The 72089-nt window shown below is 37.8% G+C and overlaps 1 protein-coding gene and 1 long non-coding RNA gene across 4 annotated transcripts; both read left to right on the top strand.

Annotated features, from left to right (window-relative positions):
• The first annotated feature begins 14312 nt into the window (after window positions 1-14312).
• LOC141587115 (extra-large guanine nucleotide-binding protein 3-like) lies at window positions 14313-23828 on the top strand. Of its 3 annotated transcripts, XM_074408542.1 has the most exons (10): window positions 14316-14508; window positions 14756-14855; window positions 15227-16550; window positions 16642-16779; window positions 19917-20021; window positions 20106-20276; window positions 21012-21189; window positions 21402-21655; window positions 22243-22412; window positions 22932-23828. In XM_074408542.1, exons 3-10 carry the CDS (start codon window positions 15570-15572, stop codon window positions 23533-23535), a joined length of 2601 nt encoding a protein of 866 aa, XP_074264643.1. In that variant the 5' UTR covers window positions 14316-14508; window positions 14756-14855; window positions 15227-15569; the 3' UTR covers window positions 23536-23828. The 3 variants fall into 3 exon arrangements, with proteins under 3 accessions (XP_074264644.1, XP_074264643.1, XP_074264645.1); XM_074408543.1 differs by lacking the exon at window positions 14756-14855 and having other exon boundaries at window positions 14313-14508; XM_074408544.1 differs by lacking the exons at window positions 14316-14508; window positions 14756-14855 and adding an exon at window positions 15031-15121.
• Window positions 23829-37494: 13666 nt separating this feature from the next.
• Window positions 37495-59220, top strand: LOC141658906 (uncharacterized). The gene is made up of 2 exons (XR_012549515.1): window positions 37495-37582; window positions 58972-59220. It is a non-coding gene; the product is annotated as an uncharacterized LOC141658906 (long non-coding RNA).
• The last annotated feature ends 12869 nt before the right edge of the window (window positions 59221-72089 follow it).

Genomic DNA, 72089 nt, shown 5'->3' with positions numbered 1-72089 from the left:
ATGTTAAATCTTGACAATTTTTGATTTGATTTTATGCGTTTTTGATCAATTTGAAATTGGTTTTGTTTCGTCAAAACTGTTTTCACGAGGGTTTTGATTTTTCAGAAATTTTGGTTCTCGATCGAGCTTGTTTCTAATCGATCGAGAGGTTTTCTGTCTTGTTTTTGCTCGATCGAGTCCTTGCTGTACTCGATCGACCTCAGTTTAAAACCCCACTGCTCGATCGAGAGGTCCTCGTACTCGATCGAGCAGATTTGCTGATAAAAGCCCTCGATCGACCTCCAGTACTGTCGATCGAGTACTTTCTGATTAGCATACCTCACGATCGACTAGCAGTTCAGTCGATCGAGCCCTTTTGTTCCTCGATCGAGCACTTTTGTCCCTGGATCGAGGGATTTTTCTTTTGGCAGCTTTGAAAATTTATTCTTTTGTTTTAAATTTTCTTTTGGCCTTAATATGTACTTTATACGGATATTGTACCCTCGCTATGATTGTGAAACGGTTCACACACGTACCATTAAGTTATTTTAAAGCGTATTTAAAGTAACGGATTGTAATAGATTAAAATTAAACTGATAGAAGCAGTTTTATCATGTAAATTTTAATTGTTAAAAGGTGGTTTGGATAATTTAACATAATTACGGAATTATGTCACGAATAAATTTAATTTAGTTGATGCATTTTATTTATCGTTCTTGTTTAATTTGAATGCTTTTAATTACGTATTTATTTATTTTTGCAAACGGTTGTAACTTAGTGTGGCCTTAGTAGAACGTGTTACCGTAATGATGGAACACGGTCTTGGTTGTATTTTGAGATCTCGTATCTCCTTTTATTTCTTTTAATTACAGTTTTTATTTAGAATGTAAATAGGTTTATATTTTGTAAATTTTAATTGTAATTTTGAGAAGACTAAAGAAGGAGACCGGATGCTCACTCCCGCTACATGGACAAAGATGGAACATCAAGACAAGCTTTTCGGGTCCAACGGTGGATTCCAAAGTTGTATTATGTTCTTTTTACTAGGATAGGCCACACTAGGAATTTTTATTTACGTATTGCATTCATTTATTTATTTTTCGTAACGATAATATGCATCATATTCCGCCTAAAAACCAAACCACCTAATTATTGCATGAAAACTGACACATATAGAGGTCACGAGTTAGTTTTCTTTGACATTCTTATGTCACATGATTTAAGCCATCACCCAAATTAATTCATTCACGCAGACGCTAGTTATTCGTTCACTTAATATGAATTATAATTTAGTTGATGGGATCTCCCTCGTATAAACAAAAATTGAGAATAGTCTTTATAGGTCAAACTCCAATGAGTCCCTTCTTCGTCGGTAGGCATAATATGACCCCTTCTACGTCGGGTAAGTTGGAACTGATTGACCTATTTTATCTCAACACTATGGTCACTCGTACGATCCTGTGACTATGGTGGACTATAGATAGGATTTACGGAAATCTATCGACCAAGAGTTCTTCTGGAAGAATTAGCTAAACAGTTGGCTTATCAATTTACGTAAATTGAGTCTTGGGATCACTTGTATCATTCTTGAGGGAGATCAATTATGCAAGTGCGAGAGTCTACACGTTAAAATGAATTTTAAAATAGACTTAAATCACCTCGATGAGTTGCTTATTTCGTTCTTGTTTTCCTTTCTTTTTCAGTGTAGATCACGAACTTTTAAACTGCTAATAACAAATGGTCGGTTCTACCGATAACCCAATGCCAAGTGCCACATTGGACCGTGAGTCCTGGCTTCGGATCTTCATGAATCGGGATGAATCGTCTACTCGGATCGAAGAATGATGGATCAAACTTCATGGATCGGGAGGCGGCATTACGGAATCTTGCCGCTGCCGACGGAAGCTCAAATATCTATTAGAGCCCATCCCGGCAAACCCAGGTCCCACGGCTAGAGTCTTTGAAATCACCAAGTTTAATGATTTTTTATGGAAGCGGGTGCGATGAAAAACGTACTCATTTTTGCAATGGAACCCAATTTGCATAAACGCTTCATAGCCCATGGTGCGAACAAGATTTTCACCACGCTCACCAAGGAATTCTCGAAAGCACCGAGAATCGTGACCTATGAGCATACCACTCGCTTCTTTGATGCGAGACTCGTAAGGGCCAACCAGTTAGCCCACACATTCTCGGCATGATTGAGAATGTCGAGAAGTCGGAGACCTTTGATTGTAAGATCGCCGAGAACATTGTGATCGACCGCATGCTTCACTCACTCCACGATGGTTTTTCGCAATTTAGAGCGAATTACTATATGAATGATTTGAAGAAAAGTCCCCATGAATCGCACTCCTTCTCGTACAAACCGAGAAGGACATGAAGTTCAGTGGGAGCTTGAAACAGGATGTTCTTGTTGTGACAAACAAGGGGAAAGGTAAGGGCAAAGCTCGTGCAAACCTAAGAGGTAAACCGAAGTTCAAGAAGTCGGGTTCAGGTAAGAGTGGGCCTGGTGAGTCGAGCACCTCATCAGACGCGACAAAGAGCAAGAATGAAAACATGGAATGCCATCATTGCCACAAGATCGGGCATTGAGGCGTACATGTCCTGTTTATCATGAGGACTTAAAGGCAGTCGTGTTAAACCGTTGGTATGTCTTCTTCTTCTTCTACTTTTATTCATATGATTGAGATTAACCACGCAAGTTACGGAACTTGGATACTTGATACTGGTTGTGGTTCTCATCTGTGTAATCATGTGCGGGGGCTCCGAAACATCGAACCCCTCGTAAAGGGTGAGGTGGACTGCGTGTTGGGAATGGAGCAAGAGTGGTCGCCATCTCAAAGGGGACATATGTGATCCAGCTTCCTAGCGGATTTGAGTTGTCATTATATGATCGCTAATATGTACCTAGTCTTTCGAAAAACATTATTTCAGTTTCTGCACTTGACAAACTTGGTTTTTCATTTGTAATAGAGAATAATACTTGCATTTTCTCTTTACACGATATGATTTATGGCAAGGCAGTCTCCATGAACGGAATTTATGTTTTAGATCAGACCACCGAAATATTACACGTAATGAATAAAAAGTTAAAGGTTGGTGACAAAGATCAAACGTATCTATGGCATTGCCGTATGGGACACATTAATGAGAACGCGAAACAAACTCATCAAAAATGGAGCTATCTCGGCCTTTGATTTTCAATCATTTGGCACGTGTGAATCATGTCTCATCGGTAAGATGACTCGGATTTCCTTCAAAGGTGTTGGAATGCGCGGCTGGCGACCTATTAGGACTCATACACACGGATGTATGTGGTCCTATGTCAATCACCGCACGAGAAGGCTATAGGTATTTCATCACTTTCACGGACGATTTAAGTAGATATGGCTATGTCTACTTAATGAAGCACAAAAGTGAATCCTTTGAGAAATTCAAGGAATACCGAATAGGGTATGTAACCTATTGGGTAGAAAGATTAAAACACTACGTTCGATCGTGGTGGCGAGTATCTTTCTCACGAGTTTGATCAACACCTAAAGGATTGTGGGATTGCCCTACGCTTAACTCCACCTGGAACACCTCAATTGAATGGTGTGTCCGAACGGAGAAATCGAACACTACTTGATATGGTTCGATCCATGATGAGTCACACCGTGTTGCCCGACTCATTGTGGGGTTATGCTCTTCTCGTCACCGCTTCTAATACTTAATCAAGTCCGTCTAAAGTCTGTTGACAAGACTCCATATGAACTATGGAAGGGAACGGTCCCTAACTTGTCCTTTATACGGGTTTGGGGCTGCGAGGCTTATGTCAAGTGGAGACACGAGGATAAGCTCGGCCCGCGATCGGTCAAGACATACTTTATAGGTTATCCTAAAGGAACACTTGGTCATTACTTCTATTCGCCAACCGAACAACGTGTTTTTGTTGCGGCTAGTGCGACATTCTTAGAGAAGGAATTTCTCGAGAATGCAAAGAGTGATAGAACCTTCGACCTGTCGGAGATTCCAGAACCAAATACCGAGCAACCATTGGAGGAACCAATTCCTTCAATCCCGGCTGCGGTGAATATTCCTGAGGAACCTAGGAGGTCGGGAAGAGTCTCTATTCTTCCGCATGATACATTGGTATGGTCGAGGAATATGACATAGATGACGTTCTACTCTTAACGAGTAGTGAACCCGCAACCTATAAAGGTGCCATGACCAGTTCTGACTCAAAGCTATGGCTTGAGGCCATGCGATCCGAGATGGACTCTATGTATGAGAACAACGTATGGGATCTCGTTGACTTACCTGCTAAGGTTCGTCCCCTTCAATGCAAATGGCTTTACAAGATAAAGCATTCTGTGGAAGGTCAACAAGATATCTATAAAGCACGACTAGTTGCTAAAGGTTTCACCCAAGTGTCAGGCTTGCACTACGATGAAATTTTCGCACCCGTAGTCATGCTGCGTTCCATTCGGATTATCTTAGCGATTGCCGCATTTCATGACTATGAAATTTGGCAAATGGATGTGAAAACCGCCTTCTTAAACGGCTTTTTGGAGGAAGAGTTGTACATGGTACAACCCGAAGGTTTTGATCGATCCAGAACATCCTAAGAAAGTGTGCAAGCTTAAGCGTTCCATTTATGGACTTAAGCAAGCATCTCGGAGTTGGAATCATCGCTTCGACCAAGTGATTAAAGAAAATGGATTTACTCGATCGGTCGAGGAACCATGTCTTTATATCAAGTCGAGTGGGAGCAAGATTGTCTTCCTAGTATTGTATGTCGATGACATACTCCTGATTGGGAATGACATACCTCTCTTAACTTCGGTGAAAGTATGGTTGAAAAACCATTTCCAGATGAAAGATCTGGGAGAGGCACAAAGAATTCTAGGCATCCGTATCTATCGAGATAGATCACGACGGATGTTATCTCTCACCAGAGTCTTACATAGACAAAGTCCTAGAGAGATTCAAAGCATGACTAACTCCAAGAAGGGGTTTCTTCCTATGGCTCCGGGGGTGCATTTGAGCAAGTCTCAATCACAGAGACACCGGAAGAGAAAGAGCGCATGACACGGATTCCTTATGCCTCGGCTATAGGATCAATCATGTATGCCATGATATGCACACGTCCGGACGTGGCATATGCATGGAGTATGACAAGTCGATTCCAACAAAGATCCGGTGAATCACATTGGATGGTCTGTCAAGAACATTCTTAAGTACCTACGGAGGACTAAAGATTGGGCATTAACTTATGGAGGCGAACAAAAGCTATGCGCAACCGGTTACGCAGATGCTAGCTTCCAAACGGACCGTGATGACTCGAAATCTCAGTCTGGATTCGTTTTTACTCTTAATGGCGCTGCAGTCAGCTGGAAGAGTTCCAAACAAACTGTTACAGCAGATTCTACGACTGAGTTCGAGTACTATGCCGCGTCTGAAGCTACAAAGGAAGCGATATGGATGCGTCAATTCTTACATGGACTATCTGTAGTGCCTAGTTCGAATGACCCGATCACCATCTATTGCGACAATAGAGGTGCCATCTTCCAAGCTAAGGAGCCAAAGTCTAGCAACAAGTCTAGACATGTACAACGGAAAGCTCATCTAATCCGAGATTACGTGGAGCAAAAGGAAGTAGTGATAGAAAAGATTGTTACAGATGATAACATAGCAGATCCTCTCACTAAACCATTACGACAAGATGAGCATGAAGGGCATGTTAATTCCATGGGAATTAAACGTGTTCCTAAGTTATAGTACTCTTTTATGGATTAGATTCATTCTCCTTTGTACTCTATACGACATCATCGTTTTGATAATTATTTATATATTTTGTTTTTCATGTGGTTTTGTACGACAAATTTGAACACCACAAAGTGAACTGAACAAACATAATATTTTTGGTCCTTAATTACCCACGTGAGCTGATAACTCAAGGTAATTATTTTGTGACGTTGGTTGATGGTGGGTTAAACGAGCCATAAGTCAACAGGTTGACTGACCAATCACAGAGGCGATTTATACGGATATCTCGTAGGACACAATTGTGACATCAACGTGGAGTCCTAAATGTTTTACAACATTCGGTGCCCGGTCGTGGATAGGACCTCCATGGTGATCCTAAGAGTCGATTCTTTTGACTATCGACTGTCTCTTGAGACTAAGGCAGATTTTGGGTGACTTTGGTTTCTTTCTCACGGTCATCCGTAACAGGGGGCCAAGTAGATTGTTTCTGGGTCATTTCATGCTGTGCTTAGATCGGAAGGAGATCGAGTTGAAGGAAATATTCAGCCTTTATCAGGTACTCGATATTTCTCAGGGCCACTCGAGGAGCTGTAACTGAAATGCATGGCCATGCTCGAATATGAATTCGTTTTATCAGTTAAGTTACTCTCTAGTCGGGGAAACCACTCTAGATACAGATCGATTGTAAAATACGACCTTTGCGGATCCGGATCTGCAAATTGTTTTACATTGAGTGGGAGAAATTTTAAATGAATATGAGAATCGGTTATCGCACATACACTTGTACGGACAAGTGGGAGTTTGTTGAGCCGTGTCCTCCGGTTCGTGCGGATAACGTCATTGCACATACACTTGTACGGACAAGTGGGAGCTTGTTGGGGCTGGTGTCCTTTACAGTTAGTGCAAGGACTTATAAATCTCTAAAAGGATCAAAGGGTATACTTTTGTATCATAATCAGTTGGTCCACGTTTATCAATAACGGTTGGCTTGCTAGATAAGTTTGACGTTATTGTCATACAGATGGCGGTGATCAACTGGTCCCTAAAAGTCACACCTATAGGATACGTTTGAGAGATGTGACGGTATGAAAATACAGTCATGTAGATGCCAAATTTGACTAACCAGTTAGTCCGAGTCATTGACTAGTAATTAGTCAAACGCGATGTTGAGATAATTATTTAATACGGATTAAATAATAATGGCTAAGACGAATCAAACAGTTAATTCGTAAATTGAATATAAACAATTTATATTTAATTAATGTATATTGAATTAATTATACAATATTGTCTTTGTCGGACATGTATTAATATTTCAACTAATCCGTGTTATTAGTCGATGTATTAATAACCGATAACCGAAGACAGTTTATAATAAAACCCGTCATATACATTTTTAGCGGAATTGATCGGACCACGAGTTAATAATGAGGAGAAAGTATTAATATTTCAACTCCCTCCTCCATGAGACCCGCGGAATTGATCGGACCATGTATTAATATTTCAACTCCCTCCTCCATGAGACCCGCGGACCGAGGCAACAAAAGGAGAGGCTCCCTCTCCTTTTGACCTAAGCATTCATTTTACATGAAAATTAGGGTTTTGAAGAGTATTTTTCTCTGAAAAACCTCGATCTCACATCGAATAACCTCACAATAGCTCTCTCGATATTGCAAGTCAATTAGAGAGCATTTCTAGCACAAGGGCATAGTCTCAGACGGTCTTGGGTGCAACGATTAGGAGGAAATCTCTGTTGATTTCTGTTCTTTACGCCGCACATCAAAGGACCCGAGGTTGATTCTTAATCTTTATCGTTTTTCTATTGTATTTCGTTTATGACCATATTTCACATGTTAAATTTACGTTATAATCCTTAAATTTAAAGGGTCTTATACGGATATTACCCCACACTGCTGCGCCTCTTCGAAGGAGCGCAGTTCCTGCTGCGCCTCTTCGTGAGGCTGCCGCAGTTCCTGCTTCCTTTCTTCTTCGTTTGTCCTGTGAAGTTCGTATCCAAAATCCTTCTTTTGCTTATTTGTTTATTAATTCTTCATCACAATAACATATTAATTCCACATGTATATTAATTATCATTCATTCACATGTTTTAATCATCATAAATCCGACTTAAATCCCAATTAATCCAATACTTGCGGGTTTTCGTCATTAAATTTAATTCCGGGTTGTAGAGATTCAATTTGTTCATATTGGGTTTCTGGAATTCGTCTTTGATATAGTCTAATCTGTCTTTTTGTCATGTTCATCGCATATTCGTCATTAATCCATCGTATCTAACTTAGTTGATTGATTTCAATAGAGGACTCATTAATATTTTTCACTTCTATCATTATTTCATCATGTAAATAATCCGTTTGCATCCGTCTCATCCATGCTTTGCTGTTTTATGACCCATTCATATGTTAAATAACATGCTAATCACTTCCATCCGAGTAAATAATACCGGTTGATCATTAAATCACCAATTAACATTAACGGCTTGCAAATACGGCTTCACAGCCAGAACTGAGCCAAGGAACAGACGCAGCGTCTGCTGCGCCTATTCCAAAGGACGCAGCTCTGCTGCGCCTGTTCCTGGCTGAGTTCTGTCCCAGAACTCCGTTTCTGCCTTGACCTAGTTTAATTAGTTTACGTATTAATCAACTATTAACCGTATTATCGCCTTCTGTTTTGTTCGTTGATTTATTCTTTTATTTCTTTTTCCCCAAATTATCCGTTTTAAAGGTATTTTCGACATAAATCGCCTATCCCATTGTAATTAATGTAATTTTCATTATTGTAATTCATAGTTATCGTATTTCTTTCATTGTTTGTGTGTTTTCACATGTAATTGAACTTAAATCCTGCTTCGACCCAATTGTATGCTAACTAATTGTCAACCGACCTAGTTAAATTCTCACATGTTAGGATTAATCTATGGATGTTGCATTGCATGCATATAGCCGACGATATATCAAGTGCGAATAACTTCCCTAATCATTAGTAGAGGCCGCTATCGAGGCGGGCGGGATTAGGTGTTCGATCAAAAGAGCTTCCTAATACGTACCCTCACCCCTTACTCCAGATCTCCGTGAGCACCCGTGTTCATTGGCATCCACGAGAGTCATTCTAGACATAGAATGCTAAGGGTAACGATTGCTTAGTGTTCATGTCACTACTTTGTGTCTTGACATGACACGAGGTACTCGAACGGTTCCAATTTCCCATAAAAATTGGTGGCGACTCCATACAAAATGCAAACGCTTGTTTCGTTCTCACCAAGCGCCCCCGTGGGCGGCCCGCTGTCCATAACATTAAGGAGCTAGGTTCACTCGTTGCGATGAGCGGAGCTTATGTTGTATGGCTGTGGTCTCCACTGGCGGTGTGGGTTACATTTTAGTGCGTAGTCAGTTATTGGTGATTGTTGAAGTTGGAGTATTGGTTGATTGTGTTGTTTGTAATTGTTTCCGCTGCAAATGCTTAATTTGGTTATACAATTGACTCATCCCATTTTATGTTTTCAAAACAGTGGTGATCCATTCGGGGATGGTGAGCAGTTGACTTAGCAGGTGACGGATGTTGAGATAGCTCGCGGGATATGGATGGGCGGAGTCATCACTTGTTGCGTCGTTTAGTTGTAGCTGAGTTTAATTTCACGACTTTTGGTTTTGGTTGTACCATTTTGGAGTTTTAAGACTTGTAACCTTTTTCTTTAAGTTGTTTTAATAAAAGTTGTTTCATTATGGTTTCTATGATGCATACTACCTCGGGTAACCGAGATGGTAGAACCCTTATATGCTAAGGTGGTTCTTGGTAAGGCATTTTGCTATATGGGGGTGTTATAACTACCTTATTATTAGAAGTTAGTAGAGTCTAGTTAGGATATAGGGTAATTAGTATATTTAACGACACCTAGTTATTATTTATCATGTGCTTCATGACAACAAGCTAAGTCCTACTTCCAAACTGGTCCCTATACTCTATTACCATTTCCAAACAGACCTTGGGAGGACATTAGTATGGATTTCATTGTTCCTTTGCCAAGGACACAAAGGGGCCAGGATTCAATCATGGTTGTTGTTGACAGGTTTAGCAAGATGGCACACTTCATTGCTTGCAAGAAAACTGAGGATGCAGTTGAGGTGGCTAAGTTCTATTTCAATGAAGTGTTCAAGCTACATGGTGTTCCTAAGTCCATTGTTTCTGATAGGGACTCAAAGTTCATGAGCCACTTCTGGAGGATCTTATGGAAACTGTTGAAGACAAGGCTCCTCTTTAGCACAAGCCACCACCCTCAAACTAATGGGCAAAAAAAGGTGACCAACAAAACATTGAGAAGGATCCTAAGGTGCGCAATGGCTAAGTCTTTGAAGGATTGAGATCTTAACCTTGCCCCCACTGAGTTTGCCTTCAATAGGGAACCATCAACAAGCACGGGCAAATCACCATTTAAGATGGTGTATGGCACTAACCCTCTTATGCCTACTGATCTAGTCTCTGCCCAGAGAAACCATGCCAGCTTTGATGCCAAGAAAAGATTGGAACAAATGATGAGTATCCATGCGCAATTCAAGAAGCAAATTGAGAAAACAAATGAGGCATACAAGGCTAGGTCCAAGGATCCTAAACAAGTCAAAAGCTTTGAACAAGGATATCTTGTGTGGATCCATCTAAGGAAGGAGAAATTCCCTGATAAGAGGAAGAACAAACTCATGCCAAGAGCTGATTGTCTCTTTGAGATACTTGAGAAGATTGGTCCTAATGCTTACAAAATCAATCTGCCTAGAAAGTGTGGGGTTCATGGCTCATTCAATATTGGTGACCTTAGTCCCAACCATGAGGATCTAGAGGATGATAAGCTTGAGTAGTTGAGGACAAATCCTTTTGAATAAAGGGGGATTACAATAGAAGTTACTAAAACAGTTCAAATCTCACCCGGTTTTGGTCCCTAAACTAATTTGAGGTTCAGGGCCTCCTCAAGTGCTTAAGTCATGAAACCAACGGTCAATCTGAATAATATATAGTTTTGATCAACTTTGTCTAGGGTCTTTGGTTTAAAAAACGAACGTATCAAAAACTAGCTTAAGGACTCTTTTGAGCCATCCGGATTGAGCCTCTTTGGAGAGTAGGTGCAATGTCGCTTTCAGTCTTCCCCTTTTGGACACGAAAGCTCAATGGAACTCTTGTGAATTATTTTGGGACCCTTCATACTTCAGCTTGGAGTAGAAAACTTAGCAAGAACTCCACCCTTTTATTCAATAAAGCAAGAGCAAGTAAACAAGGAATATTGTCATATTAGTTTTCCTACTTTATGCTTTCTTGTTTTTCAGCTTTGTATTCGGTTTGTGGAAGGCTTTTAGCTGTTTCTTTTGTCCTATTTTGTGAGCCATTTGTGACCCTAGATATTACATTGGCTTTATGCTTTGTTTAAATCATATCTAAGTCCTTGGTCCTAAGATTCATCCAAGTTTCCTAACATCAAGCAACCCAATTTCTCTCGAAATATAACCTATTTTCTTAATCTTTATGTTTTAGTTCAATGTCGTTTACTAAACACCTCCCTAATGTTACTATTTCTCTCATTCCTGTAAGTCCTTTGGAAGGTAGTATCATCGGTCTTTTACCTGAAAAATATATAACAACAATCTCTAGTGGCAGCAACCTAATCATTTTCCTATTACACTTTAATCCCAAGAAACAAGCATGCGAATACTAAATACATGTGTAAATAAGAGTTAGATATTACACATAACATATAAATTTTCATCTTAAGATCATTTAATCACCACGTGAGTTGATTGATAAGTTATAAAAGATAATAGCAACTATTTGATTTTAACTCCTTTTCATTTAATCAAACAAGGCACACGAGTCATGACTCCTAGTAATACCTCTACGTTTTAACGGGTTGCAACTCATAATTAAATGTAACCGTATTATCATACTCATAGACCGAATCGATCTTAGAAGGTTTACATCTCACCCCTAAAACTTAATTGGGCCGAACTCTAGTCATATTATACTTTTGTTTATTTGCGGATCCATGTTCTAATGAAACCAAATGACTACATGCTCAATAACAGGAGGGTACATCTCACCCATAGAGCTTAATTGGGCCAGACTTCAGTCATATTATACTTTTATTTGTTGGTGGATCTAGGTCAAAGTGACCCTAATTATGCTATTTTGAGGGATGTTAAGCCCAAGTGTATGACAGATGTTAAGCTCTCATGTGTCGGATGTTAAGCCAACGGTTATGTGAGATGTTAAGCTCATGCGATTGTGAAAGATGTTAATCATTCAGGATTGAAAGATGTTAAGCTCTCGACTCATTACAAAATAATTATCTTTTTTCACAATTAAAATCAACTCTAAAATAAATGAATGCAATTCAATTGTTCTAGATAGGATTATAAAACTATGCACTTTTAAATTGATTAGAATTAACAGCAAAAGTACATGTTTTGAAAATTATTTTCTTGCAAAATAACGTAAAAGCTCGACACAACGCAGCGGAAAAGTATTTGAAAAATATGAATTTTAATTTGAAAGTCTTGAGAAATACAGTAATAAGGTATGTAGTAGAGTATATATAATTTAGAAGCAAATAGAATTTCTAACTAAATCTCGAAATCCAGTTTTAAACACCTAAAAGGAAACTACTACTTAATTCCCTAAAATTTCGGTCTATATGAAATATGGAAATATAAAATATTTTTCTAATTTTTTAAAGATATAAACTTACTGAAGGATACGAAAATATAATTGGATATGGAAATAAAACTCTTTGATTAAATTTTTATGTTCATAAATTTTTATGTTCATAAATTTTTATGTTAAAAAATACTTTAGACAAAATATTATTTTAAGTGTTGTATTTTACATATTTCAAGTATTAGATTTTAAAGTATTGGATTTTACATATTTCAACTGTGACCGAGTTTCAAACCCATACCGATTAGAATTGAAACAAACAAAAGTTATGAGGAATGAAGTTTGAACCCCATACCACTCAGGTACCATTCTTGATTCCAAACCCATACCCATGCGCGAAAAAACGTCCCCTTAAAGATAAATCTTCGACTCCTACTAATATTCCATACTTTAGAGAAGATATTTTGGTGTTTAAAATATTATTTTCGTTTAAAATAAAACTCAAACGATTTTAGAAACAATAAAACATTTTCATTTTTACTGCAGAGACCTGAGGTTACTGTAATTTCAAGTGAGGTTACATTAACATCATTGTCGTAAGTTATTGTGCATAGTTCTAAAACCGTTCTTTACATGATTAACTCTTAATCTTTGCTCGATGACTTCAATACAATATCATTCATCTTGTTTTTATACTTCCTTTGATTCCCGAGCTTCGATACCTAATTATTATATATATAAAAAAAACTGATCAGGATCATAAAAGTATAAATGAATACTTAGAGATAAATCATTTGATAATCGTCAAAACATAATCGATTAAACTCAGGGTCAACACCATCGACCACAACTCTTTATGATATCAGAATGTGTTAAACAACCCTACAAATAAGGAAGCGTTGCTTTTTTAGTTCCTTGCAAGACCATTGTTTAAAAAAAGTATTACTTACCTTTCACGACCTTAATCCACAAAACCTTATCTCCACTAGAAACGCCCTATCTCCACTTGAAACGCCCCATTCTAGTTTCCCGAGGAGAGTCTCATTAGCTAATTTGGTGTCGTGGAGACCAATCTCATCTACAATTTTTTGTTTGCACATCTGAGCCCAACAAATCCAATGAAATTGTTTCCCTCTCCAAATGAATCTCGAAACTAGCTGTTTAAGTTATGAGGGGTGACTTGGAATCAAACTCTGTTAACATCATATTAGCCGTTATGGTTCCTTTTTACAACAAAAAAAATAACTAAAAAAAAATGGTTTTACCAACTTAGTAGTTCATTAGTAAAAATTTATAGTCCTATATTTTATCATGATTTTGTTCTATATATATTGTCGTTTATCAGCATGGTTCAGAGAACCACGATACTAAATGCAAAACAATATATTTTCATTGTCAAAAAAAAAAAAAAAAAAAACTAGCTCGTAACTTACTTAACACAAATTCTTGTTTTAAGACGTACTATCTATTTAAGCTTAAAACGGGTTTAGTATATGCATGTGGAATGAATAAGATAAAAACGGAATGCATTGGAAAAAGGTAAAATATTGTGCTATATACCTAGGCTAGAGGTGTACAACATAGCGGACAAACCCAGTTTCGTGGGCCGACATCTAGCAGCCCGGCCAGCACTAACCCCAGCCCGTATATCTCCTCGGGTAGGGCTAGTCTTGCAACTTCGTCGGTCTGACCCGGTCCAATCACTAATAAAAAAAATGGAGGCTTAGCCCGACCACACCGGTTTGTTATTTAGTAGGGGCTAGTGCTTAGGCAAACCGGCCAAGACGAGCCCGACCAGCCGGTCTTCATCTAGTGTCGTGCCTGGGCTGCTGGCACTCAGCCCGTCCCGTCCCTTGATCTGTCCCTACCCGCACCGGCCCAATTCAGCACACGCCTTTATATATACTCCACCCATATGAGATGATATTTGAGCCATATTAAGCTTAAACAATAGTACTGTCTTAGGCAAGACTAGCTCTCGCTAAAAGGCTGTATGTGAGAATGAGACAAGCATGTAGTTGTAGCAGTGGGCGGTCTATCTGCCCATCATCATCATCATCAATCATCAATTATCAATCATGAAATGCTATCATGCTTCATCTGCCATCCCATCTCTTTTTCCTTCTGGTGGGTATCTCAGGACCCCGCTCTCTACTCTCTCCTCATTTCCTATTTTTGTCTTTCTTACTTTTTTTACTTTCTGTTATTTCTTTCCCTTTTAACACATTAATAAGTAGAAGTTGAACTCAACTACTGTTTTCACTGTCTTTTGTTTCCTTCCGCTGTATCGATCAATAGTTATCTTTGTTTGAAATTCTCGGCCACCGCCGGCACAAAGGGAGTAATAAAGATTTAATCTTTGGGTTGATTGAAGGGTTAAAATTGAGGAGGAAATTTCAACAGGCAAGATGGAAACATTCTCCAAGCTCAATGCTTTCAAATTTTCATCATGTGGAATATGTCATTTTCACTAGGTATATATTTTGACTCTTTCTAAAAAAAGACATTTTTTGGTTACTTTTCCAAAAATGAAATTTATTTGATTTTATTGAAAAAACTTGCAAGTTGGAACCCCACCTTTTTATTTGATTGCTAGAATTAGTCTATTTTTTGATGTGTTCTTGTTTGACCTTATTACAAGTTCCAACTTTATAATCCTACTGCATAAGTTGACATTCCTTTTTGTTGAATTGGGTTTCTTGGTTAATGATTGATTATCCTTTAATTTAAGGTTTTGTGGGTAAGTTTTGTTTTAGCTAATTGATTTCCTGATTTACTGTAACAAAATGTGCAAGAATTTGTTGCATTGAACTGTTTATTTCATTGCTAAAATTTGTTATATCAGGTGTGATGAACATGGAGATGGAGGTGACTTAGTTAGGGTGGCTCAGCTGAAAGGTTGTGATTGCTGAGCATGTCTGATCAGTGTCTTCATTGACTGGTTTCGTAATCTCTCATTTTGGGGGATAAACTGTTTCGTGTTTTCTCAAGGAAGATATTAGATTTTCGAAAATTATCCTCGTTTTATTTGATCGGTTGTGGAATTTTCTGGTGGCAGAAACTTATCCTAGTCTTTATTTGGTTGAATTTATACATCGGACTATCCAAGGGTTAGGAAGATTTTTCGTTCAGTTGAGATTTTAATTGAGAGTTTCAAGTTTTGATTTGAGATAGATTGGTGTAAACAAATGGAGGATAGAAATGGGGAAGATTGGAGAGAAATGTTTACAAAGATGCTGCCCCCTGGTGCATCATTGCCTCAAGGAGTTGATAATCCTGAGTATTCAATAGCGATAGAATATAACGGCCCATCAGTCCCTCAGAATGTTCCTAGAGTGGAACCTGTTGATGTGGGTCGACGTTTAGTTGCAACTGTGTCGATTGCGGAATTACTGTCTGATTCCCAGAGACAATTCTTCGTCTCAGATCCACCTGTTGTTGATCCGATCTCTTCACCTGTGGAGTCACCCGCTCAAAGTCGTAGGATATCAGGAAGCTCAGAATCTGCTGTTTCTGTACTTCAGAATGGTGATTTCTCTTCAGCTTCTCCTGGCCCCCCTCATGATGAACGGAGTGATACCACAAACCAGGAAAATAATGAAGGGAGGAGAGTTCCTGTAGTCACGTTTAATACTCTCGATAAATCTGAAAGGAAAGACAGCAATGATGATGATAATAATGATGATGCTAATGATGATGAAGATGATGATGAAAATTCATTCTATTCTGAGGATGCTGATGTTCCTAAGGAGAAAAAGAAATCAAGGGTATGTTATAGATGTGAAAAAGGAAAGTGGGAAACAAAAGAAGCCTGTTTGGTTTGTGATTCAAGGTATTGTAGAAATTGTGTTCTTCGGGCTATGGGTTCTATGCCCGAAGGGCGAAAATGTGTTACCTGCATTGGTAAGCCAATCGGTGAATGGAAACGGGCGAAACTTGGAAAGAGTTCCAGAGTATTATCTAAGCTATTGAGTCCTTTGGAGGTTAAGCAAATAATGAAAGCCGAGAGGGAATGTGGTGCTAATCAACTTCAACCAGAGCAATTAGTTGTCAATGGATACCCATTAAAGCCAGAAGAATTGGATGACTTATTTGGATGTCCGTTACCACCACAGAAGCTGAAGCCTGGGAGATATTGGTATGACAAAGAGTCTGGTCTCTGGGGAAAGGTCAGCGTGGTTCTGTTAAGACATTTGTGTCTTTTACTTGCAAGTTATTTAGTACATTTAAGTTCTCTAATCCATTTGTTTGATGTAACAGGAGGGAGAGAAACCTGATAGAATTATTAGTTCAAATTTGACCTTCACTGGAAAGCTAAGCCCCGATGCAAGCAGAGGAGACACTGGAGTTTATATAAACGGTCGTGAGATTACAAAGCTTGAGTTAAGAGTACTTAAGGTAAGTGTCTAGGAGCTAACTCAAGATTTCTTGCGTTTATTTCAGTTGTACTAATTCTTGTGCAATGAGTTTTAGCTAAGGAAAATAAGGCCTTAGATTTTTGTCAGAGACTGTATGATTCTATGTTAATCTGACTTTGCGTATTACCTCACATACCCGACCCTCTGACATGGGCATGACACTTGGAACACTTTTTTAAAACCAATAAGATGAAATGTTTATCATAAAATAGCCCTCGTTTGACACTTGGACACGCACTATTGTCGGATATTTCAAAGCGGGTCTTAGTAACGTAGTTTAGATTGCATGAAGCATTGATGCTTTTAATATCGACATGTTGGATGTTGGTCCATGATATCATAAATACTATGTTCAGTATTGGCAGCTGTCTCATTAGTTTTGCTTTTTCAGCAGATACTTCTGAATAAGAATTTATAATAGTGAACCGTGACAGAATTGTCCTTTTCTAGTTTCTAGTTTCTAGTTTCTGAGTAAGAATTTATAATACTAACCAGTAACCAGTTGCAAATCTGTTCTAAAGAAAGCAATTTGTGGGGAGACTAGCTGTTCAACTTTTTTTTTTTTTTTTTTTTTGAGGGGGTCATTCAGGGGTTAGAATCTTCACAATGATGCCCTGTGCTCCGCTAATTCGACTTTGATGTTGTGAGGTTTGACAAGTTCTTTTCTGGTAGCTTGATTTGTAAAATTTCTCACTTTGGTGCCCTATAGCTAAAAAAATACATAAATTAATGAAGTTCTTAGGCATAAGAAAGTACCAAAATGATCACTAAATAAAACACCATGGCGGAATTTCACACACACAAAAACAAAATTATCAAAAAACTACCTAAAAATATTTGTTATTCAATTATTTGGTTAATTACATTTTAGGTCAGCAAAGTGGGAAGAAACACAAACCTTGGGGTATTAAATTTGTATTACGGTATTAGCGGAAGTGTTAAACCTCAGAGGAACCTAGAACTAGCCCGAACCCCAGAGCATCAAAGTGGATATTTTTTAAATTTCTGAGGTTTGTGTGTCTTTCCAGCTTATTTTTTCAATTATTTAGCTTTCTAGCAAAGCAAATGCAAAGCTGCTCTTATCCTAGTAGGTGAGGACATCTGTTTTTGAATTTGATGTGTTAAAAAGGTATGCTGAATGGGTTAGCTTGGTGTTCTAGGAGATAAATCAGTTATTACAGCCGGTTTTGATTAATTTTGAAGTTTGTTGATTTGCTTCTCGTATTTTAGTTCAGTCTCTAAATTTAGCAGGGAAATTTGTTAGGGGTTTAGATGTGGGTTGAAAGTACCAACGCTCTAGCTGTATACACGGTGAGTGACTTTCCTTCATCGAGTGGTGGACTGGTGGTTTCATAACAGAAACCATTAGAAGTTTTCTAACTTTAGGTTGGTCAAGCGTCTGAAGCCCTCCAAGATGGTACAATTACAGAGGAGTACTCTAAGGAAGCACCTACCCTAGAAAAATATAAAAGGAGGCCTAGGGTTCACTGATATGGAGTTGATCGATCTATTATTCAATTGGCATTTGTGTTGCTTCGACACTTCCCTTTGTCATGTGCCTAACGCCTTGACAATTCATTTACGCAAAATATGAAACTTCTTCACAAAATAATTGTGTCGGACACCATGTTGTGTCCAACACTAGCAAGTGAGTCAGAGTAACATGGATTGGAATGGCTATGAGGGATATTTGTTTTACTGGATTTTTTAGCAAGCACCCCAAAACATGATTTGGTGCTTTAATTAATATCATCTAGGCGCAACATAGACACATCCATTTAGTGACCCCTGATTTTTTGCTGGTGCATCTTTGTGTTTCCATGACAGTATGACATCTTTCTTGCTCTATGCTGCTGGCCTCCTTTTAAGCGCGCTCCTGTGGTTTGCATTCTATGTTCTCACTGTCCATTCTTCTGTTGCCACGTATGCTTCATGACAAGTGATGTCGTGTTTAGTTTTTGCATTTCTATTCTATCCTACACAGTATTTCTTGTGCGAACATGTCAAGTTTTCATATTTTACAAAATTGTCAATATAACCATGTTGTTAGGACCGAGATTCTACTTTGGATCGACAAAGTGGGTAGGATCGAATCGGTAGAATCGGATCGGAAGATCGAATAAGATCCCACGAACTTATTAAAAATAATTTTTATTTGGTAAAAACATATACGGAGCATTTGAATATCAAAACACTTCTATATTAATGTTTATCCGTAAAATATCAATAACTAATAATTTTAGGGGAAATTCCCACTTGTACCCCTATATTATGAGCTAATCCCACTTGTACCTCTACTTTTCAGGAAAGCCCACTTGTACCCTCCAACTTCCTAGTTATTCTCACATATACCCCTTACGTATATAGTAAATGATGAATATTGAGGATGAAGTGTGGTAAAAGGGTAAAGGATGAACGTTGAAGATGAAGTGGAGGCATATAAAAATGAATTTGAAGGGAAAAACGATGTTTGTTGGAGAGAAAACAAATATTTCAATTAAAGTATCATATTGTTTACATAGCTCTTAACATCGTACGTAAGGGTACTTAACACTTCTTCCCCGCTTCATAGTGACAAGCGAGAATTCACTTAACGTCTTAGTTGTTGGTGCTTAGTATTATGATGTTGGAATGTGAAATTTCCTTAAAAGTAAGGGTACAAGTGAGACTAGTCTATATTTGAGGGGTATAAGTGAGAATAACTAGTAAATTGAAGGGTATAAGTGAGCTTTCCTGAAAAGTAGGGGTATAAGTGGGATTAGCCCATAGCAAAGGGGTACAAGTGGGAATTTCCGTATATGTCAACGTGCTTCTACAATTTATACACAACTTGGGAATTATAATGTCATTATATAAATTGTTTTGTTTTATGATAGAATCGAATTGTAGGATCGTATTATGATCCTACCTTTAGAAATTTTTCAAATGACTCGGATAGTAAGATTCTACAACCATGAACATGATCATAGAATCGGGATCGATCAATCCTTTTTGGATTGTAAAATCGTAGAATAGTGGGATCGAACCGCGACTCTAACAACTATGCAATATAATAATATTGTTAGTCATTCTGCAATCTTAAAGCGAATGTTCTTTACTCTCATGATTGATTACTAGGTAGCAAACGTTCAGTGTCCCCGTGAGACCCATTTTTGGGTGTATGATGATGGCCGCTATGAGGAGGAAGGTCAAAATAATATAAGAGGAAATATATGGGAGAAGGTATACATCAGCATTTTGCAAGTTCGATGCATTTAAATTCCAAATCAGGATGAAATTCTCTTTAACTAAACTCCTTCACAACAGGCATCAACTCGTTTTGTTTCTGCGTTGTTTTCTCTGCCCGTTCCTCAAGGTCAATTACCTGAAGCTAGAGATGGGCCAATCATTGTTCCAAACTATTTTGATCCGAGAAGAATCCAGAAGCTTCTTCTTCTTGGACTTGAGGGTTCTGGAACCAGCACCATCTTTAAACAGGTATATATGCTGATACTCGTACGGGTTTCGTTAAATCTGTTTTCAAGCACATTGAAAGTTCTCGTTTGCTGGAGTTTCTGTCCCCTATGCATGCACTTCCTCTGTTTCATACTCTCGTGTATTAATCTTCCCATTTGGCTTTATGCAGTCTCTAAGACACACATTTACCTAATTTTGTTTGCATTTATTAAGTACTTCCATTTGACTCAATTAGCCACAGTGTTCAAAATTCTCCTCACATAATGGGGCTAATTAAGGGAAAGAGGGAGTTTTTTTTTGTTTGGTTGAAAATGCCCATAATTTTTTACTGATTTTTTTTATGACAAAGGTAATACGGAGTATTTAGTACCTTATTCTAACTTCTAATATTTTATTGAACATTTTTACCATGGAAGTCTGGAAGGCTTGATTTCTAAAAGTAATATGGGACATTAATGTTAAGCAACTTCCTACAATTTCTCCGAATCAATCGTTGAATTATTTGGATTAGAAAGACGCACATATTCTGCTAGCCATGTTTCTGGTTCCCTTTTCTTTTCCGTTTCTTCCCTTCCTGTTATTGAAAGTGGGCATTGAGCTTCTTTTAGTTCAGTGGAATTTTTATGACTACTTGCATCAATAAATAGGGTAGGTTAATACATAACCTTGAACTTTTTTCTTTATGCCTCCCCTTCTATGGAAACCAATATGACACAATTCTATGTTTATTGCCCTCATATTAACTTTTAATGACAGGCGAAGTTTTTGTATGGGAACACGTTTAATGCAGAAGAGCTGCAGGATATCAAATTAATGATACAGAGCAGTATGTACAAGTATCTCGGTATCTTACTAGACGCCAGAGAGCACTTTGAGGAGGAAGAGGTGGCAAAAGCCATGGTAGAGGGGGCTGACAACAAAAGTTATCAATCAGGTAATGGAAATTTTATTGAAGGTACTTCCGTCAAACTACTTCGTGTTTCAATTTGGAACCCTTGTTTGATAAACGGTGATCCAATTCATATTTGACGAGGATATCTTATAACTCTTCCCATCGAAGAAAAATCGTATTTTTAAGGCTAAAAAGCGTATGATCTTCTCTCAAGGAAGAAGATGCTCAGTAATGTGCTTTACTCGTTTTTTTAGGTGCGACCTCGGAGTTGGAGTCCACTGGGACAGTCCAAAGCATTTATTCTATTAACCCAAGACTAAGGCATTTTTCTGACTGGCTATTGGACATAATTGCAACGGGTGATTTGGATGCATTTTTTCCGGCGGCCACAAGGGAGTATGCTCCTTTAGTTGAGGAAGTCTGGAGAGATTCTGCTGTACAAGAGACATATAAGCGAAAGGAGGAACTTTATTTCCTTCCTGATATAGCTGAATACTTTCTAAGCCGGGTATGTGCTAGAAATCTAAAATGTCATTTCTCCATGTCACAGTAAAGAAGGGGTTGTTTGAATTTAAATTATGTGTGAACAAAATTTAGATTTTACTCCTTTTCACTTACAAAACAGTTGAGTTTTACTTTGCGGAAATCCTAAAAGAGGCTTGACAGATTTCCATGGAAGATTTGTATTTTTACGAGGGATTTTTATATGTTAAAGTTGACCAAGTTATCCTTATATTCCCTTTTCACCCAGTACAACCAAGTATAATTTCGGTAGTGTATTTCATATTCCTTGTGGAGATATGAACCCGAGAACAGGAAGATGAATAATGTTTTATACATAAACCCATGATACTAAATCTGGGCCGCGACAATGCATCGCAACCGATTTGTTAATGTTTTAAAGGTTACAGCAACCGCATTTTGAGGCACGCAATTATGCATTGGACCAGGCTGTGATGGCTGGTTCCGGTGAAGACTTGAACTATTGCTTGTTCTAAATGTTATTTTAAGAGTATTCTAAAGATGGTTTTCAAACATCCTCTATATTTGTGCTCTTTACCATTTCATGTTGTTAAAGTTTGTCTGGGATTTCAGGCTGTTGAGATTTCAAGCAATGAATATGAACCATCAGAGCAGGACATATTGTATGCTGAAGGCATCACCCAAGGTAACGGTCTGGCTTTTCTGGAATTCTCCCTTGAAGATCGTGGTCCCATGTCTGAATCTTACACTGACAATCTGGATGCGCCTCCACCTTCGACCAAGTAATATGCTCTTTTCTCTTTCCTGGACGATTGATTTCGATTGAGAAGTTTGATTGATTTCCTGTTCGTGACCTTAAATGCCCGAAATACTGTACTTCCATTTCCACATATTTTATCCCTTTTCAATTTTTGAGCTATCTCTGGGAGTCTAGTACTCTAATGCTATCTGATTTAGACTTCTTAGTTCTTGCCTGTGCTACTTCAACACCTCTCTATGTAACCGCGTCGCTTTTCTGACATATGGACATTCTAACATGATATCACACTAGAGCTTTGGCCAATAATACGAGACTTTTCTCAGACTGACATTGGGTCACGTTCGACACTTGCATTTTAACATGGAGCCTAATATGGAGTGGCATAGCTTCTTTGAAATATATTTTGTCGAGTGTAGCAATAGTTTCATGTAATATTTTGTTTTAGTTAGTGCGTCAAGAATGTCAACATGTCAAAGGTTTCAGTCAACATTCCTCACCAAAAATTTTGTGAAGCAAAATACTAATTAAACACAATAAACAGGTACCAGTTAATCAGGTTAAACGCAAATGGAATGAGGGAGGGATGTAAATGGGTCGAGATGTTTGAAGACGTGCGTGCCGTGGTCTTCTGCGTGGCTTTGAGTGACTATGACCAAACTTGGATTGCTCAGGATTCTACGGGCAGCGAGTCCTATATCCAGAACAAAATGATGCAAAGCAAGGAGTTCTTCGAGAAGATGATCTTACACCCGTGCTTCCAGGACACCCCTTTCATTCTCATCCTAAATAAATACGACCTTTTCGAGGAGAAGATCAGCCGTTCTCCACTATCTTCATGTGAATGGTTCAGCGATTTCAGCCCAATTTGGGCTAGCCATACGAACCAGTCCTTGGCTAACCAAGCTTACTTTTACATAGCCATGAAATTCAAGGACATCTATGCATCAATTACAGGACAGAAACTGTTTGTTTGGCAATCCAAGGGTCGAGATCGTGTAAATGTCGACGAGGCGTTCAAGTATGTAAGGGAGATTCTTAGGTGGGACGATGAGAAGGAAGAAAACATGTATAATAATGTGGAGGATTCGTTTTATAGTACGGATATGAGCTCTTCACCTTATGGTGTCAGGCAAGAAGAAGAGTGAACCTTGTTAATGATACATGTGTGTCAGTTTTGTTCTATTTGTATATGGAGTCTAATTCAGTGTAAGAGGTATAGATATAGAAATGCCCTATAAAGCTTGAAGGGCTAGAAGGGGGTCAGTTTTGTTCTATTTGTGCTTGATTTTTTATTTTTTTTATTTTTATTTGACAAATGGAATACTGATCATTGAATGATATATTTTGTATTCTTTTGTATGTGAAGTCGGATTGATATTCAATTCGGATATTGCGGATGATTTTGATACAACTCAGAAATGGAATAATTTATTTTTTTATTTTTTTGTCTCAAATGAGGCACAAGGCCATTATAATATACATGGGAGGAGGGTTCGAACCCAACACCTATTTAGTAATTGAGCTTAAATATAACTTTTCTGATTTCTTAAAATTTATAAGTTAGATTTTAATTTTAATGTCAAAACACAAAAATTAACTGATTTTAGATGTATAATTTTTGACCAATATTGTATTCTTTTAGCTTAATGTTGTAAACGAGTTCAAAAAGTTTATAGTAAAACTCATAATCGTTAAAACAAAGTTCGAAAACTTTATTATAAAACTCAAAAATTACACAATTAGTTGTACTACTTTTTCTGATGTATAATCTACGAACTGGAAAATGTTTGAGACTTTGGGTTGCTTTTTTTCTTTTTTTTTTTAGTTAATAAACTAGATAATCAGTTGTAGTATGACTGATTGGGTAGAATCTAAGCTTTATAATAAAGTTTCCGAGTTTTGCTTTAAAGAATCCGAGCTATATTATAAAATTTCTGAACTAACCCACTTAAGCATAAAAAAAACAAACTTTAAGTAAGATCAAAAAAATTACACATAAATTCGGTTAGATATATGTTGGTTGTACGATGCTGATATATAACTGGTTGTAAGATAGAATTTGTGTCTTTTTTTTTTTACTTATCGTCAATCAGGTTTAATTTCCTTTTTCTTGTACTCCCTCCGTCCCGGTCATTTGTTGTCCTTTGGTTTTGACACAAAGACCAAGGAAAGAGCAGATGACCAATTATTAAATGACAAGTGAAACAAATTGAGTGTGAATCATCAAATTACTCATGAAGTTCATTCTTAAAATAGAAAGGACAACAAATGACTGAGACACCCCAAAATGGAAAAGGACAACAAATGGCCGGGATAGAGAGAGTACTATTTTACATTTAAAGACAATGGTATGAGTAATGGGGCGGCCAGGGCGAACCCAGAATTTTTCATTTGGTGTAGCAAAATTCTAATATTATTAAAAAAAATGTCAATTATAATAGAAATTAAAATACATCTACCTATGTTACTCCGATCCTTCACTTAGCTGTAGTATCGCGTATCCGACACCTATTTGTCCGACATTTCGACACTTTATTTTAGACCAAAAAAATTATAAAATTCGCAAAAAATAGCCATATCCGAAATACGTGTCAGACACAACACCCGTGTTGAAGAATCAAGGTAACATAGACATCAACACAATTCGACGAGTTCTCATTTCTAAAGAGACCTTAGCTTTGCCGCCAGAATACAAAACAAAATTGCTAAACGTCGCCCCTATTTTACTAAATGTCGCCCCTATTTTCATTTCATTTTGACAAGTTTGCCCTTCTCTCTCTAAAAACTATTACACACAATTTTTTTTATCTTGAGTCGGAAATGGGTGACGATAACCCATTTTTCCGATACATGTGTGAATCGTATACTAATGAAAATTACGACGGAAAGCAATTTGAAAATTATTGGAATGCCGAACAACATTATCGATATTACAATGATTATTAATCGTATCATCTATTTAATTTCGTTGTTTTTCTTCTCACTCATTGTCGCTTTTAATTAAAACATAGTTAACGGAAATTGTTGCTACAAGTTAATTAAAACATAGTTAACGGAAATAAGCGTAAATATTTATCTAACACTTCGTCATTTAAATAAAAAAATTTAAAAAAAAAAAAAAATTGGCTCCAACGTGTAGAAAACACGTTTGTACCCAGGCTGAAACATGTTGTCTACACGTTTTGGCCCAAGCTGAAACATGTAGAAAACAAGTTTGTGCCAAACATGTATTCTACACGTTTTGGCCCAGGCTAAAACATGCAATCTACATGTTTTGGCTCAGGCTGAAACATGTAATCTACACATTTTGGCCTAGGCCATTTCGTGTTTTCTACACGTTTAAGCCTTTTTTTTTTTTACAAAACTACTAAAAATGTGGAGAGTATCTCAGGATTTCTTTATTTCCGAGGCGCTAGTTTATTTAGGAGTCTAGTTTATTTCCTAATCTTAACAATTTGGTTAGTACTAAGTCACGCCATAAACGACAAGTCTAACATAAAATGTTCAACAAAAAAAATAAAATAACGTAACAAGTCTAACATAAAATGTTCAACAGAAAAAACAAACAACAACTCCAGTGAAACAAATCACTAATAAATACTATAACTACTCATCACCGTCTCCCGATCCTCCGTCGTCACCCTCAAGGCTTTTTTTTTTCCGATTTTTGTTGTTATTTTTCAAGCGGATTTGAATTTCTTTTTTTTTAAGCGGGTTTTGAAGCGGAAATAGTTTGAACACGGAAATGAAAATAAAGCAAGTGATGGTGTATAAAGTAGCAAAGGACAAATAGTAAAATTAGGGACGACGTTTAGTAAAACTAGGGGCGACGTTTAGCAAACCTCATACAAAAACACAAATAATATAATCAATGAAAGCAAAATTTATACACACATGCTAGTATCTGGCAAATGCCAGATTGATTTGTACATCACAACATCAAGTATGCTCAATTGCTCTACATACCTCACCACTATAATATTTTGCACCACCTCACCCTTTATTTATATATATAGAATACTCCGTAATAATAATAATAAGAAAATTGAAAATCCAAATTTATATATGGACTAGATGTAATACTCCGTATTTATAGTCTTGGGGGTACTCTATCGAGTAGCCCTTACTCTGTCGAGTAAGGGCAAGTTGCGCAGATAAATAGTTTCTGACCTGTTGGGCACCCGATCGAGTAGCTGGGGCACTCGATCGAGTAGGGGGGTACTCGATCGAGTACCTTGGGTACTCGATCGAGTGTCCGGTTTATCGGGGGAGTTTTCTCGGGTTTTGTTAATTACGCGATTAAGGTATTTAAACCAATTCGTCTTTGTTCTAAATCACTTTTTACAAAACCTAAAACCTGTTTAAGAGAGAAAGCAACTTGTCTTCTTCCTAATCGCGTTCTTGACAATTCCCGGAGTTCAGACGGTCAGTTTGCATCGTAGTTCGTGTCGTTGGATTCCTTGCGTCGAGGGTAAGCTTTTAATGTAATTTATATAATGATTTGTTAAGATTAGTGAAACCCTAATTTAGGAATTGGGGGTTTTTATGAATAGTAATTGAATAGTAGTATCTATGTGTTGTATGGTAGGAGGAGAGTTCATAGAAGAGGCGTTTTGAGACAGCTGTAGATACCGTCTGCGTGTTGTGCTTTCCAGGTAGGATTTCCTACTCAGTATTAGTCCCATAATGGGATATTGGTGATGTGTTGTAGTTAGTTGATTGATATGATGATTGTAATTGTGATTGTGATTGTGGTTGTGTTTGTTGATGGTTCTCGAGATGCGTTCTCGGATGAGTGGGGTCACTTGCGGGAGTGATCTCACGCCCTAGTTTCGCCCTTCGTGGAACCCGCCACAGAAGGGATGTGCACATTAATGAGCGGGGTTATCGCTCGTACGATGAGCGGGGCTTAGGTGGGAACGGCTGCGGTCCCCCACTGGCGGTGGTCCAAAGTGGACGGTCGGTGATTGAGATGGTTGGTTGGATGTGTGTGTGTGTGGCGGTTCAATTGTCTGTTTGTCTTATTGTTGTTATCTATATTGATTGTGTGATTAGTCTGCGACCCGGTGTTGTTTTGTAAAACTGCGGTGATCCATTCGGGGATGGTGAGCAGATATTGAGCAGGTATAGAGATGATCTTTTGGGATAGTGGGATGGCCACGACATGACGATAGAGTCTTATTTGTAGTTTAGTTTTATTTATGTTTGATTGAGAACAGTTAGTTTGGAATAATGTATTGCACTTTCGGTTTGGTTTCGAGGATTGTACTTATTCATTAAAGCGCTTATAATAAATGTTGTTTCTGTTTTGTCTATTTGATTATCATGCCTCGGGCAACCGAGATGGTGATGTCTTCATACCTGAGTGGTCCTGGTAAGGCACTCGGAGTATGGGGGTGTTACAAATGGTATCAGAGCGACGATCCTGAAACCTGTAACCAATGAACTTAATGAACATAGAGGGAGTCAATTAAAATGAACCCGGGGTAAACGTTGTAGGAGCTAGTGCAAAGGCTTGGGAGACGTCCTAAAGTCGCAAGGGGTCGCCCTACAACTTTGAACCGGTCACGGGGGAAAGTGTTTGTCGAATGTATGTGTGCTTGTCTAACTTGTGCAACAAAGTGATGAAATGTGTTGATTGTTTGGTGTTGAAGTAGGAGGTTGAGCATGTGAAGGAAAAGTAATGTATGGTTGGAATAACATGTTGAGTGTTTACAATGTGGCTTTCATAGCATGATGAATTGATTTTTTTTGCTGATAAGTAGAATAAATGCGTAGTATATAATTTATGATATCATGCGGTTTTTATAAAGTTTAGCATGTTAGTATATGACGTAACATGCGGGTAGCCTTTACGTATTAGTGATACTTGATCGAGTGAGACTAACTCGATCGGGTGGGTTTCTGGCGATTTTAAGTCCGTAATCGCGTTTTGGGGCACTCGATCGAGTAGCTAGGGGTACTCGATCGAGTAGGGGGTCACTCGATCGAGTAGCCTAGATACTCGATCGAGTGGGTTAGTGATCGAAGGTCCTTTTTGGTTTCGGAGTTTGGGTACTCGATCGAGTACATGGGGGCACTCGATCGAGTAGCCCGTTACTCGATCGAGTGGGTTTGGATACTCGATCGAGTAGGTCCTATGCAGCGCGTTATCGTGTTTTGAGGTTTAGTACGCGTGTTTATGTTTATCCCTTTCTTCTATAGCTTCAAGATGCCGCCCAAGAGAAATGCTTTGTACGCGAGAGCTGAGGTTATGACTACGGATGATATCGTTAAGATGTTGGAACACGGGACGCTCTTACGAGACCCTGAAGAGAGTGAATGAGGACAAGGATAAGAGTAAGGAGAAGGAGGTTGATCATGCTAAAGTCAGCCTCTATATTGCAAGGTTTAACCCGAAGGAGTACAAGGGAGTTGAGGAGCCTAACCATCTTGATAGTTGGCTGAGGGAGATGGAGAATATACTAGATTTAGTTCGCTGTCCTGATGAGATGAGAGTGGATCGGTGCGCATTTTATCCGAGGGAGGCGGTGGCAAGTGGTGGGATTCGGTGAAGGTGAGTGCTAAGGAGTTGTATACCAACCAAGGGTTACCTGCTATACCTTGGGAGGAGTTTCGTAGGGCTGTGAGGAAGGAGTTTGTCTTAGGAACATGTGAGGAGTAAGTTGAGGGAAGAGTTTGATAAGTTTAAGATGATTTCTTGAGATGTCCGTGGGTGAGTACTACGGGCGGTTCAATGAGAAATCTAGATATCTTGAGGACATGGGTTTGAGTGATGAGAATCGGCTTTGAGGTTTGAGAGCGGGCTAACCACGAAAATTATGGATAAGTTACCCGTGGGAGTCCTTACTAATGTAAAGGAAGCGTATGAGAGGGCGGGGAGAGCTGAGAGACTAGTGGAGATGGCGCAGAGAGGTCCTGGTGGTGAGAAGAGGAAGTCGGAGAGCGAGGGTGGTGGCCAATCTAATTACAAGAAAGGCAACCACAATCAGTCTAAGGGGTTTTCTTCCGGATCGGGGTTTAGTCTTGGGGCTTCCTTTGGGGCGAGGCCGAGGGAGTGTGAGTAACAACTGGGAGTGACTGCTTTGGATGTGGTGGCGTAGGCCACAAGAGACATGAGTGCACGAGTGCACCGGGATCTTTCGAGACCGCACAGAGCTTCGCGAGCAATGGACCGGTGGATCATGGCCAAACCGGGAGGTCGAGCTACCAGAGTGGAGGCAACCGCAACGGCGGTAATTCATATCAGAAGACACCGATGAACAACAACAACAATCAAGGGTCGGGTGCTAAGCCGACCGCATCGCCTAATCTTGTCCGGGGAGGTGGGCGAAGACCGATGGCAAGTTATTCATGATGGACAAGAAGGCGGTGAGGAAGATGCGCATGTTATCAGGTACATTCCTTGTTAATGGTATTCCCTCGTTTGTTTTGTTTGATTCGGGGGCTTCTCAGTCGTTTGTGTCTTCGAGTCATGTAAAACAATTGGGTTTGAGAGTATATGAGTCTGTTAATGAGCAAGTTTTTATACCGTCGGGTGAGTCTGTACCATGTGGGAGGTTGTTCAGAGATGTATCCTTGATAGTTGGGCAAGTTGACTTCCCTGTAGACTTGCTAGAGTTTCCTTTTAACGGCTTTGAGATGATAGTTGGGATGGATTGGTTAGGAAAGTATAAAGCTAAGATAGATTGTCATCAAAAGAAAGTGTCCTTAAGAGGTCCAAAGGGTGTTAGTGTGTCTTACCGGGGTTTCTAGTCGGACCCAAAGTTAAGTTGATTGCAAATTGTCACCTTGAAGTCTTATCCGAGGAAGGGGTGTCCTTTGATCTTATGCCATGTGAGAGATGACCGGATAGAGAGTCCGACGGTTGATGAGATACCGGTGGTGAGAGAGTTTCTGAGATGTCTTTCCAGAGGAGATTCGGGGTTGCCACCGAAGAGAGAGATAGATTTCACCGTTGAATTGAAGCCAGGGACGGGGCCAATCTCTAAGGCACCGCACCGTATGGGTCCTAAGGAGATGGAGGAGCTTAGGAAAGCGATTGGATGATCGATAGAGAAGGGATACATTAGACCAAGTGTATCGCCGTGGGGAGCACCAGTTCTATTTGTGAAGAAGAAAGATGGAACTTTGAGGTTATGCATAGATTACAGAGAGTTGAACCGAGTGACGATAAAGAATAAGTATCCTTTGCCAAGGATAGATGACCTGTTTGATCAGTTGAGTGGTGCAACGGTCTTTTCTAAGATCGATTTGAGGTCGGGTACCATCGGTGAAGATTAGAGATGTGGACATACCGAAGACAGCTTTCACGTCGAGGTATGGCCATTATGAGTATGTGGTGATGCCATTTGGGTTGTCTAATGCGCCGGCAGTGTTTATGGATTTGATGAATAGGATCTTCAGACAGTTCTTGGATCAGTTCGTGGTAGTGTTTATCGATAACATCCTAGTCTACTCTAAGACTAAGGAGGAGCATGAGGAGCATTTGAGGATCGTGTTGCAGACATTAAGGGAGCATGAGTTGTATGCTAAGCTGTCCAAGTGTGAGTTCTGGTTAGAGAAAGTGGCTTTTCTGGGGCATGTAATATCTAAAGATGGGGTAGCTGTAGATCCGGCGAAGATTGAGGCAGTGACAAAGTGGGAAGCACCAAAGAATGTTGCTGAGGTTAGGAGTTTCTTGGGTTTAGCTGGATACTACAGACGGTTCGTGAAAGATTTCTCCAAGATAGCTAGACCGATGACAGCGTTGATGAGGAAAGAGAACAGGTTTCGTTGGGATGAGAGTTGTGAGACGGCGTTCCAAACATTAAAGGAGCGTCTGACCACAGCTCCCGTCTTAGCATTGCCTGAAGGGAGCGAGAATTTTGAGGTTTATACCGATGCTTCGAAGAATGGGTTAGGTTGTGTGTTGATGCAGAATGGTAAGGTGATTGCCTATGCTTCTAGACAGTTGAAGCCTTATGAGGAGAATTACCCTACTCATGATCTGGAGTTGGGTGCGGTGGTGTTTGCTCTCAAGATTTGGAGACATTACCTTTATGGAGCAATCTTTAAGGTATTTTCTGATCACAAGAGTCTCAAGTACATCTTCACTCAAAAGGAGTTGAACATGAGACAGAGGAGGTGGATGGAGTTGATTGGCGATTATGACATGGAAATCATCTACCATGAAGGGAAGGCCAATGTTGTTGCTGATGCTTTGAGTAGGAAGAGTGTACATTCCTTGTGTACAGCTCTATCTTTGATGAGGCTGAGGGATGAGGTAGCGAGCTTTGGGATTCATATGATGCAGAAAGGAGATGCCATGGGTGATATGACAAAGACATATGGAGTTTTATGATGACATTCGAGGTAAACGAGACTTTAGATCCTAAGATAGTGGAGTGGAGAGCGGGAGTAGAGAAAGGGACAGTGTCCCGGTTTTCCATTCATAGGAGATGGTAGCTTGAGGTTTGATGGTAGGTGGTGTGTTCCTAATGACGAGGAGTTGAAAAAGACAATCATGACAGAAGCGCATTGCACACCATATTCAGTTCATCCGGGTGGAGACAAGCTTTACAAAGATTTGAAGAAAACGTTTTGGTGGCCTGGGATGAAGAAAGAGATAGCTGAGTTTGTGTCCCGTTGTTTGACATGCCAGAGAGTTAAAGGGGAACAGAGAAGACCACAAGGTAAGATTCAGTCTTTGGAGGTGCCTGAGTGGAAGTGGGAATCCATTTCCATGGATTTTATTGTGGGTTTGCCAAAGAGTCAGCAAGGTAACAACATGATTTGGGTGATAGTGGATCGCTTGACCAAGTCAGCTCACTTTGTTCCAATGAAAGATACATGGACTAAGGCACAATTGGCTATGGCCTATCGAAAGAACGTGCTTAAGTTGCATGGAGTCCCTAAGGACATAGTGTCTGACAGAGATGCGAGGTTTATATCAAGGTTTTGGAAGGAGTTGCAGGAATCGTTGGGAACAGCTTTGAAGATGAGTACTGACATTTCATCCCGCGACAGATGGGCATGATCGAGAGAACAATCAAGACTCTTGAGGCTATGTTGCGAGCTTGTGTGATGGATTTTGGTGGTAGCTGGGAGCAGAGGTTGGACTTGATAGAGTTTTCTTACAATAACAGCTATCACACTAGTATTGGTATGGCACCGTTTGAGGCTTTGTATGGGAGGAGATGTAGGAGTCCAATCTGTTGGGACGATAGTGCTGAGGCAGTGGTTTTAGGACCAGAGATGGTGCATGGGATGGTTGAACAGATTAAGATGATCAGGGAAAGGATGAGAGCAGCTCAGGATCGACAAAAGAGTTATGCAGATCTACATCGCCGGGATATAGAGTTTCAGGTTGGGGATAAGGTTCTTCTGAAAGTGTCTCCTATGCGTGGGGTTATGAGATTTGGGAAGAAAGGCAAGCTAAGTCGGAAGTTTATAGGGCCGTATGAGATCTTAGAGCGAGTTGGAGAGGTTGCTTACCGTTTGGCTTTACCTGGTCGCTTTGGAGAGAGTGCATAATGTGTTTCATGTATCGCAGCTACGGAAGTATGTGAGTGACCCGTCACATGTGTTAGAGGCAGAGAGTTTGGAGCTAGATGAGTCCCTATCATATCTTGAGGTACCCAAGCAGATCCTAGACCGAAAAGTTAGAAAGACCAGGAGGGGTGAGACGGTTTTGCTTAAGATCCTGTGGTCTAACCACGAGACCGAGGAAGCTACATGGGAGGCCGAGGACATCATGAAAGAGCGTTACCCTTTCCTTTTTGATCAGGTATGTATGGTTACGGGGACGTAACCTTGTTTCTTTTAGGGGGGTAGGAGATGATCGCGAGAGTTTTTAAGAGTTTTATACACCTTTTATATGTTGTGTCGGGATGTTTGCCTTGGGTTTGTATCATGTTTTGTTTGGCTTTTGAGTCGGGAAGGTCGAGGGAGTACCTTTGTTTTTGTAGTGGTTTGAACTTCGGGGACGAAGTTCTTTTTAAGGAGGGAAGACTGTAATACTCCGTATTTATAGTCTTGGGGGTACTCTATCGAGTAGCCCTTACTCTGTCGAGTAAGGGCAAGTTGCGCAGATAAATAGTTTCTGACCTGTTGGGCACCCGATCGAGTAGTGGGGCACTCGATCGAGTAGGGTACTCGATCGAGTACCTTGGGTACTCGATCGAGTGTCCGGTTTATCGGGGGAGTTTTCTCGGGTTTTGTTAATTACGCGATTAAGGTATTTAAACCAATTCGTCTTTGTTCTAAATCACTTTTTACAAAACCTAAAACCTGTTTAGAGAGAAAGCAACTTGTCTTCTTCCTAATCGCGTTCTTGACAATTCCGGAGTTCGACGGTCGTTTGCATCGTAGTTCGTGTCGTTGGATTCCTTGCGTCGAGGGTAAGCTTTTAATGTAATTTATATAATGATTTGTTAAGATTAGTGAAACCCTAATTTAGGAATTGGGGGTTTTTATGAATAGTAATTGAATAGTAGTATCTATGTGTTGTATGGTAGGAGGAGAGTTCATAGAAGAGGCGTTTTGAGACAATTTGTAGATACCGTCTGCGTGTTGTGCTTTCCGGGTAGGATTTCCTACTCAGTATTAGTCCCATAATGGGATATTGGTGATGTCTTTGTAGTTAGTTGATTGATATGATGATTGTAATTGTGATTGTGATTGTGGTTGTGTTTATTGATGGTTCTCGAGATGCGTTCTCGGCTGAGTGGGGTCACTTGCGGGAGTGATCTCACGCCCTAGTTCGCCTTCCGTGGAACCCGCCACGCGAAGGGATGTGCACATTAATGAGCGGGGTTATCGCTCGTACGATGAGCGGGGCTTAGGTGGGAACGGCTGCGGTCCCCCAGCTGGCAGGGTGGGTCCAGTGGACGATCGGTGATTGAGATGGTTGGTTGGATGTGTGTGTGTGTGGCGGTTCAAATTTGTCTGTTTGTCTTATTGTTGTTATCTATATTGATTGTGTGATTATCGACCCGGTGTTGTTTTGTAAAACTGCGGTGATCCATTCGGGGATGGTGAGCGGATATCGGCAGTATAGAGATGATCTTGGGATAGTGGGATGGCCACGACATGACGATAGAGTCTTCCTTTGTAGTTTAGTTTTATTTATGTTTGATTGAGAAACAGTTAGTTTGGAATAATGTATTGCACTTTCAGTTTGGTTTCGAGGATTGTACTTATTCATTAAACTGCTTATAATAAATGTTGTTTCTGTTTTGTCTATTTGATTATCATGCCTCGGGCAACCGAGATGGTGATGTCTTCATACCTGAGTGGTCCTGGTAAGGCACTCGGAGTATGGGGGTGTTACACTAGATTTTAACACAAAGATTGCAAAGTTTCCCCTATGATTCAATAAAGTTATTATTGACTTGTAAAACATCAATCAAAATTTATGAATGCAAACGGACTTGCCGAAAACACAGAAAAGAAGTAAAATTAAAATTACTCGTCGGGTTTGTAGCGGAGGGGCGATTATCGGTGGAGAACGGATGTTTGATGAAGTGACGGTCCGGTGACGGAACATTTAACATTTTTTTTTTGAACTTAACATTTAACATTTTTTTTTTTGAACTTAACATTTAACATTTTAATTTATGAAGGATTTGATATTGAGAATTTTGAGAGTAAAATTGTAATTGTTTATGTTCATTTGGTAATTAAGAGTCATAATGAAAGTTGCAAGATTAATTTGGTAGTTGTGAGAATTAAAACGTAAATAATGATTCAGGGACAAAATTTTAGGAATATGTAGAAATAAGTTAGGGAAGTTGCATAGTATACTTTCTTCAAATATTTTTTTTGCTACACCATAGCATAGTGTGGGTCCGCCCCTGGGGGCGGCATACCCAAGCCCTTTGAGGTATACGATGAAGTGATTTGAATATGCTTAATAATAACTAGTGTAACACCCGTGAAAAATCACGGGTTGTGTTATTTTTTTTGGTGAGAAGACGATAAATTATATTTGTTAGATTATCAGATACTTTATTTATTGTACACGTTATCTTCAGGAAAAAAAAAAGAATAATAATTAAGATAAGTGAAATATAATTTTGATAGGTAATCGTTATCTTAGCGAAATAAATTAAATTCAAGTTGCAGTTAATTTTGACGGTGTTTTAATTAGATGGTGATATAATGTCTTAAAGATTAAACATTATATTAATATATATAATGTTTTGATTTTGTTGTATATGGTTGATATAAACTCGAGTATAAGATATTATATCTTTGTAGAGACCGTGCCGATATTTTACAATTTTTACAAAAACGTATTTCTAAATTTTTTAAAATAGGTGTGACACGCTATAAATTTTGGTGTGAAAAATCACGGGGTTGTGTATTTTTAACTTTTAAAGAAGAGGATCAATTAAAGTTGTTAGATAAACTAAAAATGTATTTGATGTATATGCAGAGGCTTTATTAAAAATAAATCAAAAAGTATATATGTAATAACATATATATAAGAATAATTACAAAAGTGTTGAAAATAAGTTATAAGAAAAAGGTAAAGAAATTGGTAGTCACAATATTATACGTTATTAGAAAACTTAGTTTTCTAAAAGTGTTGTCGTTCGGATGTAAATAGAACTATAATATGACAAAGTAAACCGTGAATTATTTATAAAAATCATTGAACATTAAACGTTTGACATGTAACTGGAAAAAGCGTAAAATATAATTCAAAAATACATAACGAAGTTGTTACTTTTCCAATAAAATAGGTATTAGTCAACAAAATAGAAAAATTGGCTTTAAAAAACTTATGATCTAAAAATTATTTAATTAAAATTAAGTAAGACAAATACAGTATTTCGAAAGAAATAAAAAATATTAAAACCCGACTTTAATCAATTAATGGTTATAAGAATCTCTAAAAAAAAAAAAAAAAAAAAAAAAAAAAAAGGTTGTTTTTGAATGGTCCACTCAGAGTCACACACTCTCATTCTTCACCAACCACTCATTTCTTTTCTAAACAAAAAAAAAAATCCCATCTTCAACATCAACCTTTAATTTTCCGAACCAAAGCTCATCTCTACAGTTTAATCACCATTATCTTTCGATTATTGATGTAATATGTAGCATTCACTGACTCTGTGTCGATTTCAATTGAAATACATGCCATTTTGATGTTGAAAATGGGAACAAAAGATGATCCGAACAAAAATAGTGGTAGATCGAGAAGGTGGTTGAAGATATAGATGAGAAAAAATGAAATTTTGGGACATGCAATGAAAGGGTTAGTGATTACATGAGATTTTTGAACTTTTATGTTGATTCTTATTACATTTGAATTTCTTAAGCTATTTTAGACAATGTTTAAAGTACATGTTTTGATTTCAGGCAATTAGAACGACGAAACAAAGGAAGGAGAACCGAGTCAGTAATTGGGGGTCTGGTGAATGGCGAATCGGAGAACACACAGGTTCGATTGAAATAATTGATCTCATTTTTCATAAGTTTTGAATTAATTTTGTTTAACGTTTCTAGTCGCTTTAAAATGTTGATATTTGTACTATAATTGTTTTTTATTTTGTACTGTAATTGTTTTTTTATTATTGCATGTTGTTGCAAAGGAACTCCAGATCTTCTAAAATGGTGGATCTGTTGATATTAAGGTTATTATTGTAGATCAAGGTTAGTTTTTTCTGATTAACAATTTTGCCTTTTTTTTTTTTTTTAATTCCGGTAAAGTAGTAGTATTTGATTTTTAATTTGTACTATAATTGGTTTTTTTAATTGCATGTTGTTGGGAGTTGTTGAAAAGGAACTCCAGATCTTCTAAAATGATGGATCTGTTGATAAACCGGTTATTATTGTAGATCAAGGTTAGTTTTTCTGTGATATACAATTTTGTCTTTTTGTTGTATGAAATTTCGCATTTTTGTTTAAGTATTCTCACTGGGACGGAAGAAGTAAACTTCTTGTGATCTGGGCTATTATAGCAATTAAGACTTTTTGATTAAATAAACAATCATTTTATGGTAGAATCAATACATGCAGCTGGAAAATATTGATGATTTAAACAATTTCTATAATTTTGTTATTTAATAAATACAAATTGAATCGGCATTTGTAATTTGGTTGTTATTTGCGACAGCATGATTATACTATGAAGTTGGAAATAAATAGCACTTGATCGATGTATACGGAGATCATTCAATTGCGGATCGGCTCTGATTTAAGGTGGGTTTGATTTTCATTTACTTTTTATAATTATGCTTGTATAAGTTTTATTTGTTGAAGTCAGTTCATTAAGGTTAATTTGGAAATTTGTTTACTGATATGCTTTTGATAATAGTCATATGTGTAATTGTTATTTTTTTCAGACCGTCTTAAATAAACTAATTTGAAGAAAAATTACGGCATAGTTAATGTTCATTTGGATATCTTAATTAACTGGTAAAAGTTTGATCATAGAATTCTGTAATTGGTAATATGGATTGGTTATTTTTAATATAAGTAAATAAATGTTTTGATGAAGTTTGTAAAGGGGCTGGTTACCTGGTTTACTTGTTAATGTTCTGTCATTTTGTCTGAAGTGTCTATTGAATTTTTGATTACGTGTTTGAAAATGTTTAAGGCGAATATTGGATAATGACGTAATAATTGAGATTAATTATGATCACAGAAATTAAAGGAAATGTAAAAACAATAAAACATAACAAAAAGATAAAATAATACAAAAAAGGTTAAGTACAAAGTTAATTGAGTCAATGTATCAACTTTCGAAAATCAAAGACAAAAATTACAGTTTCTCGAATATCTCCTTGTAAACAACATTCGTTGTTGTATTAGTCATTCCCCCTTCTTCGTCTAGAAGCAAAACTTTTAGACCTTTCCTACTTGTAACCCTAGATATAGCAACGTACAATTGGCCATGGGTAAAAACTGGTCTAGGAAGATAAAGTCCAACCCGGGATAGAGATTGCCCTTGACTTTTGTTAATAGTCATTGCAAAGCAAACTGCTAAAGGAAATTGTCTTCTTTCAAACTTAATGGGAACCTGGTCACATCGGTAGGGGTCAAGGTGATGCGGGGAATATAGACCTTGCTACCGATATGACTGCCAGAAATAACGGTAGCACTTATAACGCGATTTCCTAGATGATTTACCTCCATTCTTGTGCCATTGCACAATCCATTTGCTTGGTCAATGTTTCTAAGGAGCATGACTATAGCTCCAACTTTCAGCTTTAATCTGTGATTGGGTAAACCAGAACATCTGATTGAGTTAAGAAACTCGGTAGAATAAAGTTCTCGAACCCCATAATTCGTCTCTTCCTTGCTTATTTCATCAGAGCTTAAGTAAACTTTTTCTTCCTTTTGAATTTGATCCAATACATAGTCGTTTACCTCCTCGACGACATCGTGAGTAGGTGCGAGTACAACTCTTTCAGTGAAGTACGGATGGTCACCTAAGTGATCTTTTAAAGATGGGTACGTGCTCTCTACAATGGTGGCTATTGCATCTAAACCCGGTTGTATAAGTATATCTTCGGGTAACTCAATGCTAGCTACACCATCATTTGGCCCTCCTGCTAAACCGTCACCAACTTCGAGAATCCACTTTGAAAATTGTCTGATTTCATCATCTGATTCCGCACTTCCGACTTGAAGTCTCATATTTTTTGTGAGCTTCAAAACCTGAAATTTAACAACAATTTAAAACGGTCAGAATTGAATTACTAAGTAAAAGTAGATATTGTATCAGTAAGTTTAGTAGTTAATTTTACAAAAGTTAAGATATAACCTTGCAATATCTCCTAATAAAGGAGAAGAACTAATAGCAGCACCAACAATATCTTGCCTGCTTCCTTTAGGTATAACAGGCAAGATTTGTCGAAAATCTCCGCCAAACACTACAACTTTTCCTCCGAATGGTTTTTCAGGGTCTCCTTCTGATGAAGTTCTCATAATATCTCTCATGCTTCTATCAAGAGCTTCAAAACAATAACGATTAACCATAGGTGCCTCGTCCCATATGATAAGCTTTGCCCTTATTAATAGGTCTGCCAAATCGGTTCCTGGTCGTATCCCATGACAGGTCGAATTTTCGTCAATATTAATAGGTATGCTTAGTTTTGCGTGGGCTGTCCGCCTCCCTGGAAGAAGGATAGATGCAATGCCACTTGATGCAACCGCTATGACAATCTCACCTTTGGACCTTATTCCAGCGCATAATGTTTTCCAGAGGAAGGTCTTACCGGTTCCCCCATACCCATAAACAAAGTAAACACCACCTTGACCACTATAAACAGAGCACATGATTTTTCTATAAATCGATTTCTGTTCATCGGTCATTGAAGAAGTTAGCTTTTCATGTTCATAATTTAAAGCATCTTTATCATAAGCTAACTCATCTGCCAATAGCCTATTCGAGCACGTAGCAAGAATGTCAACGTCTGGATATGGCATGTTGTCAAACTTACGTAATGAACTACCATTTCTTTGCAACCATGATTCAATCTCGGATAGTGCGTAAGTTTGCAACTGATCGTCTGTGAGTTGGAGATCTGCATGTTAAAATTTTTACCATAATTAAAATTGCGTAGAAATAGCTTTTTCAAGGACATCAGCTGATAATAAACCACTAAACCACTGTAATTTTATTAATGTTCATAGTGAATCAGAATGTTAAGAAAAAGAAGAAAGGTAGAACAGTCAGTAAAAGAAGGTATAGACACTTTGAGAAATAATTGAGATGGTAATTCAATCAAACTCTTTATTAATTTTCAATAATGAAATACGTGTTATTCATGATTGTAAATTTTATTTTTCATTTAACCAGTTTGTATTAATTACATTACAAATAAGTGTATGCTAAAAAAAATTAGTCATTAAATCAGATTTTTATTCAATAATTTTTTCCAAAAAAATGTTATTCTCCAAAAAATGTTTTTCTTCAAGCACACCATCGATTTCACCATATCATAAACAATACTATAATAAATCTCAACAGCGACATTTACTACATATATGTTCGTCCTTTAAAAAATAAGTTTTCAAGTACATGTAAACTTCATTGACACACTTTTTTAATTTATATAATTCTGAATTTGTTATCCGCAGTACTATATAGTTGTCAAAATATTTTGAGAATCTTTCTTTATAATAAGTTTGTAATTAATTAAAACTGGCATTGACTGCCTCCTGTTTTTGAAATATGTCACCAAAATTAACAAAATACATGCATTCACGAAAAGTAAACAAATTTAAATAGATCAATGAGAATGCTGCCATGCAGTTTAATGTTTTAACTAATATTATTACACCAAAAAAATTAAGAAATCACCTGGGTTATGCAGCTCAGTTCGTCTTCTATATAAGATGTCATCTGATAATAACTTCCACGTCTCCTCCCACACTAATTCAGGCTTCACTAAGCTATTTGTGAGCAAAAGAGTTGCAAAAAGGTCCCTAAGATAACATCCCGTCCCCCAAAAACTCGCTTCATTAATGGCATCAATATACTCTTTATCATCACCAAGTAAGCCTAAAGCGTAGCAAGCTTCCTTGAATGTTGGGTGAGGAAATCCATTTACGGTTCGAATATCTTCATATGATTTGGGTCCTTTCACAAAGTTGAGTAGGGTTCTCAAATAGTACCTCTCACCCCCATTTGGAGACATATGATACATCCGGCCAAGAGTAAAACCTTTATGCCTTGGAGTCCATACCTTTTGTTTCTCTTTCCATACAAATTTTTGTGGAAATTCCCAATATGTTAGATCTCTACCATCAGATTTCAAATTATTATATTCCAACCAAGCTGTGAATTTTGTTCTACCTCCGGAAGACCTTTCAACAACTTCGTCGATTGGATCTTCATCATGGAAAATAACGTTTTGCTCATTAGGTAGGTGATAATCTAACCTTAAAACAGGGGGGTCCTATAGTGAATAGGGAAGGCAAAAATTCTCCAAACAGCTTCACACGGTGAAATGTAACGGCAGTCGTAATATTGTTGTATTTGATCAATTTGATTTGGATCCTGAGAACCTATTCAATAAGAGAAATAAAAAATAATAAAACATTTATTAGACAAAATTGAAGTCTAAAATTATGAAAGAAAAGTTAAGTAAATATAATTTACTACCATTATTGGTGCGAGTTGCACTAACAGTGACACGGTCGTATCCTTTATTAATGTACTTGAATAAGTACTTGATTGATCTTGCTTGGTTGCACCATTCAACATTAATGTGAGCACGATACTTCAACAACAAATCTGCATTGTATGGAACGACATATCCGTTATGAATTTCTTTACCATTTTTCTCAATTGTTCTTCCATTGTCCCTTCTCATATAAACTGGATAACCATCACCATCTACAGTAGTTCTCTCATTAAACTTCTTTGGAAATTTTTTCGAGCATATTCCATCAATCATGCATGGAGAATCTGGGTTAAGATCTCCACATGGACCATGAATCATACAATCTTTACCGCATAAAGGGTGGGTTTTCTAGGGGTCCGGAATTTCAGCACTTATAATACGGTCAACATCGACGGCCGGGGAACTTGTCATCCCTTTGTAAAAATAGCAAAATATGCGCATGCGGGAGGCCACGTTTCTGGAATTCAATTGTATAAACAACTGAAAAAAAAATCCAAAATTAAAGTTAGTATTACATAGAGCTTAGTATCAAAAATAGAAAATTGAAAAGTTTACGCATGATATTTAAAAACGTTAATTAAAGTAAATGATAAATTCACCTGCCCTTGTCCGTCCAAAAATATGCAGTTCTTTAAAGTCGCGCATCAGCTCATAGAGTTTCAACTTAAATACTCGAGTAACTATATCAGGTCTGTTCTCTGGCCGTAGTCCTCTTTTTTGAACGAATCGAGTAATTTCAGGCCATTTTGGGTTGCATGTAAAGGTGATAAACAAATCAGGATACCCACACCACCAGCAAATGGTCATCGTATCTTGATATGTTTCTCTCATGTAACCCTTGCCCCCTACGAATGATGAGGGGATAATGAAACGAACACCAGCGGAGGAGGGATTTGTTTGTCCTGCAGCGGCAGCATTTGCTAAATTCTTGAAGTTTTCGGACCTCAACTTTGGTTGGTTAAAACGGATATACTTCAGACGGTCAGATTCAATCATGGTGCAACCATCAGCTAGGAATTGTTGAAATGCTTTACCTGAACATTAAATAAATGTACAACATTTTTATTTATAAAAACGTGTTTATTAAAAAGCATAATTCAGAGAAACACAATATTAAATTGGTTACAGCAATAGTATAATTGACAAAGAATCTATATATTATATAAGAAGTCAAATAATTAACCCGTGAAAAAATAGTTGGATATTCTTTGTCTATTGATCTGCCTTGAATGCGAAAAGCAAACCACTCCCTCAAGGTTAACTTATCCCTAGTGTTGGTAGTGTTACTTGTGGATGTTTTCGATTGTTGACTATGAGGGATACCAAGTCTATGACCATCCTCTCCACGCGGAAAGAGAATAGGGTACTGCAAGGCTAAATAAGAGGCATGTAGCTCTGAGATACGTTGTAGTCTACCACATCGTTCCTCGACCACAATGTCCCTACTATCAATTGTGTTCTCAAAATCTCCCACAATTAGGGGCAGCCACCTCCGAGACGGTAGGTAAATTATATGTTCGCCATCCGTATGACGGGCACTAATAAGCCTTAACCTGACCTCACCATCAGAACCTTGGTGTATCCGATCTCTTGCCATTCTAAAAGATTTTACCAAAACATTGTGACGATCAAGCATTTGTTTCAAATCCGTCATTAGACCGTCGTCAAACTGAATACTGTTAGTAGAACTGCATATATAATAGTTAAAGATTAAAACTTTAAAATGATAAAACATTATCTAAAACTATTTAAAAGTTAACTGAAAAATAAAAAACGATTAACCTTAGTGCATTCTTTCTATGCTTCAACTCATCTTCCGTGTCGTAAATATAAAGTTGACAAAATTTTGGTGGCGCGTCATCCGTAGGTAATAAGCTTCCAATTAAATGTGTATTTTCCCCACCTATTCTAAATGTGTAAGGATCCCTACCTCGGTTAACCGAATGATCTATCTTGCCACCCATAGATGTAAATGTAAACATATTATTGTAATGGCGTATGTTTTCAATGAAATGATTACTTTTGGGATGTTTTCTCATCAAAAGATCACAAAGTAATTTTGGAGGCTTTTTGATGTACGGAAGTGTTACTGTTCCATCTTTGCAACACATATTAAAAGAGGGCACTACGGGCTTGGTATCCATACGATCCCTTTCACCGTACCACATCTGAGCTCCACATTTTGTGCAAGTGTAAATAGGGCCCCCTATATCATCGTACCCTTCAAGATCTGTTAAGAAAGAGAAAAGTCATTAAAACGAATAAATAAGAAATGGTAGTTATACTTGAAACAGGTTATTAATATGACCTTGCGGGTTATCATCAGCAGTTGTTATACGTTTATTTGCTTCGTAAGTTTCATATGATGATGAAAGATCCCTTGCTATTTCTCGGATCATATGTTGTCTTTGAATATTCCATTGACATGAAGTGTTATCGGCTGAAAATATTTGATTTTCCAAAAGTTGTTGTCCACTATTATCTGTACACATAGGAAATAAGCTTATATGTTAATAGAATACATATACTTGGTGTTTATTTAATAAAAACATGTATAGTTTCCATTAAAATTTGATCTGTTTATTTATTGTGGAAAAAAATACAGGTATTTGTAAAATTACCAAACGTGATAGTGCTTAATGGAGTTGTGGGAGTAGAGCTGGAATAATTTTTCGCAATCCTTCTTTGATATAAGTGTAATACTCCGTATTTATAGTCTTGGGGGTACTCTATCGAGTAGCCCTTACTCTGTCGAGTAAGGGCAAGTTGCGCAGATAAATAGTTTCTGACCTGTTGGGCACTCGATCGAGTAGCTGGGGCACTCGATCGAGTAGGTACTCGATCGAGTACCTTGGGTACTCGATCGAGTGTCCGGTTTATCGGGGGAGTTTTCTCGGGTTTTGTTAATTACGCGATTAAGGTATATAAACATATTCGGCATTGTTCTAAATCACTTTTTACAAAACCTAAAACCTGTTTAAGAGAGAAAGCAACTTGTCTTCTTCCTAATCGCGTTCTTGACAATTCCCGGAGTTCGGACGGTCGGTTTGCATCGTAGTTCGTGTCGTTGGATTCCTTGCGTCGAGGGTAAGCTTTTAATGTAATTTATATAATGTTCTGTTAAGATTAGTGAAACCCTAATTTAGGAATTGGGGGTTTTTATGAATAGTAATTGAATAGTAGTATCTATGTGTTGTATGGTAGGAGGAGAGTTCATAGAAGAGGCGTTTTGAGACAATTTGTAGATACCGTCTGCGTGTTGTGCTTTCCAGGTAGGATTTCCTACTCAGTATTAGTCCCATAATGGGATATTGGTGATGTGCTGTAATTAGTTGATTGATATGATGATTGTAATTGTGATTGTGATTGCGGTTGTGTTTGTTGATGGTTCTCGAGATGCGTTCTCGGCTGAGTGGGGTCACTTGCGGGAGTGATCTCACGCCCTAGTTTCGCCCTTCGTGGAACCCGCCACGAAGGGGGATGTGCACATTAATGAGCGGGGTTATCGCTCGACGATGAGCGGGGCTTAGGTGGGAACGGCTGCGGTCCCCCATGGCTTGTGGTCGGGTCCAAAGGTGGGATTGATCGGTGATTGAGACGGTTGGTTGGATGTGTGTGTGTGGCGGTTCAATTTGTCTGTTTGTCTTATTGTTGTTATCTATATTGATTGTGTGATTAGTATCGACCCGGTGTTATTTTGTAAACCTGCGGTGATCCATTCGGGGATGGTGAGCAGATATTGAGCAGGTATAGAGATGATACTGGGATAGCTGGGATGGCCACGACATGACGATAGAGTCTTCCGCTGTAGTTTAGTTTCATTTACATTTCAGTTGAGCACAGACAGTTTGGAATAATGTATTATACTTTCAGTTTGGTTTCGAGGATTGTATTCATTCATTTAACTACTTATAATAAATGTTGTTTCTGTTTTGTCTATTTGATTATCATGCCTCGGGCAACCGAGATGGTGATGTCTTCATACCTGAGTGGTCCTGGTAAGGCACTCGGAGTATGGGGGTGTTACAAATGGTATCAGAGCGACGATCCTGAAACCTGTAACCAATGAACTTAATGAACATAGAGAGAGTCAATTAAAAAGAACCCGGGGTAAAAGTTGTAGGAGCTAGTGCAAAGGCTTGGGAGACGTCCTAAAGTCGCAAGGGGTCGCCCTACAACTTTGAACCGGTCACGGGGGAAAGTGTTTGTCGAATACATGTGTGCTTGTTTAACTTGTGCAACAAAGTGATGAAATGTGTTGATTGTTTGGTGTTGAAGTAGGAGGTTGAGCATGTGAAAGAAAAGTAATGTATGGTTGGAATAACATGTTGAGTGCTTACAATGTGGCTTTCATAGCATGCTGAATTGATTTTGTTGATAAGTAGAATAGATGCGTAGCATATAATTTATGATATCATGCGGTTTTTATAAAGTTAGCATGTTAGTATATGACGTAACATGCGGGTAGCCTTTACGTATTAGTGATACTTGATCGAGTGAGACTAACTCGATCGGGTGGGTTTCTCGCGCGATTTTGAGTCCGAATCGTGTTTTGGGGCACTCGATCGAGTAGCTAGGGTACTCGATCGAGTAGGGTCACTCGATCGAGTAGCCTAGATACTCGATCGAGTGGGTTAGAGATCAGAAGGTCTGTTTGGTTCTGGAGTTTGGGTACTCGATCGAGTACATGGGGGCACTCGATCGAGTAGGCCGTTACTCGATCGAGTGGGTTTGGATACTCGATCGAGTAGGTCCTATGCAGCGCGTTATCGTGTTTTGAGGTTTAGTACGCGTGTTTATGTTTATCCCTTTCTTCTATAGCTTCAAGATGCCGCCCAAGAGAAATGCTTTGTACGCGAGAGCTGAGGTTATGACTACGGATGACATCGTTAAGATGTTGGAACACCGTGACGCTCTTACAGACCCCGAAGAGAGTGAATGAGGACAAGGATAAGAGTAAGGAGAAGGAGGTTGATCATGCTAAAGTCAGCCTCTATATTGCGAGGTTTAACCCGAAGGAGTATAAGGGAGTTGAGGAGCCTAACCATCTTTGATAGTTGGGCCGAGGGAGATGGAGAACATACTAGATTTAGTTCGTCATGTCCCGATGAGATGAGAGTGGATCAGCCGCATTTTATCCGAGGGAGGGAGGCACTGGCAAGTGGTGGGATTCGGTGAAGGTGAGTGCTAAGGAATTGTATACCAACCAAGGGTTACCTGCTATACCTTGGGAGGAGTTTCGTAGGGTTGTGAGGAAGGAGTTTGTGCGGGAACATGTGAGGAGTAAGTTGAGGGAGGAGTTTGATAAGTTTAAGATGACCGCCGAGATGTCCGTGGCCGAGTACTACAGGCAGTTCAATGAGAAATCTAGATATGCTGAGGACATGGGTTTGAGTGATGAGAATCTGGCTTTGAGGTTTGAGAGCGGGCTAACCACGAAAATTATGGATAAGTTACCCGTGGGAGTCCTTACTGATGTAAAGGAAGCGTATGAGAGGGCTGGGAGAGCTGAGAGACTAGTGGAGATGGCTCAAGAGAGGTCTGGTGGTGAGAAGAGGAAGTCGGAGAGCGAGGGTGGTGGCCAATCTAATTACAAGAAAGGCAACCACAATCAGTCTAAGGGGTTTTCTTCTGGATCAGGGTTTAGTGCTGGGGCTTCCTTTGGGCGAGGCCGAGGGAGTGTGAGTAATAGTTGGGGAGTGACCTGCTTTGGATGTGGTGGCGTAGGCCACAAGAGACATGAGTGCACGAGTGCACCGGGATCTTTTCAGAGACCTGCACAGAGTTTTGCGAGCAACAGACCGGCTGGATCATGGCCAAACCGGGGAGGTCAGAGCTACCAGAGTGGAGGCAACCGCAACGGCGGTAATTCATATCAGAAGACACCGATGAACAACAACAACAATCAAGGGTCGGGTGCTAAGCCGACCGCATCAGCTAGTACTGTCCAGGGAGGTGGGCAGAAGACCAGTGGCAAGTTATTCATGATGGACAAGAAGGCAAATTTGAGGAAGATGCGCATGTTATCACCCAGACATTCCTTGTTAATGGTATTCCTACGTTTGTTTTGTTTGATTCGGGGGCTTCTCAGTCGTTTGTGTCTTCGAGTCATGTGAAACAGTTGGGTTTGAGAGTATATGAGTCTGTTAATGAGCAAGTTTTCATACCGTCGGGTGAGTCTGTACCATGTGGGAGGTTGTTTAGAGATGTATCTTTGATAGTTGGGCAAGTTGATTTCCCTGTAGACTTGCTAGAGTTTCCTTTTAACGGTTTTGAGATGATAGTTGGGATGGATTGGTTAGGAAAGTATAAAGCTAAGATAGACTGCCATCAAAAGAGAGTGTCCTTGAGAGGTCCTAAGGGTGTTAGTGTGTCTTACCGGGGGTTTCTAGTCAAACCCAAAGTTAAGTTGATTGCAGCTGTCACCTTGAAGTCTTATTTGAGGAAGGGATGTCCTTTGATCTTATGCCATGTGAGAGATGACCGGATAGAGAGTCCGACAGTTGATGAGATACCAGTGGTGGGAGAGTTCGCAGATGTGTTTCCAGAGGAGATTCCGGGGTTACCACCGAGGAGAGAGATAGATTTTACCGTGGAGTTGAAGCCAGGGACGGGGCCAATCTCTAAGGCACCGTACCGTATGGGTCCTAAGGAGATGGAGGAGCTTAGGAAGCAGTTGGATGATCTGATAGAGAAGGGATACATTAGACCAAGTGTATCACCGTGGGGAGCACCAGTTCTATTTGTGAAAAAGAAAGATGGAACTCTGAGGTTATGCATAGATTACAGAGAGTTGAACCGTGTGACGATAAAGAACAAGTATCCTTTGCCAAGGATAGATGACCTGTTTGATCAGTTGAGTGGTGCAACAGTCTTTTCTAAGATTGATTTGAGGTCGGGGTACCATCAGGTGAAGATTAGAGATGTGGACATACCGAAGACAGCTTTCACGTCGAGGTATGGCCATTATGAGTATGTGGTGATGCCGTTTGGGTTATCTAATGCGCCGGCAGTGTTTATGGATTTGATGAATAGGATCTTTAGACAGTTCTTGGACCAGTTTGTAGTGGTGTTTATCGATGATATCTTAGTCTACTCTAAGACTAAGGAGGAGCATGAGGAGCATTTGAGGATCGTGTTGCAGACGTTGAGGGAGCATGAGTTGTATGCTAAGTTGTCCAAGTGTGAGTTCTGGTTAGAGAAAGTTGCTTTTCTGGGGCATGTGATATCTAAAGATGGGGTAGTCAGAGATCCGCGAAGATTGAGGCAAAGTGACAAAGTGGGAAGCACCGAAGAATGTTGCTGAGGTTAGGAGTTTCTTGGGTTTAGCTAGATACTACAGACGGTTCGTGAAAGATTTCTCCAAGATAGCTAGACCGATGACAGCGTTGATGAGGAAAGAGAACAGGTTTCGTTGGGATGAGAGTTGTGAGACGGCATTCCAAACATTAAAGGAGCGTCGACCACGCCTCCCGTCTTAGCATTACCTGAAGGGAGCGAGAATTTTGAGGTTTATACCGATGCTTCGAAGAATGGGCTAGGTTGTGTGTTGATGCAGAATGGTAAAGTAATTGCCTATGCTTCTAGGCAGTTGAAGCCTTATGAGGAGAACTACCCTGCTCATGATCTGGAGTTGGGTGCGGTGGTGTTTGCTCTCACGATTTGGAGACATTACCTTTATGGAGCAATCTTTAAGGTATTTTCTGATCACAAGAGTCTCAAGTACATCTTCACTCAAAAGGAGTTGAACATGAGACAGAGGAGGTGGATGGAGTTGATTGGCGATTATGACATGGAAATCATCTACCATGAAGGGAAGGCCAATGTTGTTGCTGATGCTTTGAGTAGGAAGAGTGTACATTCCTTGTGTACAGCTCTATCTTTGATGAGGTTGAGGGATGAGGTAGCGAGCTTTGGGATTCATATGATGCAGAAAGGAGATGCCATGGGTGATATGACAGTACATATGGAGTTTTATGATGACATTCGAGGTAAACAGGCTTTGGATCCTAAGATAGTTGAGTGGAGAGCGGGAGTAGAGAAAGGGACAGTGTCCCGATTTTCCATTCATACAGATGGTAGTTTGAGGTTTGATGGTAGGTGGTGTGTTCCTAATGATGAGGAGTTGAAAAGGACTATCATGACAGAAGCGCATTGCACACCATATTCAGTTCATCCAGGTGGAGACAAGTTATACAAGGATTTGAAGAAAACGTTTTGGTGGCCTGGGATGAAGAAAGAGACAGCTGAGTTTGTGTCCCGTTGTTTGACATGCCAGAGAGTTAAAGGGGAACAGAGAAGACCACAAGGTAAGATTCAGTCTTTAGAGGTGCCTGAGTGGAAGTGGGAATCCATTTCCATGGATTTTATTGTGGGTTTGCCAAAGAGTCAGCAAGGTAACAACATGATTTGGGTGATAGTGGATCGCTTGACCAAGTCAGCTCACTTTGTTCCAATGAAAGATACGTGGACTAAGGCACAATTGGCTATGGCCTATCGAAAGAACGCGCTTAAGTTACATGGAGTCCCTAAGGACATAGTGTCTGACAGAGATGCGAGGTTTATATCGAGGTTTTGGAAAGAGTTGCAGGAATCGTTGGGAACGGCTTTGAAGATGAGTACAGCATTTCATCCTGCGACAGATGGGCAAACTGAGAGAACAATCAAGACTCTTGAGGATATGTTGCGAGCTTGTGTGATGGATTTTGGTGGTAGCTGGGAGCAGAGGTTGGACTTGATAGAGTTTTCCTACAATAACAGCTATCACACTAGTATTGGTATGGCACCGTTTGAGGCTTTGTATGGGAGGAGATGTAGGAGTCCAATCTGTTGGGACGATAGTGCCGAGGCAAAGGGTTTTAGGACCAGAGATGGTGCATGAGATGGTTGAACAGATTAAGATGATCGGTGAACGGATGAGGGCGGCTCAGATCGACAAAAGAGTTATGCAGATCTACATCACGGATATAGAGTTTCGGGTTGGGGATAAGGTTCTTCCGGGAAGTGTCTCCTATGCGCGGAGTTATGAGATTTGGGAAGAAAGGCAAGCTAAGTCAGAAGTTTATAGGGCCGTATGAGATCTTAGAGCGAGTTGGAGAGGTTGCTTATCGTCCGGCTTTACCGTTGCGTTAGAGAGAGTGCATAATGTGTTTCATGTATCGCACCTGCGGAAGTATGTGAGTGACCCGTCACATGTGTTAGAGGCAAGAGAGCTTGGAGCTAGATGAGTCTTTATCATATCTTGAGGTACCAAGGCATCCTAGACCGAAAAGTTAGAAAGACTAGGAGTGGTGAGACAGTTTTGCTTAAGATCCTGTGGTCTAACCACGAGACCGAGGAAGCTACATGGGAGGCCGAGGACATCATGAAAGAGCGTTACCATTTCCTTTTTGATCAGGTATGTATGGTTACGGGGACGTAACCTTGTTTCTTTTAGGGGGGTAGGAGATGATCGCGAGAGTTTTTAAGAGTCTTATACACCTTTTGTATGTTGTGTCGGGATGTTTGTATTAGGGTTTGTATCATGTTTTGTTTGGCTTTTGAGTCGGGAAGGTTGAGGGAGTACCTTTGTTTTTGTAGTGGTTTGAACTTCGGGGACGAAGTTCTTTTTAAGGAGGGAAGACTGTAATACTCCGTATTTATAGTCTTGGGGTACTCTATCGAGTAGCCCTTACTCTGTCGAGTAAGGGCAAGTTGCGCAGATAAATAGTTTCGACTGTTGGGCACTCGATCGAGTAGTCGGGGCACTCGATCGAGTAGGGGGTACTCGATCGAGTACCTTGGGTACTCGATCGAGTGTCCCGGTTTATCGGGGAGTTTTCTCGGGTTTTGTTAATTACGCGATTAAGGTATATAAACATATTCGGCATTGTTCTAAATCACTTTTTACAAAACCTAAAACCTGTTTAAGAGAGAAAGCAACTTGTCTTCTTCCTAATCGCGTTCTTGACAATTCCTGAGTTCGGACGGTCGGTTTGCATCGTAGTTCGTGTCGTTGGATTCCTTGCGTCGAGGGTAAGCTTTTAATGTAATTTATATAATGTTCTGTTAAGATTAGTGAAACCCTAATTTAGGAATTGGGGGTTTTTATGAATAGTAATTGAATAGTAGTATCTATGTGTTGTATGGTAGGAGGAGAGTTCATAGAAGAGGCGTTTTGAGACAGCTGTAGATACCGTCTGCGTGTTGTGCTTTCCAGGTAGGATTTCCTACTCGCATTAGTCCCATAATGGGATATTGGTAATGTCTTTGTAATTAGTTGATTGATATGATGATTGTAATTGTGATTGTGATTGCGGTTGTGTTTGTTGATGGTTCTCGAGATGCGTTCTACCGAGTGGGGTCACTTGCGGGAGTGATCTCACGCCCTAGTTTCGCCTTCTGTGGAACCCGCCACGGAAGGGATGTGCACATTAATGAGCGGGGTTATCGTCGTACGATGAGCGGGGCTTAGGTGGGAACGGTGCGGTCCCCCATCGGCGTGGCTAGTCCAAAGTGGGGATCGGTGATTGAGACGGTTGGTTGGATGTGTGTGTGTGTGGCAGTTCAGCTGTCTGTTTGTCTTATTGTTGTTATCTATATTGATTGTGTGATTAGTACTGACCCCGGTGTTGTTTTGTAAACCTGCGGTGATCCATTCGGGGATGGTGAGCAGATATGAAAGGTATAGAGATGATACTGGGATAGCTGGGATGGCCACGACATGACGATAGAGTCTTCCGCTGTAGTTTAGTTTCATTTACATTTCAGTTGAGCACAGACAGTTTGGAATAATGTATTATACTTTCAGTTTGGTTTCGAGGATTGTATTCATTCATTTAACTACTTATAATAAATGTTGTTTCTGTTTTGTCTATTTGATTATCATGCCTCGGGCAACCGAGATGGTGATGTCTTCATACCTGAGTGGTCCTGGTAAGGCACTCGGAGTATGGGGGTGTTACAATAAGATAAGCTTCCTCTTCCTCCTTGCTAGCTTAGCTGACTGTTGTTGTTGGGTTAAAACACTATGCTGTCCCGAGAGAGCTTGAAAATTTTGATTAGATCTCTTAAGCGATAATCTTTGTTGCTGTTGTTTCCTTGATGTTTGTGCAATCAGGTATTCGTTTACCCCGTATTGCAAATGAAAATCTATAATATAAAATTAATTTTAAAATTTGGGTTATAAAAAATAAAATATACTGTAAGTTGAAATATTCTTTAAAAGAGAAAAAGAGTATTACCATTCCAATAATTCCTTATAGAGGCTGCCAGTAGTTTGTTTTCCGTCTTATATGGAACTTTATTAAACGCTTGTGTAAAATCATTTGATAACATAAGTGGAAAAAATAATTAGTGAATATCTCAAAAAGATTAACTAACAGTATTTTTGTCAATCTATACAAACTTTATTTAAAAACAATCCTTAAATTGGACGACATACCAGATTAAGATTGATACATTGGTGATTTACCCTTATTTGGTTGAATTGGTGCTTTACCCTTGCTTTGTTGAAATGATGTTGGATTTTGAATCTCTAAAGGAATCACTGCAACATAAAATTGTGTAGACAAACAATAAGTAGGTGAGTAAAACCAATATGTTAATAAAATTTGAGAATTTGTACAATACACGTCCTCTCAAAACTTTAAAGTGAGGGACATACCATTTTGGGATTGAAACAATGGTGATTTATTCAGAGATGTTTGACCTGATGCTTGCGTTTGTCCTTGATCATTTGTTATGTCACGGAGCGGCAACGAAGACGTTCCTTTTATTAATTTTTAAATTTAATATAAAATACAAATTAAATTACTTCCATGTTTTCAGTGGTAAATTTAGGTAATCAAAGATATGTATTTTGAATGACATACCTTGGTAAATTGGAGTACTGAGCATGTTTATATTAAATTGATGAGTTGATACATCACTTGATAAATCTGAATGAATATTAATGAAATTGACCTTCTTTGTGTGTGGTTCTCATATTCTCATAGCCGGCTATAAAAATAATCGAAAATAAACAACTTTACTATGCAGCCACCACATAGATAACTCGTAAATGATAATAAATTGAAATTGCAAATAGTAAGTTATGTACTTAAAATATTAAAAACTAAAACAAATACCTGAATTAGGAGGATAAAGTGTTGCTTTACCCTTTTCTGACTGTATACTTCCAAATCTTTGCGCATGAGTGTTTGTTATTTCACATAAGGGTAAAACCGTATTCTCTAAAAGATGTGGAAAGTAAATCAGAAAATGAAATAAAGGAAAAAATACTATAAATCAAACCAAAATATTAGATATCAGTCATTAATTTGGCGTCAAATGAGACTTTATAGAGTTATGTATTGGCAGTAATAAAACAGGGAAATTATAAACCCTAATTATAGATCACCAGCAAAAAATTTCTAACCAATTACAATTCTAAGGAAAAGTCGGGCAATATAGTGTTCCAAGGGTTTAGGATACACTTTTATCTATTTTAAAAATTGTAGGATATCATTAGTAAAACTACTATTTATCTCAGATTTTTGTATGTATCAATTCTTCAAATTGGTTTCAATGACTATATATATAATAATTCAAGAGGAAGAAAATCAAAAAAAATAAGGATATGTATAAAATAGATCAACCAACCTTTATCACCTCCATAGCTTTTTCTTTTACTTTTGTTTGATTTGTCTCGGGAATTATATTCTGCCATGAGATGAGAGCAACGTTTAAGCTATTCAATTTTGAGAGAAGTGAATAAAAAGTAAAACAAACTGGTTTAGCATATATTTATAGGGTTTGTGCATATAGAATACTAAACAACACGTTTAATGTCCAATAAAATGTTGTTATTTTATACACAAATCAGATGATACACTTTTATCTAGAGGGTATTGTTTAATGTTCCACATTGTTATTTTATAGACAAATCAGATGATACACTTTTATCTAGAGCGTATTGTTTAATGTTCCACATTGATTAGTTTTTTATTTGCCCAAAATTGAAGGAATAGAATTATAAAAGGCAAGTTCATTCAACTGTATATCTTGAATATGGTGCTATGTCTTTTGGGATCATTGGCATATTTTTTTTTTTTAAAGATTTTGTTTTTATCGAAAACACAACTTTGTATTATTCTCTCACTGACTTTATTGAGTCATCTATCCAGAACAAAAATAGTTTCCCATTTTCTGCGATATTTAAAAGTTGTTTAATTTATCTCAAATCACGTAAGATATATGTGTTCAACCTTTTGAAAATTAGACAAATTATCATTGTTGTATAATAAAAAAAATTTCGTGTGAAAACTGTATGAACGTGGTTTTATATTTCGACCCATATCACGGGACAGAAGATAGTTCATTTTTTTTATTTTATTCTTTCTTTTAATTGTAGCAACATATAAGATAACTTATTAAAATTTTCAAAATGTGGTTGTAGACATCAAAGTAGTTTATCGAATAGAATAATAAACATCAAAGTTTGGCTGGATACAAACATTTCAATTAAATTTTTACAAAATATTTACTTATATTATTAAGTAGCTGATGTATTTTGCCAGTAGGGTTTGAAGTATTTTGACGTTGACATCGAACTTTGATGTTTAGTATTTATCGAATAGAATAATAAACATCTTAGTTTGGCTGGATACAAACATTTCAATTAAATTTTTACAAAATATTTACTTATATTATTAAGTGTAGCTGATGTATTTTGCCAGTAGGGTTTGAAGTATTTTGACGTTGACATCGAACTTTGATGTTTAGTATTGTAACAGTGAAAGTAAGGGTAAATATTTAGGTGGGCCAAGTGATCATAGTGGATATTAAAATTGGTCACCACAAAAATTGTAATTACTTTCAACCCGTCAATTTAAACAACGAAAAGTGATACAAAAACCGTTACATAAATTGAAATCCACCAATGAAAAACATGAAGTTTAGTTGCTAACACAGTGTAACCAAAACAGTTGTAAAATTTAAAAGCTACATAGTTCAATTACTTCTCCGTCTTCACAATAGCGATTTTTTTGGTTGCAGCGCTTGCATCAATGGATTCATTATCCACAGCAATTGGGATTGATCTCTTCAAAGGAGTTATCTTTGGGCTGTTCTCTTCAGTTTGGGATTGTTCCTCCTGCGAAAATGGTAAGATTTTAGATACAACTTAAGTATATTCTCACGCTTTTACGTGTTAGAGTAATAGGTTGAAATACATATATATTTACCTCGACGTCAATATTATGGACAACCAAATCTTGGATGACCTAAACAAACAAATATATCAGAAAGTTAGCCATAGTATGTAGACATATAGACATGCCTCGCGAATTTGAAATTTCAAAAAACTAACCTTTGAACTTTCAGCACGTTCACCACTTGTCAAGTGTGTAGGCCTAGATTTAAAAGAGTTCATCTCTGCCTATGAATATATGAACGAAAAAAAGGTTAATATATATGGATGTTTGTAGGATAAAACAATTTTAAAAAGAATAATTATAGTACCTTGAAAATTTCTGTGTATCTTTTAATCCATTTCTCCGACATGTCGTGGTTGTCCGTCATATCAAGCGCATGGCAGTGTAGGTCGTTCGACCTTGACCCACATTATAATGAGGGTGTATATAAACTTTAAACACAAAGGATTTATCTAGGAACACTTCCAAGTCGCGAGGCATGTCTTAGGATCACCGCTCTTTAAAAAAAATACGAAGAATAATTTAGCAAAAGATACATTTTTTCTTCAAAAATAGTAGTCTTCACATATGAATCACAAAAACTGGGGCAATGGAGGAGATTTACCTTTTCAATTGTTGATAGCATAATAGAAGCAGATTTGCTGACAAACTGATTGACTTGACCATCAAATGCTGTGAAATACACCAGATCATCAGACGGGTCCGAAACCTGGAATTTGATTTGGAATCTGCATATAATAAAATATATATTAGTGTCACATATAAAAATTGAAACAATAAAAAAACGTTTAAGAGGAGACTAAAACGCTTTAATGTTCGACCTTGGGACCCTAGACGTTAAACCTTGAATATGACCATCACAAAGTTTATTTTTACAAATCCATCTTCCTTGGTCGTTTTTGGTCGCTTTCATCCAGCATAACTTGCAGCTGTCGTAGAACCACCCAGCTGAGCAATCAAGGTCTATAATTTTGGCGTATGTGTAGTAATAGCCCTCCTGCAATATATACGTTAATTAAATATATGATTTGATACACTTACGAAAACCAAAAAACTTTGTAGTAGTTTTACTCAACTTTTTTAAGATCAACACAATAAAAATAATATACCTTTTCATTCTCTTTAAGGTCAGTGATTGATTTTATACTATCCAAAGTCATGTCGTCATTTTCGGAATCGTCAGGTACTTCAATAATCTGTAAAGAGTTGCTTGGGGTGGTGGTGGAAACACTGGTACAATATTAAAATTGGCGTAAGAATACCATAGAGAATAGAAAAATAAATTATTGTATAAATTTATGACTACAGATGTTTTCAATGTTTGAAAGCTGAAATTTATTCAAAATTACAACCTTTGCTCGAATTCTTTTACTTCGGGTATATCAGGATTGAGGTTAAAAGCAGTGACATTGAAAGTTGTCTGGATACGCCAAGAACCTATAAAATTAGTTAAGCGATGTCACATTTTAAATTTGTAAGTTAATAAGTAAATATATTTTGATCAAATAACGTATGATGTATAGTACCTTCAAACTTCTTTGTTTGAGCACATTGTATGACAATGATTTTGGATTGGTCGGGATTGGGAAGTTTTGATATGAGATCAGGTATTTCAACCGTGAAAGGTCCCCATAAAGTACATGAAAGCTTTGTTCCCCTAAAAAAAATTTGTAGTTTAATAATTTAAATTTTACAAATATTTAGATTCATAAATGTACAGTTGTTACGAACTTACTGGTAGTCCTCAAGCTTGATTGTGCGACAGACATGTTTGTTTTGAGTTTCTGTTAGAGGACCAATCTCATAAAGCTTCCCTATAACATCTGCAAATGTTAAAGATTTACAACAAATCATGATTACTATAGGTTTAAAATAATAAATTACCGTAGATTAATATTGGGAGGGTAAAGAGTCATACCTATATAATATGTAGTGGGAATTATACCATCCAATATATCGTTAAAACTTGCAAAGCGATATAGATTAGTTGGTATTGATGGATCATTTGTTTTTTGAACTTTCGTTGAATATTCAAACCATAAACGTAAGGGATGAGGTGTAGCCTTGTCAAGTCCGGTGTTGTAGTCAACTGCTAAATTGCGGATGGTATAGACTTCACCAACCGATAGCTGTGTTCCGAAGTGGGAAATCAACTGTTTCCAAATAGAGGCTTGAATAAATTCATTCTGACAAAAATAGAAATTTGTCATAAATATTGTTTTTTGGAGTTTGCTACTAAGTAAGAGTTTATCGATTTAACTAAAATATGTATAAATCAAACGATGTAAAAAAAATACCAGTACAGGCAGAAAAAAGAATGATTGGCTTCAAATGCAATCACCGTGATCATTCTTTTTCAGATATAAGATAATAATGTGATTGGCTTCAAATGCAAAGATTGAAAATTTGTGATATTCAATAAAAGGGTAAGTGATATCAAATTTTTTATGCATTCTAATATTTCTCTTTTTGCTTGAAATATAAGGTCATAGGTCTTAATGCTATAGAAACAGATTTGTTTTCTTCCATTACATTCAGATTTTTTTATGTATCAATTCTTCAAATTATTCAAATTGTTATTAATGACTATAGATAAAAATTATTGTTTATCTTAAGCGATAGTATTAGGTTATTTATTTTGGATATGGCATTGTAAATAACTGAATTTGAAATTTTAATTAGGTTAAATACTATATTTGAAATTTTATTATACCAAAATTACTGTAAATAACTAAATTTGCTATTTAAATTAGACTGTAAATAACTTAAAATGCTATCATAATGTAGAACTATTATTAGACTGAAATAACAACAATCATTATATAACTAAAATAATTGTAAATAACTGAATTTGGTATTTTAATTAGAATGTAAATAACTAAAACTGCTATTATAACGTAGAACTATTATAAGACTGAATATTATAAGACTGAATTAACATCAATAAGTATATAACATAGAATCATGTATAAAAAACCGAAACAAAAAAAAAAATTATACACAAACCTTTGAGTCAATAAATAATAGTTCAATTGCATCAAGTTTCTTCTTATCGTCTTTGTTGTTTTTGTTGCTTGATTCCGACTTCTCAAATTTCTTGTTTTTGTTGCTTAACTCTGGCCTGCTCCACTTGTGTACAACCCTAATATTGAGTTGAGTAACCCGAACTCCAAACTTGAGGTCACCGATAGTAAGGACATTAGCCATTGCCATATGATTCGAGAATTTGCAAAAAATTTCTAGAGAAAATGGAACTAATTTTTTGTTGTTTTTTTTACAGTGATGATGAATGAAGGTGAAAGGTAGGGATTTTAAGAGTATATAGAAGGCGTGGAAGTCGAACAGGTTGTGGAAAATTTGCTCTTCAGTTGTAATGTTAAAGCCCGTGTATTTGAAAAGTAATTTAATGGGCTTATTAATTAATATTTAGGTGTTAATTATCGGTTTGTATTCTCCATAAAATGGAGCAGATTACAAAAACTCGTAAATCGTAACTCAGATTATTAAACACAGCAATAAATCAAATCAACCAACAGCATTTAAAAATGATTATTAAAACTGATGTTTTGTGGAAATCTGACATGGCACACAACAAAGAACTCCTATCGGGCCGATACAAAACTGAAATTTTGAGAGTTAAGGAGAGGGCGCGTGAGGTTAAATAGTGAAAGCTTGTTGTGCCACCTCAGCAGGAAACCAAGATTCTTTTATAGTAATATAGATAATATAGACAACAATATTACATCAGATATACCATGTCTTGTTTGTATAGGCATATATTGTAGAGGGCATGTCAGTGGGTTTTAAAACAAAAATATCAACGATTTATTTTATCTTATAAATCCTTATTTTAAAGAAACGATAATATGTCGGAGATGGAGGTCCGACGGAAGGTTGATGGAAACGTTTGTGTAGCTATGGGAGAAAGAAAGGGAAGTGGTGCGTGTTTGATAATGGTTAGTGTAACGCCCCGTAATTTCGGACCGTTAATATATTTCGGAAGTAATTTATTAATCAAGTAAATTTGATATTAATGTATTTAAAGTAAAAATAATTCAAAGAAATATAATTTTATTATATTTTGAAGAAAAGTATTTATTTTGATAGTTTCGAAATGTTTAAAAATAGTTTAAACCGTGTAAAAACTTTTTATTTCGAAAAATGGGCATATCGGGAAAAATTACAACTCTTTTGAAAATTGGGTAAACGATTTTGGAAATGGGTCGTATGAGTATTCAATTTTCTTGTAATATCGTGTTTAAGAACTTTGGTCTTGTCGGATTTTGCTATTGACAAGCGGTTCTAATTATTATCGAAACGAGTCAAAACCGACTCGTAAAATCCCGACTTAAACCCGCTCCTTCCTTTCCTCCTTTCCTTTCCCGCGGACACCCCCCCCCCCCCTTCCCCTTTCTTTTTTCTGATTTTTCTTTTCTATCTCCTTCCTTCATGTTCTAAAAACCAAAAAAACACCATTTTTGTACCAACTAAGCTTTTCAAGCCAAATTTCACCATAACTTCCTCATTTCTTGTCGGATTTTTACAAAATTTATATTTCCGGAATCCTCTCGTCGAGATCTACAACCTAGTATGTTTTAATTTCAGTTTTCTTGAAGTTGTTTTAAGACGAATTTGGGTAATTTCGGTATTTTATACTTATTATTGTGTTTTTATTGTTTATTTAGGTGAAGAATTGGAGGACGAGTTTGGGGACTCGTATATTGTCGAAGATAGTGGCTAGTTGTTTGTTAGGGTTTGGTTTTCAAGGTGCTAATTGCTCATTTTCTAGCTTAAGGTAACATATTTCGAGTTACTCGACGAATAATCGTCACATTCTTTGTTGTTTTTGTATGTTTTTGTGATTTTTAGTTAAGTAGTTAATTTCACATAATAAAATGGGTTGCATGCATGTCTTTTGTTAGTTTTAGTACTCATATTAGTATAAAAATGGAATGGGAACGATTAAGTAATGCTTAAAACGAGTTAAAATGAACAAAAACGGAAAAATGGAGGTGTAGGGGTGGCGGCAGCAGGCCCGGCAGGCCTACGGCAGGCCCACGGCTGGCCCGGGTCAGCCCGTTGCTTGTTTCGCGGTTTTTCATGCTTTGTTCATCATTTTAGGTTCATTAATGTTATAGTTAGAATAAGTATCATATGGTTAAACCTTTGAAATGAATAATGTTAGTAGTAAAGATAATGAGGTTGGTAAAAATTACGCTCATATTGATAGTTATCACATGTTAGGGTAGATTATAAAATGAAATTGTAATGATTAGGCTCAAAATGAATTTTATAACGATAATTGTAATGTTTTGATGATTGTGCCAAAATCGAGCCTTAGTCCCTTTGATCGATTCGATGTCGATTAATTGAGTGATTGGTCAGCCGCAATTTAACCCGTACCTGTCGCAGGGCTGGGGTTGCGGGTAAAAATTCGGTTGGATGAAATTTTATATGAATTGGATAATCGGCCTTTTTTTTGTTTTAGGCCATTTATTATATTTTTATTTCACATGTATAGTTAATTGATTTATGAGGTGGTTCACATGTGTTATTGGTTAAATTTAATAGTTCTTATATTGTAGAAACGGCCCTAGGTTCCCTGAAACCTTTAATATTGTTAATATTGCTAGAAATGGTATTGGTATTAAATACTTTTTGCAGGTTGTTGTGTTTGTCATAGATAGGTCTTTATAGTCTTTGACGAGTATATGTTCACTGCTTAATAGCCTTTGTGTTCCTGAATTGGTGGGATTATATCCAAGTTGGGGCATGACCTCGTTACTTGTTTTGATAGTAAGTGGTCAGCTTAAGTACTAGCCAACCCTTTGGTGGACTCCTTAGGGTACTCACTTTATTTTAGAAAAATTGTGGGTCTTGGGTGCGGTGGTGTGTATCCGCATGTCTAGGGTCTGCAGATTTTAGGCTAGGGTTGTGTTGTGTCTTGGCCATGTTTTATTAATATTAACCGCTGAGCCAAGATACCGGTTCGATTACCTTCCCTACCTCGTGGTATAGACTCGAGTTACAAAGTGACTATTGACGGTGCTAAGAACTTATGCCTGTCTTTGATATATTGCCCTTTCTTGTATGGTGACTTTATGAATTGTAATAGGTGAGATGTAAGCCGGTTACAATTGATAAAGTTTGGATTACTACTTGTTATATGTTTCACATGATAGTTTAGTTTGGTCAGTTTAGGGCTCACATGTTAGAATACTTGATAATTGAATTACTTATCATGTTGTTTACATGTTTCATTACATGTTACATTAAATATGACGTTTCGTGGCTGGGAGGACTCGAAGTTACTCCCCACTGAATTGTGGCTTTCGTGTTTGTATAAAATGCGATTGACAGGTACTTGATGCTTAGTTGGGGTTCACGGACGAGCTAGTGAGCAAGAGAACCTTGGACTTAGTTTGGTTTTTATTTTGTAGAAACCTTTAACTTTTGGTTTTGTATATATTTTGAAGGGACATATGTCTCCCTCTTCTATTTTGGTTTGTATCATTATATCCCCGTGTCTTTAGCGTGGTTATGTAAATTAGTTTATTAGCTTTTGCAGGTTTTTGGCACTCTTAAGTTGGAGATGTTTGTGAATGGTTTAGGAAAATTTTTAAAAATTACAGGTTTTGTCTAGTTGAACCAATTACAAACATATCCTGTCAGTTTTTCCGTAGATTTTACGTGTTTAATTAACGCTATTTTTAAGGGTGTCACAGTTGGTATCAGAGCTTGTTGCTCCCGACGCACGTTTGTGCACCCCACTTAAAAATCACTTGACCTTTAAATAATAAACTTGAGAGATGGGTAGGATGGGTAGATTTAGGATTTTATGTGGTAGTCTGTTTGTGATTGCTAATTGTTAGGTACTAATCAAATTTTCTCTTTTGTAAGATGGCTCCGCCAAGAAGAAATGATGATGCTATCTTACTAGTTCTTACTCAAATTCTCCAAAACCAACAAAATCAGCAGAATCAACAAGCTCCTCCTCCTCCTCCGCCTGCTGAGGGTACTGCACCTATACTTGGGTGGCTAACCAATTAACCCGAATCAACACTCCCACTTATGGTGGAGAGATTGATCCAGCTGCTCTTATAGGGTGGTTTCGGGAGTTGGAGAAAAGCTTTACGTTGTATGATGTTAAGGAGGAACATAAAGTGAAGCTAGCCTCTCACTTCCTAGTTCGAGAAGCAGATCGGTGGTGGTCCATGACTGGGGCTACCGTTTAATTTGAACCGGATTTGACGGGTACGTTTCAAGGAATTAGTGGAGGCCCGATTTTATCCGCAAGAACTTAAGCAGCAGAAGTTGAAAGGATTCATGGAATTAAAACAAGGAAGCCTTCCTGTTCAGACCTTCACCGATAAATTCAACGAGTTAGCTCATTATGCAACTAGATTGGTGAAGGATGACAACGAAAAAGCCTTCTTTTATCTTGAAAAGCTCTCTCCAAAAATCAAAAGTATGGTCCGACGGGATTCCACTAGCTTTGTTTCAATTTACAATGATGCTTTATGGGCTGAGAACTCCCTAAAAGACATTGAAAATGAAGCTCGTGCAACCAGTTCTAATCTTGGCAAGAGGCCTTTATATGCATCTTCTAGGCCCTTTACTCCTTCACCTAGGTTCACCTCTTCTCCCTCTGACTCAAACAAGAGGAGATTTGTTTCTCGTGCAAGCTAACCGGGGTGGTCAATCTTGACTTTTAATGACAATAAAGGTACTAAAGACCGAGTGTGTTATAACTGCAAGAAACCAGTACATCCTGGTAAATGCTTTGTTGATCCTATCATATGCTTTTCATGCAACAAACCGGGCCACAAGGCCAATGTTTGCCCGGAGAGGAAGGTGACGGCTCCTACTACTCCTGCCGCCCCAGTGAGGCCAGTGAGGCCGAAGGGTCGGATTTTTGTCATGAGCCGAGCAGAAGCTGAGGCACATCCTGATATCATTACTGGTACATTTTCTATTTTTGATGTTCCTTGTTTGGTACTATTTGATACGGGTGCCTCTTTATCTTTTATTTCAATGAAACTCTCCGATAAATTATCACTTGAATCATCACAAGAAGAAAGTACATCTATATCCTTACCCTCTGGTGATGTCTTTTCCTGTTCTAAAATTTATCCGAAAGTCCCTATTTCTATTGCGGGATCTATATTTCCAGCAAATCTTTTCCGATTTCCGCTTGAAGAATTTGATGTCATTTTGGGCATGGATTGGTTACATACTTATCATGCTCGATTTGAATGTCGAGATCAGAAAATAATTCTTACAAGCCCTTTAGGTCACCGTGTGTCTTATCAAATGGTTAAAAGACAAACCGGTACTAAATTAGTTTCTGCTATGAAGTTTGTCAATGCAATGAAAAAGGGTCATCAAGCCTTTTTGTGTATGGTGACTTCTTCTGATTCTTCCTCTCTACCTCCTAAGGAGAACATTCCTGTAGTATGTGAATTTCCCGATGTTTTTCCTGATGAGCTACCGGGAATTCCTCCTGAAAGGGAAGTTGAATTTGCTATTGATCTTATTCCTGGTACCGGCCCTATTGCTAAAGCTCCATATAGGCTGGCACCGTCTGAAATGAAAGAGTTGAAGACTCAGCTGGATGATTTGATTGCCAAAGGTTTTATCCGACCTAGCTCTTCACCTTGGGGTGCTCCTGTTCTCTTTGTAAGAAAGAAGGATGGATCTATGCGGTTATGCATAGATTACCGTGAACTTAACCGGGTTACTATCAAGAATAAATATCCTTTTCCTAGAATCGATGATCTTTTCGACCAACTCCGTGGTGCTTCTACTTTTTCCAAAATTGATCTTCGTTCGGGCTATCATCAAATTCCAGTCCGAGAAGCTGATATTCCTAAAGCCGCCTTCAGTACGAGATATGGTCATTTCGAGTTTACGGTGATGCCATTCGGTTTGACCAATGCTCCAGCAGTATTCATGGATCAGATGAACCGTACTTTCAGAGAACACCTCGACAAATGCGTTGTAGTGTTCATTGATGACATCTTGATCTATTCTAAATATGAAAAAGAACATGCCAAACACCTTCGTGTTATTTTAGAGATTCTGCGCCGTGAAAAATGGTATGCTAAATTCTCTAAATGTGAATTCTGGTTACCTAAAGTGACCTTCTTTGGGCACGTCATTTCAAAAGAGGGCGTTATGGTAGATCCTGCCAAAATTGAAGCCGTTGTTGATTGGAAAAGTCCAACCAATGTTTCTGAAATCCGTAGTTTCCTTGGCTTGGCGGGTTACTATTGGCGATTTGTGAAGGATTTTTCAAAGATTGCTAGGCCGATGACTCGATTCTTCAAGAAAGAGTCTAAATTTGTGTGGTCTGAAGAGTGTGAAAATGTCTTCCAGGAATTGAAAAAGAGGTTGACTACCGCTCCGGTGTTGACCTTACCTGAAGAAGGAGTGGACTTTGATGTTTACTGCGATGCTTCTAAGCATGGTATAGGTTGTGTCTTGATGCAAAAAGGGAAAGTTATTGCGTATGCCTCTCGATTGACTTAGAGTTCATGAGGTTAACTACCCGACTCATGATCTTGAATTAGTCGCGGTGGTGCATGCTTTGAATATTTGGAGACACTACCTCATTGGAGTCCATTGCAACATCTACACCGACCACAAAAGCCTGAAATATCTCTTTACCCAAAAAGAGCTGAACATGAGACAAAGAAGATGGTTGGAATTGGTGAATGACTATGATGTCGATCTAATTTATCATGAAGGAAAAGCTAATGTGGTGGCTGATGCTCTTAGCAGAAAATCCTGTCATTCTTTGAATTCTTTTCAGGAATTACTTCCTGAACTTGCTTTAGAACTTCAAAAATTAGGAGTAAGCCTTGTAAAAAGGGGCTCTCATCATCTTGATGCCATGTCAGCCGAACCTGACTTCTACCGTGAGATCCGTGCTTGTCTTCCTGATGATCCTACTTTCAAATCCATTCGAGCTAAAATTCAACTTGGGCAAGCTAAGGATTGTAAGATTGATGATGATGGGTATCTTCGTTATCATGGTAGAATCTATGTTCCGAGTGCAGCTGATTTGAGAAAAAGAATTCTTGATGAAGCACACCTCTCTCCTTACTCCGTTCATCCGGGAGGTACCAAAATGTACAAAGATTTGAGATTACAATTCTGGTGGCCTAGGATGAAAATTGAAGTTATGGAGTATGTCAGTAAATGCCTCACCTGTCAGAAAGTAAAGATAGAGCATCAAAAGCCCGGGGGTTTGCTTCAACCCTTGGATGTTCCTCTTTGGAAATGGGAGTCTATATCCATGGATTTTGTGATGGCTTTACCCAGGACTTCCTCTGGAAAGAATGCTGTTTGGGTGGTTGTGGACCGATTGACTAAGTGTGCTCGGTTTATTCCTATCAAAGAAACCTGGAGTTTAGAAGTTCTAGCTCGTGTCTATGTGGATGAGATAGTGCGCTATCATGGGGTTCCTAAAGATATAGTTTCAGATCGAGACCCTCGATTTTGTTCTCGTTTCTGGACTGCATTACAAAGAGCCTTGGGTAGTAAACTACTGATGAGCACTGCTTTTCACTCCGCCACTGATGGTCAAACTGAGAGAACAATTCAAACTTTAGAGGATCTTCTTCGTGCCTGTGCCTTAGATTTCCAAACTTCTTGGGAGAAATGTTTACCTCTGGTTGAGTTCTCTTACAACAACAGCTATCAAGCCTCCATTAAAATGGCACCATATGAAGCTCTGTATGGTAGAAAATGCCGTACTCCAGTCTGTTGGGATCAAACCCAAAATGTTCCAATGTTAGGACCTGATTTGGTGACCGAGTCCATTGAACAAGTTAAGATCATTCGGGAGCGGATGAAGGCCGCCAGACCGTCAAAAATCATATCTTTGATGTCCGTCGTCGACCACTTTCCTTTGAGGTTGATGATCAAGTATTCCTTAAAGTGTCACCTATGAAAGGGGTGAAACGGTTTGGCGTTAAAGGGAAGCTGAGCCCTAAATATATTGGACCTTTTCGGGTGATTGAAAAGATTGGTCCTGCTGCTTACCGTTTAGAATTACCCCCAAATCTGAGCAAGGTTCACAATGTCTTCCATGTTTCTCAATTGAGGAAGTACATTAGTGACCCTAGCCATATCATCCAAGAAGAGATTCTTGAATTGGAGCCTAACTTGGTGGTTGAAGAAAGGCCAATTCGGATTCTTGAAAAAGCCAATAAGCAACTTAGGAGCAAAGTTGTACCTCTAGTCCGTGTTCTTTGGCGTTGTGGAAATGTCGAAGAAGAGACTTGGGAGACTGAAGCTTCTATGTTAGCTAAATATCCTGAATTATTCTCGTAAGGTATTCCTTTTCTTACTCTTTTTCCGAGTTACTAAGCCGTGTTTAATCATAATTAGTAAAGATATTGTTCTTATTATAGAACTTTAAACTAAAAGTTTGAAAATGCTTTTATGATTTTCAATGGTTTTAACATTAGTGAATGTTAAATCTCGTTGTTGGTGACGTCCCAATAATGGGTTTTCTCATTTATTGGTGTAGAAATATTTTTATATCTTGATATGAATGTGGATGTTCTTGTCTGATCAACGAGAGTATCACCGTTTCATTGAAAAGATACCTATATTTTCCTTATGATTATATTATTAAGATGTTGTATACTATAATTTATCCTTCTAAGTTTCGGGGACGAAACTTTTTAAAAGGAGGGGTGATTGTAACGCCCCGTAATTTAGGACCGTTAATATATTTCGGAAGTAATTTATTAATCAAGTAAAATTTGATATTAATGTATTTAAAGTAAAAATAATTCAAAGAAATATAATTTTATTATATTTTGAAGAAAAGTATTTATTTTGATAGTTTCGAAATGTTTAAAAATAGTTTAAACCGTGTAAAAACTTTTTATTTCGAAAAATGGGCATATCGGGAAAAATTACAACTCTTTTGAAAATTGGGTAAACGATTTTGGAAATGGGTCGTATGAGTATTCAATTTTCTTGTAATCTCGTGTTTAAGAACTTTGGTCTTGTCGGATTTTGCAATTGACAAGCGGTTATAATTATTATCGAAACGAGCCCAAACCGACTCGTAAAATCCCGACTTAAACCCGCTCCTTCCTTTCCTCCTTTCCTTTCCCGCGGACACCCCCCCCCCCCCCTCCCCCTTCCCCTTTCTTTTTTCTGATTTTTCTTTTCTATCTCCTTCCTTCATGTTCTAAAAACCAAAAAAAACACCATTTTTGTACCAACTAAGCTTTTCAAGCCAAATTTCACCATAACTTCCTCATTTCTTGTCGGATTTTTACAAAATTTATATTTCCGGAATCCTCTCGTCGAGATCTACAACCTAGTATGTTTTAATTTCAGTTTTCTTGAAGTTGTTTTAAGACGAATTTGGGTAATTTCGGTATTTTATACTTATTATTGTGTTTTTATTGTTTATTTAGGTGAAGAATTGGAGGACGAGTTTGGGGACTCGTATATTGTCGAAGATAGTGGCTAGTTGCTTGTTAGGGTTTGGTTTTCAAGGTGCTAATTGCTCATTTTCTAGCTTAAGGTAACATATTTCGAGTTACTCGACGAATAATCGTCACATTCTTTGTTGTTTTTGTATGTTTTTGTGATTTTTATTTAAGTAGTTAATTTCACATAATAAAATGGGTTGCATGCATGTCTTTTGTTAGTTTTAGTACTCATATTAGTATAAAAATGGAATGGGAACGATTAAGTAATGCTTAAAACGAGTTAAAATGAACAAAAACGGAAAAATGGAGGTGTAGGGGTGGCGGCAGCAGGCCCGGCAGGCCTACGGCAGGCCCACGGCTGGCCCGGGTCAGCCCGTTGCTTGTTTCGCGGTTTTTCATGCTTTGTTCATCACTTTAGGTTCATTAATGTTATAGTTAGAATAAGTATCATATGGTTAAACCTTTGAAATGAATAATGTTAGTAGTAAAGATAATGAGGTTGGTAAAAATTACGCTCATATTGATAGTTATCACATGTTAGGGTAGATTATAAAATGAAATTGTAATGATTAGGCTCAAAATGAATTTTATAACGATAATTGTAATGTTTTGATGATTGTGCCGAAAACTGAGCCTTAGTCCCTTTGACTGATTCGATGTCAGTTAATTGAGTGATTGGTCAGCCGCAATTTAACCCGTACCTGTCGCAGGGCTGAGGTTGCGGGTAAAAATTCGGTTGGATGAAATTTTATATGAATTGGATAATCGGCCTTTTTCTTGTTTTAGGCCATTTATTATATTTTTATTTCACATGTATAGTTAATTGATTTATGAGGTGGTTCACATGTGTTATTGGTTAAATTTAATAGTTCTTATATTGTAGAAACGGCCCTAGGTTCCCTGAAACCTTTAATATTGTTAATATTGCTAGAAATGGTATTGGTATTAAATACTTTTTGCAGGTTGTTGTGTTTGTCATAGATAGGTCTTTATAGTCTTTGACGAGTATATGTTCACTGCTTAATAGCCTTTGTGTTCCTGAATTGGTGGGATTATATCCAAGTTGGGGCATGACCTCGTTACTTGTTTTGATAGTAAGTGGTCAGCTTAAGTACTAGCCAACCCTTTGGTGGACTCCTTAGGGTACTCACTTTGTTTTAGAAAAATTGTGGGTCTTGGGTGCGGTGGTGTGTATCCGCATGTCTAGGTCTGCGCAGATTTTAGGCTAGGGTTGTGTTGTGTCTTGGCCATGTTTTATTAATATTAACCGCTGAGCCAAGATACCGGTTCGATTACCTTCCCTACCTCGTGGTATAGACTCGAGTTACAGAGTGACTATTGACGGTGCTAAGAACTTATGCCTGTCTTTGATATATTGCCCTTTCTTGTATGGTGACTTTATGAATTGTAATAGGTGAGATGTAAGCCGGTTACAATTGATAAAGTTTGGATTACTACTTGTTATATGTTTCACATGATAGTTTAGTTTGGTCAGTTTAGGGCTCACATGTTAGAATACTTGATAATTGAATTACTTATCATGTTGTTTACATATTTCATTACATGTTACATTAAATATGACGTTTCGTGGCTGGGAGGACTCGAAGTTACTCCCCACTGAATTGTGGCTTTCGTGTTTGTATAAAATGCGATTGACAGGTACTTGATGCTTAGTTGGGGTTCACGGACGAGCTAGTGAGCAAGAGAACCTTGGACTTAGTTTGGTTTTTATTTTGTAGAAACCTTTAACTTTTGGTTTTGTATATATTTTGAAGGGACATATGTCTCCCTCTTCTATTTTGGTTTGTATCATTATATCCCCGTGTCTTTAGCGTGGTTATGTAAATTAGTTTATTAGCTTTTGCAGGTTTTTGGCACTCTTAAGTTGGAGATGTTTGTGAATGGTTTAGGAAAAATTTTAAAAATTACAGGTTTTGTCTAGTTGAACCAATTACAAACATATCCTGTCAGTTTTTCCGTAGATTTTACGTGTTTAATTAACGCTATTTTTAAGGGTGTCACAGTTAGTATGGTTAGTGGCAGAGGAACTTGGATTACGTTAGAGGAGGGGGTCAGGTGGGGAAGGGGCGACGGGTGGTGGTTATGCTGTAGGAGGTTAGTAGTATTGTGGTTTTTTATAACTGCTACCACAAGTAATTTACTTTTTGATAATTGTTATCAAAGTAATATTTTCTTAAAAACTACTACCATAATAATAAGGCTCGGTAGTAAATCACTACCAATTTTCAACAAAGCACAATCTATATCTATATATAATCGGAATTACTTTTTCACATACGGACTTCATTTTTTCACATACACTTTTTCATTAACTTTTCATATCATACCCTTTTCTGTATCTAAACAAATTAACTCTTTATAGGTACCTTTTTCCCCTAATATTGAATCTAATTGTTCTAAAAATTTGAACAATGGATCTTAATTTTCCAATTAATAAAGAATTTAGTAATTTAGCAATTATTAATTTGATTAATTGAAATTGATAGGGTTTATTAACCTTCAATTTTTCCATGCGCCGTGACATGAAGGTCTGACATTTGCTCTAAGTTGCGAAGGACGAGGTGCCTTGATAGTTGACACACCATTCTCAGATTCTTAGACTTGCGTACATTTGTTGTATGTCTACCAAATAATAATAATAATAATAATAATAATAATAATAATAATAATAATAATAATAATAATAATAATAATAATAATAATAATAATAATGGTGGTGGTGGGGGCTGTCGAGATGGGGAAGAAAAATATGGGAGAGAGAGGGTTGGGGAAGGACGACAATGGGGTGGTCGCATCATATGGGTGGTCGGTTTAAGATGACGTAAGGTTAACCAGAGCATGGTCGGTCGGACCACGGCTCGAATGGGGTATGGTCGGACTAAGTGGTTGCCGGGGGAAGGTGAAGGGAAGGCATGGAGGAGGTGAATGGAAGGGAGGTGAAAGAATTATCAATTAGGGGTGGGAGGAAAAAATGACAAGGGTAAATTTTTAAAAGACGTATGTGAAAAAGTACAACCCAATACTTAACACCCACTAAATTAATTAAAAGTTTTTCCTATTAATTATTTTTTTATAATATAATATGTTAGTAAATTTATTAAAACTCTTTATATTACTTAACACCCATAATTTTCATTAACATTTTTTCCTATTTAATTCACCTCTTGAGTATCTCGGCAATCAATTATCTAATTTAATAATACCACAAAATAAATTAAAAATAAAAATAAAATACGGGAATCTATGGTTGTATAATGGCAATAAAACCTATAATACTTATAATAGTTTTTATTCACTTTATTTATTTAAAATCTGTTTCCTATGAGTTTCTAAGTTATGACTTATATTTTATAGTTTAGTTTATTTATTTAATTATAATGACTATATTGAGTATTATTGTTGAGTATTGTTATTATTGTTGTTGTTGTTGTTGTTGTTGTTGTTGTTGTTGTTGTTGTTGTTGTTGTTGTTGTTGTTGTTGTTGTTGTTGTTGTTGTTGTTGTTGTTGTTGTTGTTGTTGTTGTTGTTGTTGTTGTTGTCGTTGTGGTGGTGTCCAATAAAGTATATTTTAATTTGTTATGTTGTTGATTTTAAGAATCGTTTGCTTTAAATTTGAATTCATATTTTCCATTTGGTTTAACTTAAATGATTTACATGTGACAATGTTTTGATTCGTTTGTCAAGTTTTTGCCATGTTGATGTTTTACCTTTTGGTCAAAATATTTTTTATACAAACTTTAAAGCATTATGAAACGTATGTGAATGTAGATAAGGTAAAACATCACGTGGGTAATATGAAGAGGGAAGAAATACAAAAGGCACGAAACTGAGGTAAATTAAAGGTAAAAAAAAGTAAGGTAGAAACTGATAAGTTATGGGTGTGTTGTTTTATTACAAGATAGACTCAAATAAA

Source organism: Silene latifolia, chromosome 6, assembly GCF_048544455.1.
Source record: "Silene latifolia isolate original U9 population chromosome 6, ASM4854445v1, whole genome shotgun sequence".
NCBI classification, from domain to species: domain Eukaryota; kingdom Viridiplantae; phylum Streptophyta; class Magnoliopsida; order Caryophyllales; family Caryophyllaceae; genus Silene; species Silene latifolia.
Note: the sequence above shows the minus strand (reverse complement) of the source record. Positions and strands in the feature narration are given on the sequence as shown.

What these genes read in the sequence shown, in the direction of transcription:
- LOC141587115 (XM_074408543.1), top strand. Translation starts at nt 15,570, where the DNA reads ATGGAGGATAGAAATGGGGAAGATTGGAGAGAAATGTTTACAAAGATG. An exon ending in TTGAGTTAAGAGTACTTAAG is followed by an intron (nt 16,780 to 19,916) that starts GTAAGTGTCTAG and finishes ATTGATTACTAG; the next exon opens with GTAGCAAACGTTCAGTGTCC. An exon ending in GCGCCTCCACCTTCGACCAA is followed by an intron (nt 22,413 to 22,931) that starts GTAATATGCTCT and finishes CACAATAAACAG; the next exon opens with GTACCAGTTAATCAGGTTAA.